At 42.0% G+C, this 53,870-nt stretch overlaps 1 long non-coding RNA gene across 2 annotated transcripts; it reads left to right on the top strand.

Moving 5' to 3' along the window:
* The first annotated feature begins 2,102 nt into the window (after positions 1-2,102).
* Positions 2,103-8,542, top strand: LOC120232596. Of its 2 annotated transcripts, none has more exons than XR_005528602.1 (5): positions 2,103-2,212; positions 2,970-3,204; positions 3,524-3,693; positions 7,299-7,390; positions 7,564-8,542. It is a non-coding gene; the product is annotated as an uncharacterized LOC120232596 (long non-coding RNA). The 2 variants fall into 2 exon arrangements; XR_005528601.1 differs by lacking the exon at positions 2,103-2,212 and adding an exon at positions 2,562-2,631.
* Positions 8,543-53,870: the final 45,328 nt, after the last annotated feature.

Below are 53,870 nucleotides of genomic sequence, written 5' to 3'. Positions count from 1 at the left end.
CCTCCTTACTGTGTTCCAGGAAGAATCAGTCGCAATAAGAATGCGGCCTCTGGCCACTGGATTCAGCCATTTGATTTAACCCATTACTGAGCAGGGTTAAATCACACTTTTAACTTTACCAACCTTTTGGAGTCTGTGAAAGCAAAAGTCAAAAGGCAAGCATTGGCATAACCAATTGTATGAATTAGAAGGAATCTGAAGAAGAGGAACCAAACATGATAAAAAGAGGATTGAAAGCATTGGTTTAAAAAAATTGAGGAAACAAATTATGTTTTGCTTCGCTCTGTAAATAACAAGTCTTTCAATGATGGTCTGTGAAGGTGTAAGAATCAAAAAGCATCTTCAGTGTTCTGTCTTCACCAGAAACATAGGAGGACTTTTCTAGAGATGGTTAGGATGGAATTACTGGGGGAAAAATCCTCATCAGGCCTTAATTTACTTATTCATTGCCAGGCAGGGTGTTAACCATGGGAGATATAAAATGAACATGGCATGGCCCTGGCCCTCAAAGCTTACACTTCAGTTCAGGGAGATACATCAACTGTAAGCTTTAGTGTGAAGGGCACCATGAAATAAACATTAAAAGGATATAGTGGGTGGACAAAAGGCGCAGTGATCTACGCTGCCATTCTAATAAATACAATTCATAACTATTCTGTAAGGTTATTCAGGGAGATGACCAAATCTCCCAGGGAAGAGTGAAGTGGAATCTGAATTAACACATGTAGTTGAGTCAAAACACAAGAAAGGGGGTTTTGAAGAAGCAATCAGTTCACACCAGTCCCAAGAAAGCAATGATCTGGTAAGTGTTCTCCATCTTTAATTTCCAGGATATCAATTCTACAGAGCAGAGTGGCTACCAGACGTCACTAAGCACCTCCCCCCACTCCGTGCCCATCCCCCACCTTCCATCTCCACCCCTCTAACTGAGCTATCAGGTGAGCAAGGCTCAGTCTGAGCTCCGCCCTACTTAATTGTGTGACCTGGCACAACTTGCATCACTGCTCGGGGCCTTGTTTCTGCGCCTGTGAGGCAAGGAACTCTAGTAGATTCTAAAGTCCATTTCTGCACTGAATTGTGAAATTGAGACGAGAAACCAGAAAGGAAACTCAAGAGAAACAAAAGTGAAAGTGCCTAAAGGAAATACAGTAGTAAACAAAAAAAAATTATATCTCACTGACAAATGTGGCAGAGTTCCCAAATACTTTGTTTTTTCCAGCAACCGTGAACACGAGACTTGGGAGAGAATGACATGTCTATCACGCCCTCCAAATGTGAATACGATCAGTGTTAACACGAATCCACCTTGCTGCACGCAACTGTCTTCTTAAACAATGCTCCCTGGCCCTGAAAAAACACTTACTAAAAATTTCTTAGAAATTAAATCAAGCCATGACGAATGATCCGTCCCCACATAGACACCACTCCCCCCTCCCTCAAGGAACACCACGCAAGGGTGTGTCCGGCTTTGGGGAGAGAAAAGGGGGTAGAGAAAGGAAAGGATTCCAAGCAATACTAGATTCTGCCTGGCGTTGCCACGCGGTTGTCATAAACAACAGCATCGAGACAAACAGTCTTAAAACTCAAGAAATCCAATAGCCTTTAAACTTTATTAATTCCTCCGTTTATGCTGAGACTTCTCCGAACGTAACCCAGAACCATACACCCGCCTCGGAGCGAGGGCGCGAGCTCCGGGGTGGAAGAGCAAGTGGAGGCGGCCAGAAGGGACCAAGCTGACAGCTTCGCCGAGCGTTTGCAGCGATTGTGGGACCACGACGCGCGACGCCACAGTTAGAGGGTGCGACCTGGACCCACGGGGTCACTGGGCTCCCTAGATGGGAGGATGCTCCCTGTCCAGTGTGGTAGCCTCCTTTCTTGGAGCAGACGAGGGAAGGGTGCGCGCCTGCGCGCGTACACACACACGTACACACACACACACACACATCCTTCCCCTGGAGTTGTGTCTCGTCTCCCTTTTGTTTTTCTCCCTTCCCGGTCATGAGACCCGGAAGTTTTTTTTTTTTTTTTTTAAACCTGTCTCTCTCCCTTTTCCAAACCCTCCCCCCCAATCTATCACATGGCTGAGATAGAATAAAAACAGAAAAATGGCGACGGTCACGTTGTGGCGAGCCTTGCTGCGTCATTAGATAATCCTCATGCAAATAGCGGGAAGAACAAAGGAAGGGGGGGCCCAGGACCCCCGGGGGCGCAGGTGGGCGTGGGGGGTGGCGGGCCGGGCGCGGGGTCGGCCGGGCGCGCGCGGGACCGGGCGCCGGCGGGCAGCGAGCCGCCGCGCGGGGCTTCGTGCCGCCGAGTGTCTGCGTCCGGGTGCGCGCCGGTGCGCCGCGGTGAAGCGCCGGCCGCTGCGCTTCTGGCGCGGGGTGGCGGCGCGCCGGAGCCAGCCGGGGACGCGGGAAGCAGCGGGGGCGACGAGAGCCGTTCCGGCGAAGCTGGCCGCGGCGCGCGCGCACACGCACACGCAGCCGCGGGGCTCGGCCGACTCGGCGCCCGCGCGGGGGGCGGGCCGAGGGCGGGCCGGGTGGCGGCGGGGGCCGAGGGCGCGCCGCTGCCCGGCGCTGGGCGCCTGCCGTCAGCCGCCTCCCCGGACCGCAAGCAGTTCGCCGCCGCGGGGTAGGCAGCGGGCGCTGGGGCGGTGGCACGCGGGGCGGGCCTGGGCTCCGCACTCCCTCCCGGACTTGCAGCGTGTGTTGCCGGGCTGGGTTTGTTGTTGTTGAGGCGTGTGTGTTTTTCCTGCGGGGTTTGGGGCGGGCGGCCTCGCCCCTGGGCATTTCCGCGGTGGTTCTCCGGCCCTCCCTCGGGTGCCTGGAGCGGCGCGGCTTGGGTGAGGGCGCGGGTGGCCCCCAACGCCCCGCTTTAGCCCCTCGGAGGGGAGCGGCGCGGAGGGGCGGGGCGGGGTGCGTGTGTAAATGTTGCGCACTCGCTTTTCCCCCACCCCCGCCTTCTTCCAGGGTGCTGGCGTGGGTTCCTCGCCGTCCGGCGGCGACTGTAAATAGAGCCTGGATGTTGTTTACATGAAGGATCCGGCGGGAGGAGTCTGCGAGGAGGAGGCGGAGGAGGAGGGAGGGAGGAGAGAGGAAGAACGGAGTCCCCGCGGCGGTGGCGGTCCGGGGTGAGGGGGAGCCCCGCGCGGCGTCCAGGGACCGGGCGCTGGTATACCACGAGGCCGGGACGCTGGACCCTAGGGTAGGAGGGAGAATGGGCGCGGGTCGGGGAGGGGGATGTCTGTCAGTGTGGCATTTTTAGCTTGCAACCTGCCACGCAGATTCTCCCGGGCTGGAGGGGAGGGGGTGTGCGGGGAGGGCGACGAAGCCTCGATTTCTCGGTACGTTCTTTCTCCCATCTTCAGCCTTTTCCCGCCTCACTCCGGGTTCACCTGTTTATTTCCATCAGCTAGAGCGTGCAGTTTTTTAAGTAGGCATGGAGGCTGTTTCTTTTATTAGAAACGTTATTGGGGAGGGGGGTGCGTTGTTGTAATTTCTGCCGGTCCTGTTCGGTTTTCAAGAAGGGGGAAGGGACTTGGCGGAGATCGCCTGCTCCTGGCCGCAGCTGAACCCACGGCTTCTCCCTGCCTTCCCGGGCCAAGGAATCCTTCCCCTCACTCAGCTACCCGTATGCCAGCTGCCACCTTTTTGGAGAAGGACCACACCTGTGCTAACTCGCTTTGGAGGAGAGGTGAGCTGAAAAACCCAAGAATCGCCTGTTCCCGAGTTCTTAGCTAATCTCCTATCCCGGAATTGACCAGAAAGTGCTTCTTTCACCTGCTGATTGCACTGGGCACATCCATCTCCCTACCCAGGCAAGTTGTGGTTTACAGATGTGTTGAGATTTCTCTTTCCTCTGGACCTGCACCCCACCAACCAAGTGCTGGGTTTAGATTGAGAGAGATGACCTCCTTCGGTTGGTGCTGTTATTTGTTCCCACCAGGTAGCCTAACGGAATTGTCTGCCCTCCCCCCACAGCCCCTTTTCTTCTGTCCCAAAGAGCTTAGCCCAGAATCTGGCCTAAAGCAGCCTGTGTCTGGCTCCCTTTCCTTGGGCCCCACCCTGGCCCCTCTTGGTTCTTCAGAGCCAAACACGCCTCCCAAGCAGAAGACACACCCAGCCCCAAATCCAGCCATTCCAAAAGGGAGGAGAGAACAGTGGCAGAGAAGGGACCCAAGGGTCTCCTTTCAGTCCCGAATATCCCCACCAGCATTTTCCTCTCCAGTCCTCCTAGGTTTATAATCCCTTGGTTCTTTTTCCCAGCTGTCCCTCCTACCCTTTCTGCCTGCAGTCCTGTGGTAGGTACTTGGGAAGGTAGGGATGAAGAGGGGAGGTGGTCACGCCTATTCCCTAGAGTGAGGCACTTTCCTTCTCCTCAGTCTTCATTTTTGAGTAAAACACTTAAATATCTTTGCTCGCCTATTTGAATTCGTTTTCTTGCTGGCTAAATAATAACTGGTACTCACAAGAAAGGGAAAGGAAAGAGATGAAAAATGAAAGCCCCCCCCCCCCCCCCCCGCGCCGGGTTCTGTCATATGAGCAGCCCCAGCCAGAGCTGCTGAAGACCCCTCTGGAAAAGTCAACAGTTTCTCTTTCATGACATCACCACCTAAGCTCTTCCAACTTTAGCTTCAGAACAGGAAGAAGGCTCAAAATAGAACTATCTTAGGAATCCAGCTCCTTTAGAAGATCAACTTTTAAATCAGCTGCAGGAGGAACACTGAACTTTGACACAGGGAGGGAAACCTGTAGTGTTTGTAGTTGGTTCCTTTGGGGAAGAGTGGAGGGGATGCTTCCCATGCATGTTTAAAAAAAAAAAAAAAGCTTTTCTCAAGATAACTTGGATACCTAGACCAATGAACGATTAATAGGCTGGTTCGAGATTCATTTATTGAATAATTCATATGTTTTGGTATGTCAACAATAACAAGTACTTTTAAGAATGAATTAAAGTGGGGCTCCTGGAGTGTGCTCTAAAAGTCTGTTAAGATAGATCAAGGAGGTTGTGGAGGGAGGCTAGGAGGGAGCACTTGAGGAAGATGAAGCGCGTGCAGTGACTGCTGCTGAGAGGCTCATCGTAATGACTAACTTTTGTGGGGTGACTAACATCCTGGACAAAGAAGTAACGGGTGTCAGGAGTTTCCACCTTTACCTTGGAACTGAACGGCATTTCTCTGAATGTCAGTGTCTCCGTTCTTTTCCTGGATTGGGATGTACCTTTCTCTTTAAGCGAAAAGCATTGTTCAGTCTCTGGGAAGGGCTACTTGAGAAGTGATCATCACTGAAGTATTGACAATTTAAGGATGAGTATTGGGGCAGAGAATACTTGGCATTAATTTGAACATCTGGAGGGTGTCATAGAAGGACTTGCTAGTTGGAGAGGTAACATCTAATCTGGTTCATGTTTAGAGGAATCCGGGTGACAGACAGGGTTGTCTGTAACTGCGTTAACATAGTAGCCATCAGTTTCGTATCCCTGTCCAGCACCTGCAATCTGGCTGTGATAATAAACTGAATTTTAAATTCTGGTAAATTCTTAAAACTGGGACTTGATTCAGTTACTGGAAAACTTTAATATGTTTGGAAACAACTTGCACATATGCATCAGCTTTTTAAACTGTGAAACATGAAATCTAAATATAGATGAAGTATTTCTGATGAAAATTTAGTGTTTGAATTGAGATGTGATGTAAATATAAATTACACTCGCATTTTCAAAGATTTAGTACAAAGAAAGTAAAATAGTTCATGAATAATTTTTATGTTGATGGCATGTTCAAGTGATACTATTTTGGATATATTGAACTAAATGAAATACATTATTAAAATTAACTTAACCTATTTAACTTTTTTTAATATGGCTACTAAAATATTTAAAAATACATATATGGATTGCTTTTTACTTCTCCTGGACAGTACTGGCTTATAACATCGCTCTTTTTGGTCCATGGATTAATTTCAGAAGAGGTGATTACATGAAATCTCTACTTTCCCTTGCTCTTTTCCATGTAGAAATTTTGGGGACCCCAATAGTCAATTATTTTAGTGCATAAGACCTAATAGTGAATGCTTTGCAGATTTCTATGTGGGAGGCATGCCCTACTCAGGAAGGTCAATACAAGTGTGCAGGGGACCAGAAATGCTAGTAGGAGTGTCATGGTGAAATTTAGATGCCCACACATAAGGCTGTAGGTGCTCTTTTAAAAGATTCCTGGGCATACCAAACTCTATCAGAGAACAGTAAAGGACACCATAACAATTGTGACACCTGGTGGCATTTTAGTGATATCGCTCATGTTTGTTTCCTTTTACTCCTTCATTTACTTTCTCTCCTCCACCCCCCCATCCTGGCTCCACTGGTGGTAATTGGGCCCACAAGGCTGCTGATCCCTTGCTTCCGAAAAAAGTATGATGATGACCTAGATGGAGATAGTGCTGTTTTTGGTGGCTGGTTTTGTCTAATGAGGTACACTAATGGCCCTGGAAGGAACTTAGGAGCCATTTTAATAACAATCCCCTCCTCTTACAGATGACAGAAAGTTATGTACCTTGCTTAAGATCATACAGACAAAAGCTGGAATTAAACATACACTTAGGTTGATTATCTATTTACAGAATCCTTAGGGAATGACGAGGTTCATCAGTTAATCAAATACCTGTTGAGCGTGCACTTTGTGGAAAGGACTGTGATTAGTGTCTTGAAGTGACATGAAGAAAGCAGTCTCTGACCTTAGGGACAATACTTCTGATCGGAAGAAATAATTAGAAGCCATGCCAAATTAAATTACAGTACAGGCATGCCTCGTTTTATGGTGCTTCACAGATACTGTGGTTTTTACACATTGAAGGTTTGCGGCAGTCTTGTGTCAGGCAAGTCCATTGGCACCATTTTCCCAACAGCATTTGCTTACTGTGTGTCTCTGTCACATTTTGGTAATTCTCATAATTTTTCATTACACCTGTGACAGTGATCCATGAATATGACTTGCTAAAAGCTCAGATGATAATCATTTTTTGGCAAAATACTTTTTCGTTAAAGTACGTACATTGTTTCTTGAGACAAGATGCCGTCATACATTTAATAGGCTACCATGTAGCATAAACATAACCTTTCTATGCATTGGGAAACCAGAAAAATTATTTTGACCCCTTTTGTTGGGATGGTTTAGAGCAGTGGTCTAGAACTGGACCTGTCATCCCTCCAAGGTATGCCTGTATGAGAAAGTGTTTACTATTAAAAATGAGTGCAGTACTGCTGTGGCTTATGTTACAGGTAGAAATGTGTTTATTTTACAGATGCAGGACTGAAAGCTCTGAGGATGGTGGACCCTGCAGAAAAGAGGAGTTTAATTGTGTTTCTGGAATGCTGCAGGGTTCTAGAACTCGAGGTCAGTGAAAGTTTTTGGTTTTGCCCCTTTTAGCTGGTCCTTAAGGGAATTTCAGAATCTAAGGGCCAGCATTTTATGTGGCAGCACTGTAATGGGGAAGTCATAGATTAATTAGAGACAGGGTATTTAGAGATGGTTAGCTTATTAAGGTAGATCATTTTGACTTTAAAAAGGTTTAATACAGAAGTGAAATCAGAATAAAACTGACTTGTGAGCGGACTCTAAAATCTAAACTCTGTGGAAAAAATGGAATCGAGAACAAAATCAGAAAGCAAAAGAACTGTGGCATAGACAGTTGGACTAAAAGTGTGTATGGTGAGTGTGTTAAGAGGAAAAGGTTAGTGATACAATTTATGGGTTAATCCACTTATTTGTAAGTTTTTAGTCTCCTGTAACCTTTTTGGACTAAAATTCCCATTAGCATTAGTAAGAAAGCATGTCCTTTCTTTCTTTCTTTCTCTACATCATTGTGTACATACTTTATTTGATAGGTCTTTTCCTTGAGATGGATCTGTTAGGGTCGTGTAGTAGGAGATGACGTAGAGGTCGGTGCTGAAAGTGGGTAAAACCTGACACTCCCTTTATAATTCCTCCCAATTAATGCTTCTCTGTGACAATCAGGGTAGACGTTGCACAGGGCAGTGGTCCTTGGCTTCTCCTTGCCTTTTTAGCCAGTTTCTTTCTCCTTAAAAAAGGTACCTGTAATCCCCTCACTCCAGGTCTCCTAATAATCTCTAAAACAAGTTAGTTTTTAAAAACCGTTGCTATAGCAAAGCTTTGCAGCAATATGCATGTATACGTTCATGTACTTCTAACAAAGTAGTAATTGACATTTGAGCATTTTTTGTTGACAGTACATTTTTATAACCTTACAGTTTGGTCAGATATGCACATTTTATAATACTCAGTTGGATTTCTGTTTTCAAGTTGGAAAACAATCACACTTCAGTAAAAGACTGATGGATTTAATTAAATGATCTTATTTAAACTATTGTGTTTTAAAAGTGTTTTTTAAATACATTGTATTGCCTGCAGCTTATTTTATGGTGCTTCCATTTACTTACTCAGGTATTTGAAAGTTCAAAATCATCATTTTTGGGGGTGCCTGGGTGCTTAGTTGGTTAAGCGTCCAACTTCGGCTCAGGTCATGATCTCATGGTTCATGGGTTTGAGCCCCACATCGGGCTCTGTGATGACGGCTCGGAGCTTGGAGCCTGTTTTGGATTCTGTGTCTCCCTCTCTCTCTGACCCTTCCCTGCTCATGTGCGTGCTCTCTTTCTCTCTCTCTCAGAAAAAAGAAACCTTAAAAAATTTCAAAATCATCATTTTTGGTCTATAGATAAGAGGGATGTGACATGTTCTTTGTGCATTTGCACGCCACAATATTTATTTTCTTTTTAAAATTTTTTAAGTTTATTTATTTTGAGAGAGAGAGAGCATGAGTGGAGTAGGGGTAGGGGCAGCGAGAGAGAGGATGGAGAGAATCCCAAGCACGCTCTGCACTGCCAGCTGCAGAGCCCTGTGCAGGGCTTGAACTCTCACATGACCTGAGCTGTAACCAAGAGTCAGACGCATAACTGACCAAGTCACCCAGGCGCCCCTGTACTCTGCAAGATTTAAAAGCAAATTCTTTGGTATACCCATTTGCCATAAGTACTTGATTTACTGGTAATATTAATGTATGTGTTATGAAGAAATTGATTTTAAAGTTCTATGACAAACATTTTTATCATAGAACTTTAAAATCAATTTGATCTCTGTAGGAAGCATTTTACATCACTATTTTGTTTCTTCTTTTACTTTGTGGTATACTTTGATATGTAGCATAAGTACCTGCAGTCACTTGTTTTAATATTAAAACAGTTTCATTTTTATAAGAAAACTCTTGAGAAAGATATGTTTCAGATTTGATTTTTTAAAAATGGACATTTATAAAGAATAATTTCCAAGAAGAAAGAAGATCTTTTTGCATTTCTTAAGTTTATTTATCAGTATTTATAAAATACAATAACCCATATTTTTCTTCCTTGAAACTGCTTTTTTTTTAAATTACTCTGTAATTCTGTTAATGTATGTATTCACAGTATAATGTCAATTTGCTTTTTATCCCTTGGTCTGCGAGGTGTTGTATTTTCTTTTTTTCATCCCAGTTTAGACAGAATAAAATGAAGTGAGAGAAAAATAAGGAAATATCTTTTATTTAATGTACCAGAAATGTTTAGTTGTGTGGGTTTTGGTCATGGCTAAATAAAGTGAATTTTAGCTTTGTAGTACAGCATGAACTAAGTTCATCTTGGTATACTTCACATTTAGATGTTTAGTTACATTAATACTGAGCGTAGAACAGTCTAATCACTACTAAGTTTATCAAGGCCAGTTATTTGTTTTCATACTGATCTGCCTTTCAGTGTCTCACAGTAAGTATTCGTCCTTTCTGAACTGACAGAACTTGTCCAGGAAATGTTAGGTGGTAATCTTTCTATCCTCTTTGACAGTTCAGCTATCTAAAATTTTATTCTCAAGTAATCATAATATCTTTGTGCATGTAACAGATGTTTATAATTTGGGTGAAAATGTGCGGCTATTTCCAAGAACGTAAGGTTATGAGATCCAGCCGTTTTTTGTGTGTTTTTTTTTAAGCTTCGTTGCCCTCTCGTGTTTCAACTCTGTATTACATCAATTGGCTAAAACCTAGGCATTATGACCTCCTTAAGTTTTAGGTATTTTTGTACTTTAGAGAATGTTGTTTTAATTTGTGTGAAGGTGGATTATTTCGTTGGATGTTACTTTTCTGAAGATAAGGTCAGTTTCATAGGGCATAGATTGTACTGTACTCCCATTTTCTGCTTCTCATCTAAAGAATTGACTCATCATCTATCTGTCTTATTTGAAGTATAGTGCTAATATCTAATTTGCATATAATGAATCATTGAAACTGAAAAAATGCCTAATTGAAAACATAATTATTTTTCAAATATCTGTCGAGTTCCACTCATATTGAAATAACTTGAGATCTTATGACTGACATGGAAAAAAACCAAGTGAATCATGGTTTTAATAAGTTAATAATCGAAAGCCTGAATTCCAATTTCAGAATCTTTTTATACTTTTTATTAAAAATAAGAATCATCCTTGAAATGACTTCAGGGTATGTCTCAAAGGTACAGATAATTTCAAAGAAAGTGATCTGTGTATGTTGATTTTTTTTTTTTTAATGCATTCCAGAGGTTTGTCAATGACTTGCACTGCCATAACTGTAGAATTGATACTAACTGTAGTGGAAAACACCCTGCAGGTGTGCTAAGTACATAATTGTCATCAGTGTCATCAATTTGAGTACATTCTTAGAACTCAGAGTAAGAATAATCAAAGTCATATTTTTTTCTTTTTTCCTAATGTGCAATTCTCCTTAAAGCATAAAATCCCCATTAGTTTCTGCTTCATTACCTGAGATACTGAGAAAATTAAAAATCTGAATCCAAAATTAAGTGTTTTCAGAAATCCCTTTGTGTAAATTGTGTATCAGGTTGATGAGTTGAATGGTCAGGTTGTAGTAGAGGGGAAAAAAAACCCTGGTCTTGATCATCGGACATGGATTGGAGCCCAGGTTTACCATAACTTAGGGCATGATCTCAGGGAAATCACCTAAGTTCTCAGGTTTTTATTTTTTATCTGTAAAATGGGCTAATGATATCTAATCTATTTTTAAAATCTTTTTGTGATAATGAGTAATTCATGGATAGCCCCCCCATATGAGTTCTTGTGAAAACCAAATGAGAAGCACATAGGAAATTACTTAACGTAATGCACGTGAGAAGTATCCTCGCTGTGTTTGTGAGCACTTTGAGGATAAGGAGCATTTGCTGAACATCTAGAAGAGATCTTGGAACAGAGTAGTTCCTTATTAAGTTTTTTTTCTTTTTTTTAATGTTGTTTATTTTTGAGAGAGAGAGACAGCGTGAGCAGGGGAGGGTCAGAGAGAGAGGGAGACACAGAATCCGAAGCAGGCTCCAGGCTCTGAGCGAGCTGTCAGCACAGAGCCCGATTCGGGGCTCGAACCCACGAACCGTGAGATCGTGACCTGAGCCAAAGTCGTATGCTCAACCGACTGAGCCACCCAGGCGCCCCACTAAGTTTTTATTACATAGATGATTGAGGTCAGGGAGACAGAGTTGGTGAATCCATGCATGGAAGAGATAACACTGAAATAGCTGGGAAGCTTACTGCATGTTTGATGTATTGTCAGAGTTGAAAGCTTAATCATATGGTTGCTCATCATTAATATGCATTCATCTTGTGTTCATCTTTCATTCTAATATGATTCAACTGGGCCTTTTACTATTTCAGTCTCACCACTTGCTGGGCCATGACCCTACTTTTTCTTTTGCTTCTTCACATCTCAAACCGGAAGGGGATCTTTATTTCTTCACTTCATGGGAACCTTCGGAGGAAGTCATGTAGCCACCCAGAAAGGATGGTGCTGGCCGACACCGTGACTGACAGGCTGCCCTGGCTCAGTTATCACAGTGCTGATGCTGTCCATTCTAAAGGTACAGTACTGTGATAACTGAAGGATGGCAGCCATCTTGCCTTCCATCAAAGGAGTCCCATCGTGCCCAGGAAGGAAGACAGAAGATGAATCAGGCACATAAAGCAGTGGTGGGAGATGTGGAAACCCACTTACCCTGTTCCTGTATTATATCTCTCCCGGAAAATAGGGTATGTTACTCCCTCTGTCTTTGCCTTGTTTTGTAATATCGTGGGGAGAAGGAGGAGTTGGATAGTTGCTTGCATGGCGGGATGAAGACTGTTGCACTGAATGGACATGTATTAAGATCTTTGGAACTTTTTAAGATGCTGATACTAGATGAGTGCTTAATGTGAATTAGTATTTCTGAAGCAGTATTCAGAGACATTTTGCCTTTTTTTTTTTTTTTTTTTGGATTTTATTTTTAAGTAATCTCTATACCCAGCATCGGCCTTGATGTCACAACCCTGAGATCAAGTCACATGCTCCACCCACTGAGCCAGCTAGGTACTCCCCCACCCCACCTTCCCCCCCACTCCACTGGAAAAAGGAATTTTTATTAACATACAAAGACCAGACCAGGAGGCAGGGAGAGCTGCACTGGGATTGTGAGGAGCAATTGATTTGTTATTTTTATAAACATAAGAGGTAATCTAATTGGAATAGCTAGATACTTGTCATTATTGGATGTTCATAATGAAATTCAACTTAAACAGGGAGAGGAAAGCCTTACATGTTGAACAGCATTGATATATATTTAGGTTTATTTATTTATTTTGAGAGCACAAGTAGGGGAGGAGGAGAGAGAGTCCCCAGCAGGCACCATGCTGTCAGTGCAGAGCCCGATGCAGGGCTTGATCCACAAATCCTGAGGTTGTAATCAAGAAGTCCTATGCTTAACTTGGTTGCCCCTGAACAACATTGATATTTTTGCATGAATAAAATTATATCTTTGTGCTTGAGGAATGGGTAGGGACATATCCTGTTTCTTCAGGAATAATTTAGAATCTAGTCTAATTCAAAAACTGTTTGCTAAATCTCTATGTTACTGTCACATTTCATGAAAACAAAATGTAAGTAATTTTATTTCTGTCAAGAATTGAGGACCACTCTGCAGTGACCTCTAAAACAAATTGATTTCAAGGATATAAGGCTATGAATACCAGCCCAGCATCAGGATTGCATAAAACGCTAGGATGTTTAACAGAGCATGTGTCTTTAGCCTGCATCCTACACTGAAGAATGCTGTTTGGGGTGGGGATCTTAAAGAATCCAGGGTTTCCCACATCCTTCAAGACCCCTTCAGAAGCTGTACACATGGATCAGCAGCAGACAAGAGTCAGAGTGCCTGACCTTCTTATGTGTTAGATCACAGTCTACTGCAAGGTCCAGTAATTTCATACAGCTTAGGCTCAGTCCATTAAACAGAGACCTCTTACCTCTTTCAAGGTTCATGTCTGTACCTTGGATTCTGACACTCCCCCCACCCCCCTGTGGACAGCTGACTGGTGGAGGAACCCAAAGCATTGACACACTCATATGCTGGGGCAAAGAGATGACCGAGCCTGCTGAGGTCAGGGTGTGTCTACCACAGGGCGAGAGGAGCAGGGAAGGAAGAACTGTATGTGTGACCTTTTAGTATTCAGAGACCTTACCTGCTGATCAGCACAGCCCAGTTAATCTCTTGGGCCAAGTGTATTATCAAGTCCTTCATTGAGACAGAATGAGGAAAAAGGGGAACCAGAGTGTGAGCAGAGAGGCAAAGCCTTGCCTCCCCATGCAGAGAGGTTCAGTTTCACCCTTCATTGCATGGCCCTCAGATGTTCCTGGTCATTGCATTCCTTTGGTGATTCACACAATTCTCTTTAACCTCTCTTCCCTCCCAAAAACGGTCTGACCATTCCTAGGGTAACTCCTTGAACTGTACCTGCTTGGCCCTGAATTATCATCTACACAGCATTGACCACATTATGACCCAGCACCTCCACATGTCCTCACACATTCAGAATTTCTCTATAAACTGTGGGTTAGACTATGTTTTTCATGAATTACAGGGAGGAATGGCTCTGCCCAATTGTGTATTATGCTATCAGTCCTAAAATTCCTTGGAGTTTTCTGCTTCCTTAAACAGAAAGGGAATTTCTGACACAAACCCTGGAAGAACTTCTAAGAAAGGAAAGCCCTGGGTTTGGTGAATTCTCAAATAACTTGAAACATTCCTAATTTTTAGTGTTATAGCAGGTGGAAAAAAGCGACTCAGGGAGCAATGTGTTGTGCAATCATTGGCCTCGGTGAGGATTTCACCACCTTCTTTATCTTCCTGTTTTCCCGTTACTAGTTTTATAAAAATTCAGGTTTTATACTTACCGGACTCTGATGCCAGGATCCACACCCATGCCTCTGGGATGCTGCAGAACTGAGTTTGGGGTGTAGTTTGGAATCACCTCGGCACTTCTACAGACGGAGTTATACTGGGTCCTGTTTCCTGTCAACAGGAGAGCCTCAGGCTTGGTCTGTGGCAGGAGCTCTGGAAGGCTTGCCTTGGCCTGGAGGCTGTTGGCATCTTCATGTCTGTTCATAGATGTAAGGTGTTGCAACAGGTTAAGTGATGCAAGGAAATCTGATGGGGTTTTTCCACTGCCTTGATTAAAATCCACACAGTGTGTTTGGTTGGTGTATTCATTGCATTCCTCATTTAGGTATGTAAGAATGGAATTAAACATAGAAATACTCTATGATCCAGCAATTTCAATCCAATTCTGGTTATATACCCAAATGAAGGGATTCAAACAGCTGTTTATACACCTGCGTTCACAGCAGCATTATTCACAACAGTCCGAAGTTAGAGCCGGATGGGTGAACAGATAAACAGAAAGTGTATATGCTCAATGGAATATTACTCAGACTTAAGAAAGGTGAAAATTCAGACACATGCTACAAAATGGATGGAGCCTGATGATAGCTAAGTGAAATGAGCTAGACACAAAGGATAGCTCTTGTATGATTCCTCTGGTATGAGTCTCCTACAGTAGTCAAATTCACAATGCCAGAAAGTGGAAAGTTGTTGCCTATGGCTGGTGGGGGCCAGGAATTCATGTTTAATGGGTACAGGGTTATTGGGAAAGATGAAAAAATGGTGGGGATGGATATGGTGGTGGTTGTACAACAATGCGAATATACTTCATGCCACAGACCTGTACACTTAAAGATGGTTAAAATGGTACATTTTATGTCTGTTTTACCACCAAAAAGGGGTGGGGGGCGCATTTCAGGGTAAAAGCACTGTTGCAGGGGCGCCTGGGTGGCTTAGTCGGTTAAGCGTCCGACTTTCGCTTAGGTCATGATCTCGCTGTTCTTGGGTTCGAGCCCCGCGTCGGGCTCTGTGCTGACTGCCAGCTCAGAGCCTGGAGCCTGTTTCAGAGTCTGTGACTCCCTCTCTCTCTGACCCTCCCCTGCTCACGCTGTCTCTCTCTCTCTCTCTCTCTCTCTCCCCTAGAAATAAAAAAAAAAAAAAGCACTGTTGCAGCCAACAACAAGAGTGAGTTGATTGCTCTCTTCCTTAGTCTTCAGTGTGAAGATAACAGTTTCAAAAAAGCAGCTAAAATGTAATTTTCATGTCTTTTGCATTTAAACTTCTCTCAACTGTAGATTGTTAGACCTATTTCCAGGGTTTCTGACATAACTTAGCATAGTTTTAAAATTTTGTAAAATGTTAAGGAAATGAAGCATAACGATAAGTACTAAAATCAAAATGGGAAAGGGGCCTCCACAGGCAGTGAGGTGATGGGGCATCTCTTGCCGGCTTTCCTGGTGAAATCAGGGTGGCTCACCAGATCTTTCCATGCTGCGGTTACCTCATTTGCCCACCTCCTTGTCACTGTGGTAAGATGAAATCATACATACTTTGTATATACATATACTTTATATGTATATATATTTTATATGTATATATGTCTCGTGTATTACATATATGTAGTGTGTATATGTAATCTATTACATGGTATGTATCATGAATTATACACACATACACATAGCTATGTATTAATATGTGACCACTTTGATGACTAAAGGAACACTCAAGTGTGGAATATTCTCAGAATTTAGAAATACAAGGTCTGAGAAGAATCGCTCTAGTATTTCTAAATAATCAATGTTTTAAGATTACTAATTGGACTTGTAACTCAAATATTACTGGTAGTCCCATTAAGAGGAGTGTTCTGTAGCTTGCTATAGATCATGAAAGAGTTCTGTTTGTGATCACTTGTCTAAATTTGAAAATACGTAAAAGCATAGAGACTAGAAATAGGCAGCAACAATCTTCCCTTAGGGATCTTGCTTTATTAGCCATGAGTAAAAACATTTGTGAACCGTATCTGCTTCATCACAAAGCTCTTTGTTGGGGTTATGCTTTGGACATCAGATTGTAGTTGAGGAACTGCCGTGAGCTACATGGAACAGCATATCCCATGTGTTACTCTGCAGTCATCATACCAAACAAAGTTAGAGCAGGGAGTGAGCTCTTGACCCTGCCACACCGATTTCAAGTATTTTCCTATGCCTAGTACACTGTTAGCTTCTCTGAATGACCAGCCAGTTATGAGTGTGACAGGAGTTTGACTGTGTCATCATTAAACATTTATTATTTCCAGATCAATTGCTTTTCGAGATAGCATGCTTCTCGTGTCTTTTTGCTTCTTGTAGAGAATTGCTTCCTTAAAACTCTGCATTCTGGGGCGCCTGGGTGGCTCAGTCAGATAAGCGTCCAACTTCAGCTCAGGAATGATCTCATTGTTCGTAAGTTTGAGCCCCGTGTCAGGCTCTGTGCTGACAGCTCTGAGCCTGGAGCCTGCTTCAGATTCTGTGTCTCCCTCTCTCTGCCCCTCCCCAGCTCGCTCTCTCTCTCAAAGATAAACATTAAAAAAAAACACACACACAACAACTCTGAATTCAGGGGTGTGTGGGTTGCTCAGTCGATTAAGCATCTGACTCTTGATCTCTGCTCAGGTCTATCTCATGGATTCGTAAGTTCAAGCCCCACATTGGGCTCTGTTGGGATTCTGTCTCTCTTTCTGACCCTCCCACGCACATGTTCTCTCAAAATTAATAAAACTTTTTAAAAACATGCTTTCATATTTACATAGTAAATCCTTGTCATATAGTTCATTCTCACCATTGCCTGTTCAGTTAATCTTTTACCACACAAAGTTGCATTAAGCATGAACAAGAGTAAGGAAGACACCAAAAGAAGAAAAACAAATTCTTTCTTTCTTCCATATCCAAAACATGATGATTGTGAAGATTCCCATTGGCAGAGAATGCCAACTCTGAGAATATGCCCAGAACGTTCTCAGCTGGAGTTCTTTAAATTGTTTGAAAGGGTTGTAATACATGCCACTGATGTAATCTATGTTAAAACAACTCACATTATAGAAATGGAGTAAAGCGGATTATATCTTTATGTGTTTGGACTATTACTGTACTTTATTTTCCATGAGCTTATGAGGAGATGGATAGTGATGTAAAAAAAATGTGAAAGATGTAGAGAATGGTTCAATTTAGTGGGGAATTTATTTTTCTGCTTTTTGTAAATGAAATATTACTTAGGCTCCCATTGCTTGGTCCCTCCGCCCTCCCCCTCCCCCAGTGTGAAAATGAATGCTTTCAGACCAGGAGTATCTTTGGGTCAGTGGGGGTAGCTGCCTAGGGCACTTTGCGGAGACTTTTGAAGCTGTTTATGGGCTTCACAGAAAAGAGCGCCGTACCCGCCTATCCACATCTTCCAATGTCTGCTGTGGGCCTCAGACTGCAGAGTGGTGGCACATTTGTTACTCTTTTGTAGATAACACAGTTTTTACTGTAGAGGTTTAGATACTCTGGGAAGGTACAAATTCTCAAAGTTATAATGATAAAGACTAGATTTTTGGGAAGCTGTGTCATTGGGAATATAGATGGCCTTTCTTTTATGGAGAGGGTATCAGGGAGTTTTAATTAAAATGTCTGCCAGTCTAGACATAAATCTTCGCAATTTAAGTATCACTGCTATCTGTAAAAAAAAAAAAAATCCTGACTTAACTATGGGGTTACCATATCACTATTCTAATACCATAAAATATGCCATTACTTAGTAAATGCATTTTGAATAGTCGTTTGTGTAATCTATATATGTAGAATTTTATTTAATTAGATCCACTAGAAGAGGCTTTCCTTTTTTCCTTTTTTTAATTGACAGGATTATTTGCTTGAGATGAGTCTGTGTTTGTGGAGTCCCCACGTACCCAGGCTCTTCATTTCACCCTCATGCAAATCCTCAGAGTAGAAGAGTGCTCCTTACTTCGTAATTGAGGAACCTGAGGAGGCCCAGAGGGGTTCCTAAACCACACAGCTAGCAAGTAGTAAGAGGAAGGGTATGAGCCCAGAACAGGAAAAGTGTAGGAAATTAAGTCCATGTAAGTTAATACAAACTTGCTCTTGAATGTTAATGAAGTGAAGCTTTGTAAAGGGGTTAGGCCAAGCATACATAGAAATGCTCTAAAACTTGCATACAACCGTACCTGCTCCCTTCCCTTCTGCCTTCTGATGCCCTCTCAAGCTGTGCAGCTTTGATTACCTTTTTAAAATGAAAATTTGATCATGGGAGCAAAACAAGCCCTTTGATGGCTTTCTTTTCTCTTGGGACCAAGACTGCTGTCTTGAACATACCTGGAGGTCCTGGGCAGTCTGGCCCTCACCTACCTCTCCGGTTTCATCTTTTGCACCCAGTTGACTGGTCCGTCCTTTGGGGAATGAAGTCTTTCTGCTTCAGAAGCATTTTCTGCCTGGGCTACCCTTTTCATGCCACCTGGTTCCTCAGAGACCTCTCCTGACACCCCAACTAAGTCCAGTCTCCCGGCACTCTGTTTTCCTCCAGAGCACTTGTCACAGTTCCATGCACGTGTGTCGGGGGTGTGCGTTTAACGTCTCCTTAGATTGTGAGGTCCTTGAGGGCAAGGACCATGTCCCTGCCCGTTGCTGTTTACACAGTGCCTGGCACAGGTCCTGCTGTGTGGCTTGCAGTAGGAGCCTAAGGTAGTGTGAGGTGCTGAGCAGAGGCTTTCCGGTTTTCTAATAGGTGAGAAGAGCTCACAACTAAAAACAAGGTGTTTAAAATCCCCACTTTTGACATTTAGGTCTTTAATCCGTTTTGATTTTGTGTGTGTGTATGGTGTTCGAAAGTGGTCCGGTTTTATTATTGTACTTGTAGCTGTCCAGTTTTCCAACTAATATAACATTGTATAATTACAGTAAAATATAAAAAATAAATCTAGGCTTACAAAAAAAAAAAATCCCCACTTCTGTAATGTCAGAACTGCAGCTCTGTGGCCAGCATTTTCCTGCAGGGCATTTTCAAAAAGTGTCCTTTCAGCAGAACCAATTCTTGAATGGCCTTTAGCACTCACACCATGTAAAGGGGGCTGGAGGAGGGAGAGATGTCAATTTTGGGGGTAACCTTTCCAAAGATCATCTTTTGTGTGAAAATTGGTGAACAGTTCTCCCAGAAAGAGCTTCTCAAGCTGAGACTCTGCGAAGCTAAGAGAAGAAAGAGGACAAATTTGTTAGGATGCGGATGTGAGGTTTCTTGGACACCATGGTCTCAAGTGAATCCACAGAAAATGGCTTGGGACTTCAGCCTCCTGGTTGTACCCAACAGGAGAGCACTTCCCACAACTCCCGAGTGGAGCCCTGGCAGTGCCTCTCAGCAGAGTCAACAGATGTGACCCCCAGGAGCGAGCCAGCACATGGATAGTATCCCAAAGTGCTGGCCTCTGACCAGTCAAAAAAACTTACCCCTGCCACGCTCGGGGTTCACCTGGGGATCCCTTTTTGAAATTCATGAAGAGGCAAACCAGCATTCACGTGGAGCTTTTTTTGGAGAGATGTCATTTCTGCAGAACTAGCTCTCAAATTTGCTGTGGATAGTCATGAAAAGAACCAACCAAAAGAATAAGCTCAGGGAGAAGGTGAGGGGTGCAGGTGAGAGAGAGCCACTTCACTCCACCAGCACCCCAGTCCCCGAGAGCTGCAAGACTTGCCTCAGCTAGAGAGAGGTACAGAGCCTTATATTGACTATGACTTTAAAGTTACCAAATGAAACACTTAGCAACTCAGATTGGGAGGTCACTTTGAGGTATTCTTACTACTCAAGAGGAAAGGGGAGGTTCTACAGAGCATAAAAGTAGAAGTTACTAGGAATAACTTCATGTTTTATTCAACAGTTGAAACTCACAAGTTGAAATTATTCATTAAAACAATAAAAGGACTATAAAATATCCTTCCACATAGAAAGCTGCATGTCAGTATTCTTTTCCTACTAAGTTCCTCACCTGCTCCTTCTAACATGTGAAGGAATGGAAATACCTGTTCAGTCCTAACACTTCAAGCAGCCTGTTAACTCCCACTGCTCTCCCTTCTCCCTTCTCCAGAAAGGTGGCAGTTTAGCCAGACTGCAAAATCCAATAAGGAGATTTACCCATAATTGTCTCCTGGTACATTTACCTGAAGGAAACTTGTATGGGGGCAGGTAGGAGTTATCCAGTGATGCCTGTAGGTTGTCATCCAGGGGTGTGAGCCAAAGACTCCCACATCTTTAACCGGTCTTCTTTATGACCAATGGATTCACTTAATGTCCCAGTGTAGGTAGGTGGGGCTTGGGTGAAATAGATAAAGGGGATTAAGAGTACATATATCTTGATGAACACTAAGGAATGTATGGAATTGTTGAATCGTTACGTTGTACACCTGCAACTACTCTAACACTGTGTTCATTACACTTGAATAAAAAAATTTTTTAAGACTATCCTAATGTAGAATCAGTTGGCTTAAACAAACTTTTAGATAATGTCAGTCTTATCTGGAAATCAAGTTATAAATGACTGGGAGGAACCTATTTACTCATTAGCCCCATCATCAAAGATACAAACCCCAGAGGTCATTTGCTGTAGCATTTTTCAAGCAGTAGGTTTCAAATCAACTATGTCTTGACCAGAATTTTTTTTAATTTTTAATTTTTATTTTTTATTATTATTTTTTAAATGTTTTATTTATTTCTAGGAGAGAGAGAGAGAGAGAGAGAGAGACAGCGTGAGCAGGAGAGGGTCAGAGAGAGAGGGAGTCACAGACTGAAACAGGCTCCAGGCTCTGAGCTGGCAGCCAGCACAGAGCCTGACGCGGGGCCGAACCCACGAACCGCGAGATCATGACTAAGCGAAAGTCGGACGCTTAACCAACTAAGCCACCCAGGCGCTCCTTTTTTAATTTTTAAAGATATTTTTTAAAGAAATCTCTACACTCAACATGGGGCTTGAACTTAACCCTGAAATCAGGAGTCACATGCTCTACCAAGTGAGTCAGCTATGTGCCCCTTGATCAGCATTAAAAAAAAAAAAAGAATCAGAATGCATAGCATGTAATAAGGATAATATTACTTCATGAAACTTTGTAGTTGCCTGCTTGAAAGTGTTGGTAGGTTTGTGTACTGGGGCATAATGTGTTTTTTTTTTTTCTTTCCCCACTCTCAGTTTCAGTTAAATTCATAAGTCACTGATTTAGATGCTCGATTCTGGATCATCTCATGTATTTTAAATTTTGGAACTAACACTCAAAACAGTGAAGACACTTGTCCAAGGTTGTAGCAACAGAGTAGGAATTCAGACGTCCATGTTGGTCTCCCGGATAATGATTCCCCACTTCTCACCAACTGGGGGAGGACAGCAATAGGTAATATTTAGTGAGTGATTACTATGTGCCAACCACAGCGCTTAAATATATCATAGGGAAAGGGAGAGTGTTCGCTTTGTGTTCCATTTGACACCAGTGTTCATGGCTCACCAGTGACAGAACAGTTGCTGCAATCTACAGCTAGATAAAATACAACTCTCAAATTTGCTGTGAATAAATATTTAAGATTTTTGCAGTTTGACAGTAATTTTACGACTGTTGAATCTGGTAATAAAACATTGGCTTGCATTTTAGGTCTTTAAATTTTTCCCTAGCAATTAGTTTTTATTATGTTTTATAAAAGTATCAGTCCATGATGGACTGGAAATAAGAACAAGCTGGTCCTTCACCACAGATGGTGTGAGAAGCACTGATTCAGACCCACCAAAGCCCACACCTGTGTCCCTCTTTATTCTTTGTGAAGTGCCACATGGTCACAGCTACCCCTGGAAGGGCAGAACATATTGCTGGATGCAAATATCCCAGCGGCAGGGAAGGGGTTACTGTGCTGTCTAGGAATGAAGGGAGGACTTCCAGTTCTAGAAATAGCTCTCTTGTGTTGGGGGCAGCTAGTGGAAAAGGCACTAACACCAATAAACACTTCAAAGCTTTCATTTACTTCAGAACTTGCTGAAAGTGGGGCTGAGCGGGAAAAGCAGAAAGCACTCCTTCCTTGTAAAGCAGTCCCCATGAGAAAAAGTTCAGCGTGGAACAAATTAAATTCTCATTTTCCAAGACTCTCAATCAGAGTGCTAAGAAGCAGAGGGACGATGCTACAGAGGTCTCTATGAAAACAGGGCTGATTAAAGGGAGCCTGTGTATCTCCTTGACTTGCAGGCCCTGTGGAGGCACACTTCATAAATCCTTTTGGACTGCTTTTTGGCTAAATCCTCAGATTTGTATGAAGAACTGTTTTGAGTGAATCAGTGTGTCTTTTGTTTGCATCTAATGGAATTCTGAAGACTGCAGCCAAGGCGTTAGCAAGGCTGAGAACTGGACTGAGCATTCAATCACTTGAACGCTTCCTTATGCTTTCCTGGTTTGTTCTCATAACAAGTGACCTTAGGCCAACTCCTAGTAATGTGATTGCGGAATGTTCCCTCCTGAGGAATACAACTTTGTTTTTTCAGTCTGTACACAGAGAAAATACAAAAATTCAAATGAGTTTGGACAATGATGATAAAATGTAAGCTCACTGTATCTGCTGTGTGCCCAGCATTTTACATATGTGATTACTAAATGTTACAATAGCCCTGGTCACATTTCAGGGAAAAACTAAAGTTTAGAAACACTAGATCACTTATCTGATGTAATTGCGTTCAGGCTAGAATTCCTGCATATCTATATTTCCTACAGGAAAGGTTCTTATCAACAACCTTGGGTAAATGAGGTAATGCCAGAACCCCAAACTCAAGACATTTTCATTGATCCTTCCTCTTGAAAACAGTGTCAAGATCCACTTCCTTTTGGTTTTGATTTTGAACACATATCACCTATTCAATAAATTCAGGAGTGGATGATGCACTTAACCGTAGGCCATGCAGGTTCAGAAGTCTCCATGGTAATCATAGCTAACAGTGGTTGAAGACTTTCTCACTGAACCTGCCTGTGCAATAATTTTTACTATATTAGCTTACATAATTATTTCACAGAAACTGCCTCTTCTTCCCTGTCCCTATTACTGCTTTTTTTTCTAATGGTACTTTTATATAGTATGTTCACACTAACATACTCCAAAACTTTTTTACTGTGTTTATTACCATGCCCCCACTCCCCCCAACTAAAATATAAGCTCTATGAGTGTGTACATCTTTTTAGCCCAATGATGTAAGTCCACAGCAAGTCGAACCAGGCCTGGTCCATAATAGGTGTTCAGGTATTTGTTGAATGAATGAATGAACAGTCCTCAGAAGTAAGTATCATTCCTATTTTACATGTAAGGAAACTGAAGGTCATGATATTAAATAATACGCGCAAATACAAAACTTTATTTTGTTTTTACTTCAAAGTCCACTTTTAAACGTTGGCAATAATCGCTTCCTTTCTCCACTATATTGTTGGAATGGAAAATTCAACATGAGAAAGAGGGTTTGACACTTCAGATACTCTCCGTAGGTAGATAAGAACATGTATTTGTTAAATACATAATCTGAACCTTTCCTGTATAGTGGGAACTATAGCTAGTATTAAGGTAAATAAGAAGTCTTTCTTCTCCATCCTGTTGTGGTGCCCCCAAGATTTACAACACAGTGAAGGAACTGGTGTATATATGTGACCTGCAAGCGTAAGACTGCTTCTGTTGGAGCTGTCCTGGGCCTCTCCAGAGCTGGGAAGGACCTGAGGGGTGTCCGTGGCAGCCGACCCACCTCTGTCCCCAAGTGCCAGGCTCTGGGACTCAGGTTCTTCACTGGACAGCCTGTTCCACTGGTAGACGGCTGCATTGTCAGAATTCTTTGAATTGTATCCTCAAGTAACTTCTCCCCATTGGTCTGAGTTCTCTCCAGGGAATGACAGTATCAATGAAATCATCCTTTCACATATCAGCCCTTCAAATGTAGGTTTATGTGTACTCATTCTTCAGTTTTTCTGGTCCCTGTCCCTCAAGCATTTCTCACGTGATGTCTTTCCAACCACTTTCCCACCCGATGTGCTCTCCATCTCATTAACGTCCAGTGTAAATGTGTCATTCAGTATTCCAGGTGTGGTATTAGGATTACATCCATTGTTTTTTGACAATTACACTACCCTGTTGGCTCATCACACTCCTGAAGTCCTTTAGTGTGAACTGTGGAACCAAGGATTAGTGATGATTATGAAAAACAATAGTGATGTCTGTGGACACTCTGCCCATTTATCCATGCACTCCTTCTGCCACACCCCAGACACTTATGGTGAGAACAGACATTTATTGCATTCAAAGTATGTGTAGGACAATGTCTTAGTTTACATTAACTACCTATTTGACTTTCTAGACAACCATATGCATAGATATTATTAAACTCTGTTTCCCTGAGGAGACAGAAATTGGGAGAAATTAGCTAGCTTGCTTAAGATCACATAGCTTGTAATTGGTGGAGCATGAATACGAATCTGTGTTTGCCTCCAAATCCCAGGCTTGCTAAGGTGCATTCCCAAGAGCTATAAAGAAGCTAAGCTTAACTATCCAAGGCGCCCGTTTTCATTATTTCTGAAAAACATGAAGAAGAAGATATTTTAAAGGAGTTCTGGTATCTTCTTCCTATCCTTCGAAGAAAGAAAGGATCTGAGTTACTGTGTTTCTGCTCTGTGCCAGCTGTACCATATGTGTTCATCTCATTTCGTCCTCAGGATAATTCTGTGAGGAGAGCACTGTTGTCATTGCCATTGACGGGGAGGTGAGGCAGCCATGGCTCAGAGAAGACAAAGCTAGCTTATTTACACAGCTACTTGCATTTAGAACCCATGTGCTTTTTGTCACACTGTGTTCAGAGAAGTTTTTCAGCTCAACCCTAAGTGCTCCCTCCCAGAGAGTCTCTGGCTAGACCATCACCTACCATAATGTCCCCTTTCCTGTGCAGCATTTCCAAAAGTAGTGATTTCCGAAATTACTTAAATGGAAAACAAAAGAACCCTCAGCAAATTAGATGAGCATTCATTATTAAAGACTTTTTTTTTTAATTTTTTTTTTTTATTTATTTCTAGGAGAGAGAGAGAGACAGCGTGAGCAGGGGAGGGTGAGAGAGAGAGGGAGTCACAGACTGAAACAGGCTCCAGGCTCTGAGCTGGCAGTCAGCACAGAGCCCCACGCGTGTGCTCGAACCCACAAACCGCGAGATCATGACCTAAGCAAAAGTCGGACGCTCAACCGACTAAGCCATCCAGGCACCCCTTAAAGACTCTTTATGCATAGCTTTGGGCCAAGGGCCAGTCAGGGAAGCATGGTAAGAAACCGGCTGAAGTTACTAGAGCTCAGCTGAGATGGGGCACATCATGCTCCATTCCGTTCCCATTGTATAACCCCATTCACGAACTCACAGTAAGTGCAGTGGCTGCTGTAAAGACCTGATCATTTAGTGATGCTCACTTGAGGGTCATGGACCCACTAGCCTTCAGGTGGGATCAATCCACTTGCCAAATTATAGCTATAGAAATTTAGAGACCACTATTAGGAATCCTGCCAAATCACATTACTAATCTTTGCATTTGCAAAGAATGTAAGTGTTCACAGAATCTGTGTTCCTAACATTCCATTTGTTTCTCCCAGCCAACTGGTAATGTAGGCCAGCAAGGGTTCTTTGCTTTGTTTTGCAGATGAGGAACCAGTAGCTCAAAGGACTAAGATACTTGCTCAGAGCCTAACAGTTTCTAAGGGGCAGAGCCTAAACAGTCTGTTCAAGCTGTGTGTCCTCTACTGTCTCTTTTCCCTTCACTCCTCTCTTGCACTATTTGCCAACCTTCTTGTACATCTTTACCCTTGCCATTGGCCTGTTGGCTGTGAGCAGTTAACAGCTTACAAAGAACTGAGATGCACCATGCTGGAATTGCTCATTTCTCGGGCTTCAGCTCCCAAGCCATCTGATCACTCTGTCTTTTCACAAAACAGATGGTTGTCCTTGATCTTCACTGTTAACTGCAAGTCTGATTGACCCTACAGCACTAAGCTGCTGTAAACATTCTTTTTCCCCAGGCAAGTACCTGTGTATCAATCTTAATGTCACACTAACCATTTGAAAAACTTACAACTTGACTTAATTTCTCTAGGGTGGATGGTAAGTTGAAAAATTGCCCTGGAAGCCAAGCCTTTCCTGTGGGTTGGCTCATCGAAGAACACTTGACCTAAAACTTGCTCTTTCCTTGGCCAGTGTGCAGAAGGAACAATGTCCCTGCCATCCAGCACAGAGTCAAAGCCTGCTGACCTCTGCCTCCACCTCTTTCCCCATCTCCCCCTGGCACGCTAATCTAGCCTCCCAGTCTAAAATGTTGTTTCAAAAATTGTATATGAATGGAATCATGCAGCATGTAGCATTTAGAATTGGCTTTTTTCTACTCCAAAGATTCAGCCAAGTTGTGCTATAGATTTTTTTTTTGTTTATTATCATACATTAAGACCATATGTTAAAATTTTGTATTTAGTTTTAATTCTTTACAACATTCAGTTAGGTATTTTGTTTTTGGTTTGTTTTTTAATTAAAGTCTGTAGCCAGGGTAACAGAGGCTAGCTATGCCACTTCCTAGCCAAGAGCCTTGTGGAATGCTTAATATTCCTGAGACTCCAGGTCCTCACCTTCAGAATGACCATAATAGTTAGACTTTTATATTTGACTTTTTAAAAAAAATTTTTATGGGGGCGCCTGGGTGGCTTAGTCGGTTAAGCGTCCGACTTTCGCTTAGGTCATGATCTCGCGGTTCGTGGGTTCGAGCCCCGCGTCGGGCTCTGTGCTGACTGCCAGCCCAGAGCATGGAGCCTGTTTCAGAGTCTGTGACTCCCTCTCTCTCTGACCCTCCCCTGCTCACGCTGTCTCTCTCTCTCTCCTAGAAATAAATAAAAAATATTAAAAAAAAAAAAGAAACACTTATTTTAAGGAGGGTGAGGGAGGACCNATTTCAGAGTCTGTGTCTCCCTCTCTCTCTGACCCTCCCCTGCTCACGCTGTCTCTCTCTCTCTCCTAGAAATAAATAAAAAATATTAAAAAAAAATTTTTATGTGTTTTATTTATTTCTGAGAGAGAGAGAGAGAGAGACAGCGTGAATAGGGGAGGGTCAGAGAGAGAGAGAGACACGGAATCTGAAGCAGGCTCCAGGCTCTGAGTTAGCTGTCAGCACAGAGCCTGATGCGGGGTCAAACCCACAAACCATGAGATCATGACCTGAGCCAAAGTCAGATGCTTAACCAATTGAGCCATCCAGGTACCCCTATATTTACTTTTTAAAGTTTCAAGGAGGGGAAGCATCCAAATTCTCTTCATTAATGGAGCTATGTTATAATGATGTAAGGCAATGTCGTCTTTGGCCATAGTACCTCCAAGTCCCAGTACTGCAAAGATAGGGATAAACAGCCAACCTTGTGCATTATTTGGAAAGGAAAGACATTAATGATTCAGTGACCTGCCTTTTCTGTGACTCCCTGTCCAAGAGAGTCCTCTTGTCCAAGAGAAAGGATATGATTGGGTTGGTTGGTCATTTCCAATATAGAGAAACTGTAATGAGTCCACACCAAACCCCATGAAGGTGGTGTCCACTCTTGTGACCCTCTAATAGATGCACTAGGAGAATCTGTAAACTTCTCTGTCTGGCCATCTTTGTCTGCCAGTTGGTCAGAAACAGCCAAAGATGGAGATTGCCTTAGGAGACAATGACCATGTCACTAGAGGTATTCAGGCTGAGGCTGATGGCCATATAGCAGATAGGGACTTGAAGCAGAAAATCAACTGATTTCTGGTTTAGTCATGAATAGAGGAAAGGCAGAATTTATTCAACATAGTTAAAAAAGGAAAACCCCATTCAGTCAGTGTTCTGAGAGGGGACTCTGGGTTTGAAAGATTCTTAGGGCTTAAAGGATCCCCGTCAAGGACATTGTTTCACAAGGTGGTTACGAGGAACAAAATTCAATGGCCAAGAACAATTATAAAGCCCAATACAAACAGTAGGGATTTCACAAAGTCACTTGATTAACATGAATTCAGTCTCATCAAAGTAGCTTTTTGGTTGTACAGCTGGAAAGGAAGTGTGTGTGTGTGTGTGTGTGTGTGTGTGTGTGTGTGTGTGTTAAATAAGAGGGCCTAGTTTGTCACTGTTAGGAAGGTTAAATAGGAAAATGGAAAAAAATATACATATGTATGCACTTGTGTTTCTGAAAGGAGACAGTAGAGTTCAGTGCTGAGCTGGAAATAAGGCTTTCAGTTCCTGTGAAATGTCTGTGGGCAGGAACCACAGATGAGGATGATAGCTTATGAGTTTCTTATGATAAAAGTAGAAGCAAAGGTCAGTCACGCAAGGCACATGCAAGACACTGAGCTATGATAGTCAAAAACAAATTCATTGAAAGCTTACAAGTTCTAGCTCCTTCCTCCAGCTCCAAGAGGAACTAAACCGCATCTTTGTGTGTTTAACAGTTTCTTCCCTTTTCAGCCGTCAAAATGAGGCCTTATTTTAGGTCAGGTTCAGACTAGGGAAGTGGGAGAATCCGCTGCCTGGGATGAGCCCATCCTTGAGAACGCTGTAAGCTTGTTTCACTCAGTAGTGGTCTTCCTCATTTTGGTAATGAGCAACTCTTGGCTGCCACCGACCCGTGCTGAAGTAAGGCCTTCAGGAGGACAGAAGGAGACTGCTGTGTGCCTTGGCCTCTTAGTCTATGAGCAGCCCAGACCTGCCTGGCATCACTGGACACTGATAACTTTAGAGACGCCAGACACCAGATCCCAGATCCTTATCTTCCATGGTGAATTCTACTGGCGTGATCTTGTGTATCTATGACAGAAATAGGTGCTGTGAGATCTATCTTTGTATATCTCCAAACCCCAAGTCCTGAGGGCCTCTTCCCCACCTGTGTTCCTATATATAGATAGATAGTTAGATCTATCTATATATATAGATTTATATATATATATATTTTTTCCTGCCTTTCCATGATTTTTCTGTCAGCTTCACTAAAATGTGAGCTCCTTCAGGACAGGGGCTTTGTCTTTTTTCTTGGTATCCCCTGCATCTAGCAGATTGCCTAGCACCTAATAATTGGTTCATAAATGCTTATAGACAATACGGTAGAACCAGAATGCATCCATAGGAAGGTGAGCAGAGTCTGTAGGAAGGGAAAGCCTTGGACTCCAGATCCCTTGAGGAGCTAGGTGTGTGTGTGTGCATGTATGTGAGTGTGTATAGTGTGTAGACGTGGACAAAAATCTCCATGTCTTAATTCCTGGAGCCTGTGGATATGTTATGTGCCAAGGCAAAATTATAGTTACAGATGGGATTAGAGTTTCTAACCTGCTGACCTTAAAATGGGCAGACTGCTGTGGATTATCCAGGTGGTCAGTGCCATCCCAGAGTTCTTATAAGAGGAAGGCAGAAGAGCCAGAGCCAGAGAAAGACATGAAGATGGAAGCAGAGCTTGGAGTGTCATGGCCACAAGCTAAAGGATGCAGGTAGCCTCCAGGAGTTGGAAAAAGCAAAAAGCGGACTCTTCCCCCAGAGCCTCCAGAAGGAGCATGTCTCTGTGGATACTTTCATTTGAGCTCTATGAGGCCCACTTTACACTTCTGATCTCCAAAACAGTAAGATAGTAAATTTTTTTAAAACCCAAAACCACTAAATCTGTGGTAATTTGTTACAGCAGCAATTAGAAACCAATATAGGGGCTAAATGTGGAAGGGCACCTAAGAAAAGAACCTCACAGAGAGCAGGAACCTGGGGTAGGAAATGGCCACGTGGGAGTAGCTCAGTTAGCACCCAAAGGGACCTTCCCGGTGGAATCGTCCTACATGAAAATTATTTGACGATAAGACCAGAAATGGTAACTGCTCAATACATGCTGAATCTAGCCTTCCATATAGTCAGCGCCTCTAATAACTTGGGAGAAACCATAGCAGAACATAGTGTGGAAGAGTCAGCCAGACCTGGATTAGAGTTCTCTGCCACCTATGACTGTACAAGCTTAAGCAAGTTATGTAACCTCTCTAAGCCACAGTTTTCTTTTTTCTCTTTTTAATTTTTAAATGTCTTTAAATTTATTTTTGAGAGCGAGCGAGTGAGAGAGTGAGCATGAGTGAGGGAAGGGCAGAGAAAGAGGGAGACACAGAATCCGGAGCAGGTTCCAGGCTCCAAGTTGTCAGCACAGAGCTGACATGGGGCTCAAATCTATTGACCGCTATATCATGACCTGAGCCAAACCTGAATGCTTAACCAACTGAGCCACCCAGGTGCACCTATTTTTTTTTTAGCTTAAAAAAATTTGGGGGCCGCCTGGGTGGCTCAGTTGGTTTAAAGCATCTAACTTTGGCTTAGGTCATGATCTCACAGTCTGTGAGTTTGAGCCCCACTTCAAGCTCTCTGCTGACAGCTAAAGAGGCTGAAGCCTGCTTTGGATTCTGTGTCTTTCTCTATCTCTTGCCCCTCCCCTGCTTATGCTCTGTCTCTCTCTTTCTCAAACAATAAACATAAAAAAAACTTAAAACATTTTTTAATGTTTATTTGAGAGCAAGAGAGCGAGCGTGCACATGCATGGGGGGAGGGCCAGAGAGAGAGAGAGAATCCTAAGCAGACTATGCACCGTCAGCACATAGCCCAATATAGGGCTCGAGCTCAGGAACTGTGAGATCATGACCTTGAGCCGAAACCAAGAGTCAGATGCTTAACCAGCTGAGCCATCTAGGCACCCTGCCACAGTTTAAACAATAATCACTTTGTATTACTGAAAATATACATATAATGTTAGGAGCCTGTGCGACAGCAGTGTCTGATGTTATACAGGATCCTAACTCCATACTCACTAGATCATATGTAGAGCCTGTGGTTAGTTCTGAGAACTAAAGCCAGAGAATGGTTTAAAAGACCCCAGATGGTTAAAAGACCTCAAATCAGGGCATATAAAAAGAATATCCAAATGAATGGAGAGGTTTGATATGAAGCTATTCGAAATGTCCTCGGGAGGGGCTACATAATTGGTGGGGTCTGATGCACAATGAAAGAATGGACCCCCTGGTTCCAAAAATGATTAAGAATTTCAAGTTGATGACAGCAGAGCATTAATTTATGCCTGGGGACATTCTGAGCACAGGGCCCATTTCATAATGCACACACCCACCAAGCTGGCCCTGAATATGATCACATAAGAAGTGATGGGCTCACTTCCGGAAACAGTGGTGACAGTGGCAGCACGGAAGCCCCAGGCCTTGCAAGACAATGATGGCAGGACTGTGAACAAAGGACAAAGAGAGAGATGTTACCAAGGAGGAATGGAATGAGACAGGAGCCAGAGCAGCAGCAAGAGAAAGGCTGTTGTCCTTGGACCAGCAGAGCACCGGGAGAACTGCCACCATCCCGCCAGCACACAGAACAGAAAACAGAGTATCAAACAGATGAGCACTTTGACTCTGTGGAGCAATCCTGGGGGTTTTACACCCACCACGTGCTACCTCCCTGGAACCTGACAGGACACAGTGGCTTCCCTCTCTTCAAAGAAGGAATTAAACCCATGTAGGAAGATGATGCAAACAAAAATGGTGGCAAGTCCTGTTGCTGGGAGAATCCCACCCTGGCCATGTAGACGTAATACATAATGATTGGGGAGGAAATCTGGGGGCCTGTGGTCTATGTGGTTTCAGAAGGATATTATTTCTTTTTTTTTTTTTTTTTAAATATTTATTTATTTTGAGAGAGAGAGGGAGGGGCAGAGAGACAGGGAGACAGAGAATCCCAGGCAGGCTCCACACTGTGCAGAGTGCAACACCGGGCTTGATCTCACCTGAGCAGAAATCAAGAAGCATCTTGACTGAGCCACCCAGGTGCCCCAGGAGCATATTATTTCAATATTGAATAATCCTGGCAGTGACCTAACAACCACAGCCAAAATATGGACGTGGGTTTATGTGAAATGGATGGGAAGTCTCCAGCCAGTCCTTCCATCTGCTCACTGAAGAGACCTCCCTGTGCCGCATGATCCTTCTTTGTACTCATTCCTAGGGGCTGATCCACCCTCCAGAGTCTCTGACTTCATAAAACAGAAAAATGGAAAATGTGACTTAGTAATAGACAAACTTTGTGTTTTAATAGAGTTCTATGGTGGGGAGTTCAGCTTTTCTTTTTGCTGCGTACTGTCCAGATGCCTCTTGAGCATTGTTATGCTCTCCTCATGCTGTGAAAAAGGCATCATGACCATGTGTACAAGCCAGAGCTGTTGGCCTGAGAGTTATGTCAGCATTGTGAACATCTGTGCATTCAGGAAAAGCATTTTGTTGGACAGTCCTGGAATAGCTGTAAATTTTGTCTTCCAGCCATGCCATTAAATTATTGGGACATTTTATTTATTTCTCTTCCCTCTTCCCCCAAACCCTCCACTTTCTGGAAATGTGTTACTGATTTTGTATAGTTTCCTGCCTTGTGCCCTCCGCTTCAGTCCTATGCCAATTGTTGCTTTTTAGGCTCTGCTGCCCATAGAATTTTAATCAGTGGGTCACATGGGTTTCACTGGTATGGCTTCGAAGGTATGCCTGATAAATTACGCTGAAGTGGAACCCAGTCTGATTAAGAGCTGGATTACAATACATGTTTCAAGTGCAGGATGTGGAGCTGAGGGCAACGACTGTAATGATTTTCCCTGATGAGTAGTTGTCAAACCTCTTTTGGGGGGTTCTTGCATGCCTTTCACTGAGGAAGGAAAGCGGAAAGCTGGATGTTGTCAGGCACTGAAATTGGCAAATTCTATGATCCTGAAACTGGAACGTATGAAGAAAAAGTGATCTTGATGAATATCTTCATCTGCATGACTGTGCTGGTCTGCAGTGAATGGAAGAACCTGCTTTCAGTCCACATCGCTTGCTGTGTTTGTTAGTACGTGTGAGCTGATTTCGGGTACCCAAACAGGAACCTCTTGAAGGTTGATGCTTTCAAATGCTTTAAAAATGACCAGTTATTGGAGCGTCTGGGTGGCTCAGTCAGTTAAGTGTCTGACTGTGGATTTCAGCTCAGGTCATGATCTCACGGTTCGTGGGGTTGAGCCCTGTATTGGGCTCTGTGCTGATTGCGTGGAGCCTGCTTGGGTCTCTCCCCCCCCCCCCGCCTGGCCCCTCCCTGCTCATGCACACACACACTCTCAAGATAAATAAATAAAATCTTTAAAAAAATTTTAAATGGCTAGTTACCTACCTATCAGGGTATCTAGGATTTCAATAAATAATGATTAAGAGTCCTGAAGCCATCCCCAAGTAGCACTGTCTTTTTTCACTCTTGTGAACAAGATTAAATTACAGTCTTTCTTTAATACATATCCTTGTGGCTCCTGGGTTGCTCAGTCAGTTAAGCATCTGACTTTGGCTCAGGTCATGATCTCATAGCTGGTGATCTGAGCCCCACATAGGGCCCTGTGCTGACAGCACACTTTGGATCCTCTGTCTCCCTCTCTGTCTGCCTCCCACCCCCACTAATTCTCCTTCTCCCCCTCTCTCTCAAGATAAATAAAGTAAAAAAAAATCCTTGAAAGCTAAATGGATCCTTAGCCACTTGGTCTAAATCATTTGAGAAATCATATGAGAGCAGAAAGGCATTTCCTTATTGTGTTTATTATTACTTTCTTCCTACTTTCCAACTTCTGAACATCTTTACCTGTTTGAGGATGCTTTATTCCTAAAAGAACAGGAGCCCAGAAGAGGTACTTACATTGCAGGTAAAGTTAGATCAGATAAGAAGATCTGGCAGTGATTTAGAAATGTGAAATTCTGGTGCCCAATTATGAAGGGCTCAGACATACAGGAGCAACGTCGGCTAAAATGGGGAACAGTGGCAGCCTCTTAAGATTTGTTCAGATCCAGGGAGATCTTCACTTTTGCCTAAACTCAGATTTGCTCTGAAAATTCTAAAGAGAGCAAACATTTGGGTTTCTCCTCTTATTGTGTATATGGAGATGGGTGCATATAGGTGTATTGTGCTCATGAGCGAGGAGCTCCTCAGGCTGGGTGGTTAGGTATATTGTCCATCATAGTTTTGCTTTTTTGTTTTTTGTCTCATTTGTTCAAGATTTTTGAATCTCTTATGTTTCCTAGAAATTCCCCTTCCTCTTTGTCATTGAAATATTTCATAGTTACCTTTTCCCATCAAAAATATGCTGATGATGCTGGTTAGAACAAGGGGCAATTCCTGTTGGACAGCATCTTACTCCAGTGTTCTCCTAGATATCCTGGTAACAGCTTTACACGGGAGGTGGAATAGTCATTTTACTCAAACCACTTATTTTTTTCCAAGCCAGCTTGAGAGGTCTTTTCATTTATTTTGATTCCATGGGTCCTCTGATATGCTAAAACATAATACAGCTTTGGTTAGGGTATCACTTTTTCTAGAGACAAAGGGAAAAAAGATCTGCTGGGGATGGGGAGTCAGCTTCTACTTCACACAGTTGGGGCTGTTTTCCCCATAACCCCTTTGCTGGGCTTTTCATTTGCAATTGGCCCCTGCTCTCTTCCAGTGCTCTTCTCTTTCTGTTCTTCTGTTCATGTGCGTTTGTGCGTGCGTGTCTTTTCCCTGTGACGCTGGTAATAATTTTCTGCCCACAGAGAAGCTTGTGGTCCAAGACGCTCCAAGAATGAATTTTCAAGTATTTTTCCAGTGGGGAGAGAGCTGTGATGAGTGATTGCCTTTTCAGAGCAATTGTCTATTGCAGTGATAAATGGAAATATCAGGGGGGACAAAAGGGATAGGCCTAGACTGAAAGGGAAGAAACTACAGACAAAATATGAGGGAACAAACTGGTGGTTGCCAGAGGGGAGGGGGTGTGGAGGGATGGGGAAAATGGATGAAGGGAGAAGGAGATGCAGGCTTCCAATGGAATGAATGAGTCATGGGAATAAAAGACACAGCATAAAAAATATAGTCAGTGATGATATTATATGGTGACAGGAGGTAGCTACAGTTGTGAACATAGCATAATGTGTAAACATGTCAAATCACTATGTTGGACATCTGAAAATACTATAAAATTGTGTCTCAACTAAAACAAACCAACCTGAGGGAGAACTCTGTAAAATAAGTCAACCCAAGACACTTTGGCACTTCTGTCCCCAGAGGTGTTTGAGCAAAACGGGAGCAGTCACTTCGTAGTTACTTTATACTGGAGGGCAGAGGGCTCCTCATGATTAAAAGTGTTTAGAAGGTAAGAAATGAAAAATTATAATAAATGGCTTCTAAAATTATTTCCAGTTCTGAGACTTGATTATTCTATCAAATATTTTGAGAGAGGGGATTTTTAAGAGTCCTCCAACTTTTCTCAGTGATTTAATGTGATTTTTGTGTCTAGTGCTTCAGGGAGTGGGGGAGCTGGAGGAAAATGCAGAATGACTGATAGTGGGTAGGGGATTTCTTTGGGGGATGAGAAAAAGGTTCTAAATTGACCATAGTGACGGCTGAACAACTCTGTGTATATATTGAAAACCACTGAATTACATGCTTTAAGTGGGTGAGTAGTATGGTATGTGAATCATAGCCATAAAGTTCTCATTTTTTTATTTAAGAACATTTTTTAATGTTTATTTTTGAGAGAGAGAGCAGAGGAAGGGCAGAGAGAGATGGAGACACAGAATCTGAAGCAGGCTCCAGGCTCCAAGCTGTCAGCACAGAGCCCGACTCAGGGCTTGAACTCATGAACCGCCAGATCATGACCTGAGCCAAAGTTAGACACTCAACCAGCTGAGCCATCCATATGCCCTAAAAGTACTTATTTTTTTAAATATAAAAAAAAAAACAAGATAATGGAAAGCAAAGTCTTAGGACAGTCAACAAAAAGAACCAGAAAAGAATGGGAAAGAGTGCAGGCATGAGGCAAGGAAGCTGCGCATTATGGGTTGTGGCTTGGTGTGCACAGGGCAGTGTCTGGGACTGGTGGATTGAATGGCTGAGGGGTTCATCCTGAGGTCTACCCAGAGCTGAATGCTTGGTGGATACTGGAAGATCATACTCGATAATACCGTTAGGGAACAGAAAGAACAGTGTCAACACTGGCGACCACTGTGACTACCTAGCACTGCCCCTGGCTTTCTGAATGCTTTATCACACAGAGAGCGAGGAAACCTCAATGATCATGAAAATTAAATGTCCCATCATTTACAGGAGTGAGATCTCAGTGTAGATTAAATTTGATTTAAAGTAATACTGCAATAAAGCTGGCTGAAGAGGATGAAAAAAATGTAATACAATTTTTGAACAACATAGAACACACACATACACACACACACTTAGATCAACATACACAAAACACACTTCTTTCCTACCATCATGGTTTCCAATATGTCTTCCCTATTGTAATTATTCCACTTATATACAGTTTTCTGTTGGTGTATTTTCTTTTTTTTTTTTTAATTTTTTTTTTTTTATTTATTTCTAGGAGAGAGAGAGATAGACAGCGTGAACAGGGGTGGGTCAGAGAGAGAGAGGGAGACACAGACTCTGAAACAGGCTCCAGGCTCTGAGCTGGCAGTCAGCACAGAGCCCGATGCGGGGCTCTAACCCACGAACCGCGAGATCATGACCTAAGTGAAAGTCGGACACTTAACCGACTAAGCCACCCAGGCGCCCCTCTGTTGGTGTATTTTCATGATTATATAATATTCCATGGAACTGACATTGTATAATTTATTATTTCTTAGCTGTTGGGTGACTCAGTTCTTCCCAACATTTAATTACTATAAAAGCAGTGCCCTAGATTTTTTTTTGCATACACAGCTTCTCTTCACTCTTGAAATACTATATTTAGAATAATTAGAACTCATTTGGTTGCATATTATATAGCTCATTGGAGCAGCCTGAGTAAAAGAGGTTTTGTTGGTAAGCATATAGATACAAAATGCAAGGCACACATAGGAATTGGGAAGTTATCCAGAACTTCTCATCTTCCTTCTCTGGTCTGTTGTTTTCTTTAGACTGCCTTTTTCTGCCTATGCTTGGCTTCCTTAGAATGTTGACTCACACAGGGCTTTAACTTGCCTTGGAGCTGAGATGCTAGGTCTATATCAAAGGAGTCCAGAGCCAACCACCATCTGATCAAAATTTTTGTATCTCTTATATCAAATTCCTGGGCAAGAATCTGATTCTCCCCTGACTTTGACTTGTGCTTTCCTCTGATTGGTGGGGAGGGTGAGGAAAAGGCTCTGAAGTCTGCCTAGGTTCAAATGAAACTCTACTACTTCCTAGCCATGTAGCCTTGGGTCAGTTCCCTGTGTATCTGTTTGCCCATCTGTAAAATGAGTATAGCAGTGATACCTACAGCATGAGGTTTTTGGGAAGATGAAATAAAATATTCCTTGTCAAGGAATATGAGAAGAGGATATAAGAAGTCCTCAATATGTGTTGGCTTTTAGGTTTTTTATTATGGAAAAATATGCAGAAAATAAAATTTACCATTTTAACCATTTTTCAGAGTACAGGTCAGTGCCATTCTGTATATTCACACTGTTGTGCAACTATCAGCACTCTCCATCCTTAGAGCTTTCTCATCATCCCAACTGTAGCTCTTGTTTTTAAATTATCATCATGGTTATTTCAGATATGGCTCCCTAGGTCCACCCTTTGGAAGGGTGTGATGGTGACTCTTCCCAAAGAAAGGACCATGGTGGATAGGCACTCTAAGCTCCTACTGGAAATGTCACACATTTACAATTCTTTAAGACTTCGGAGCATTTTTACACATTATTTTATGTAGTTCTTCTAAGGAAGGACTTCTTGAAGTAGGAAAGGGGTATAACCTTGTTGTATAGGAGAAGACACTGAGGGTCAAAAAATCTGACTTGCCCAAGATCTCCCACCTTGCTCAAAGTCAAGTCTAATCACTCCCAAGTTGCTGCTGTTTGCCTGACAGCCCAGAGATGAAATTACTCAGCCAAGCTTTATACCCATTTGTTTACAGTTCTTGTTACATACTATGGTTTAGATGACGAGAAGGAAGAGGAGGCTCCTCAAATTGGAATTCGTGGGTAGGCTCTCTCTGGGAGGTACAGGCAGTTTACCAGCTTGTATCCTTAACATATAGGAAAAGCAAGACTCATTAACTTTATTGTACAATGCGGTGATTCTGTGAAAACTAAAGTGTGGAGGGATTGGTTAATGGGCCTCTTAACTTTTACCTTGAGAAAGTTCTGAAGTGTTTGCCAGAAACAAATGGCATTACTAAGCAGATTTTTCAAATAGGATAGAGAAAAAGATACCATTAGGATCAAATGGGCAACCTTCTGCTGGTGTTTTATTATTTGTACAAAGAAGCATATTTTGTATGATTGGCCTGATTAGCTTTTTAAAAAAATTTTAGTGGAAAATACCTTTGTCAAATGGCAGAAGTTCATTTTATATAAAAACGACGGGAAGAAAGCTGTGTGGACTCAAGCTACCCCATAGCACCTTTCTAACAACCAGATTAATGTTTGCTATTAGGCCATCTTTCCATTAAATTAATGGCTACTTTTTGGAGTTGACATTTGCCTTCCATTTGGCATACTCTGACTCATTTCCTTGTCACTTGTTCTAAAAGAAAATCACTTAGGATAACTGAACACCTTAGTGCAGTGAGCTTTTATGTCTGTTCTGATCATTCCTTTTGTATAAAATTTATGGATTCTCCCGTGTTCTTTCACGTCAACTCACATATCTTCTCTTCGGCTTTCAACCTGATCCCAGCCCCTTTCTGTCACACTGATTTCCCCCCATTGATGCTGCTCTGTTTTCCTCAACTCCACAGTATTCATTATACTGATCTTGTAACTTTCAAATATGTTCTATTCATCCAATCCCCGATTCGTTACCTATGCTGTACTTGTCTTTCCCTATACCCGTGTGGTACACCCTTCCCTTTGATCCACCTTGAACATTTCCATCCTTCACTGCCGGTAAAACTCCACTTATTCTCTAAGGCTTTCCTGACAATTTTAATGCATATAGATTGCATCTTTCTGTGTGTTTGTCTACCTTATAAATTATGACCATCATTTATTGCACCTATTAAGTGCCAGGCCCATTTACTCTACTCATTACAACTACATAAGGTAATTATTGTCATCCTCATTTTATGAAAGGAAACCAAGGGTCAGAAAGGTTAGATAATTTGCCCCAGGTCACACACCCTAAATTGCTAAGCTGAGGACTGAACTACAGGGTTAACCGATTCTAAAGCTCTTCCTCTTTCCACCTCTGCTGGCTCTTAACTGTATACTACCTAGAGGTGTTCTCTAAGTGCTCTGGGTACACTGGTCTTCTCTCCTCATTTCGTTCTTGAAATCAGGAATTCTGTCATGTAAGAATTGTATTCAGCTGCTAGTTACAGAGATCCAGAGTGATGATGGATCACTGTCCATAGGACAGATCCTATCAATAGGATAGAAGGTGATTTTCTTCTCACCTAAAAGAAAAGGAGTCCAGATAAAGCAGGCCAGGCGGTAATGTGGCACCCTAAGAGAGTATCATGGTTCTTGGTTCTTTTAGCTCTTTGCTTCCCTTTGCCACCCCCACAGCATAGGCCTTCCTGTTGTATTTATGAAATGATCTCTGGAAGTCCAGTCATCATATTTGTGTTCCAGGCACAATGGAGAAAAGGATGGAGGGGAGAGCACTGGCCTCCCGGTCAAAATTTTTAAAGCTTTTCCAGAAGCCTCACCTTGCAACTTCCATTTATATCTCATTGGCCACCATGTCTGCCAGGATGGCTGGGAAATATTTTATAGCTGAGTATATTGATTCACCTAACAGTAAAGGTAATCTGTTTCTGAGAAAGAAATAGATGTTGAGGGGCACCTGGGTGGCTCAGTCGGTTAAACATCCCATCTCAGCTCAGGTCATGATCTCACAGGCTCTGTCGGGCTCTGTGCTGCCAGCTCAGAGCCTGGGGCCTGCTTCAGATTCTGTGTCTCCCTCCCTCTCTGCCCCTCCCCCACTTGTACTTGTCTCTCTCTCTCTGTCTCAAAAATAAAGAAACATTGAAAAAAAAAAGAAAAAGAAATAGATGTTGAGCAGGCAGCTAGCAATCTCTGCTACAGAGACCATGTCCCAGTCTTCCTTTATAGTTTCACAGCACCTTGAAGGTGTCCAATTAACACTGGTGGACAGTCTAATGTAGAGAAATAGTGGAAAAGGTAATTTGGAAGACTGATAAATGAAAAAAAGAGTAGCCCCACACGGTGGTGGCTCAGTCAGTTAAGCGTCTGACTCTTGATTTCAGCTCAGGTCATGATCTTGCGGTTTGTGGGATTAAGCCCTGCATTGGGCTCTGTGCTGGTAGCGCAGAGCCTGCTTAAGATTCTTTTCCCACTCTTTCTGTCCCTTTCCCACCCATGCTCATGCTCTCTCTCTCTCTCTAAGTAAATAAACATTTTTTAAAAGAAAATAAATACCCACTTTCTTCTTCCTAAACAATTCTATCACTCAGCTTCCTGTACAGAATGCTTATAAAATTAACATCAAGATTAAGAAAATGAGGCCAAGTCTTTTGAAATTATTTTGAGTAGATTCATTGTTTCTTTCAGCCTTTATTCTTTGCATACATTTTATTTCCATTTACGAAATTGGAGTCATAAAGTGTTCTGTTTTGCAAGAGGACTCATTGCAAGCAACCACTTCTGACAAAATGACCAGTACTCAGGCAATGTTTGATGAGCACTTAGAGAAAAAGAGAAGATTACATTTCCAATAGAAATTAGTGTTATGCATTTTTGGAACTCTCCTGAGTTTCTTATTTTGATTTGCAAAATAATTCAAATACTTGAAAGAAAAATCTATGGTAATTACCCAAAGTGTTTCCCCAGCCACCCCATTAACCTTGAGAGAGGGTCTTTGTTTGAGATCAAAAGCACATTTTTGTAACTTTTAATTATGCAACAATTTCATATTTAGAACAAATTTCTAAAAATAATATAAGGAACTCCTGTACGCCCTTTACACAGCATCACCACCTGTTTACAGTATGACCCATTTACTTTATCGTTGTCTTTTTTCTCCAGTATGTGTGTATGATTTTTTTTCTGACTCTTTTGAGAGTAATTTGGAGATGTCACATGCTAGGAGATACCTAAACACTTCAGAATGTTGGCTGAGAAAAGGGTATTCTTTTCTGTTGCGTGTTATCACAGCAACGTGATTAAAAGAAATTTGATATTTCAAATTACCCAGTACATTATCTATTACCCAATACATGTCTCATGCGCAAATTCCATTCATTGGCCCAACGATGTCCTTTACAGATATTTTATTTTCCCAAGCTAGAATCCGATTTCAGATTGTGCACTCCATATAGTTGTCACGTCTTTTTCATCTGGAACAATTTCTCAGCTTTCTCTGATTGTCTCTATTTTGACATTAAAAAAAAAAAATAAGACAGTTATTTGGTAGAATGTCCTTTACCTTGGGTTTGTCTGACTTCCCTCATGATTCCATGCTGGCTATACACTTTTTGGCCAGAATTCCACAGAAGTAGTATTGTGTTCTTTCTGTGCATCATATGAGGAGGCACATGATATCAGTTTGTCTTAATACTGGTGATGTTGGTGTTGTCCACTGGTTGAGGTGGCATCTTGCCCAATTTCTCCATTGTCAAAACTATTTTCTTTATAATTAGTAAGTGATTTGTAGGAAGGGTTTTTTTTTTTGAACTGTGTAAATATTATCTTTCTCATCCAACATTAATCTACTAGGTTTAGCATCTACTGAAGATCTTCAAATTTCCTCATTCTGTTTTTACTAATTAGCATTCTCCCGTAAGAACAGCTTTTTCTTCAAAGAGAGAGTTTCTGATGCTGTGTAGGTCCATTTTTCTGAGACTTTATCTTATTCTGTTAGGGCTGCTATAACATACCATGGACTGGGTGGCTTCCACAACAGAAATTTCTCTCTTACAGTTCTGGAGACTAAAAATCCAAGATCAAATAGTCAGTTCAGTCCTTGGTGAAAGGTCTCCTTCTGGTTTACAGATGGCCACCTCCCTGTGTCCTCACATGGCTGAGAGAGCTGGTGCACTGATAATTCTTTCTCTTTTTGTAAGAGTATTAATCTCATCATGGGGCTCTACCTTCACTATCACTTCTTAAGTAATTGCCTCCCAAAGGGTCTACTTCCTAATACTATCACATTAGAGGTTGACCTTAAACATACAATTTTTGGGGGGGACACAAACATTCAGTCTTATAACAGCCTTCATAAAGGAAAAACAAACCCTTTGTAAGAAGATAGTATCTCCCTTGGACTGAGTAATTGTGATAATGAGCATTGAAGCCCATGCATAGCAAAAGTAATTCCTTACTCCGTCCTCTTTAATACCACCCTTTAATTTTATTCTTATTTTACTATCAACTATGAGGGAATTTAGCCACATTCCCCTCATTTAGCATTAAAAATATGTGTTTTCTTTATTGCTATTAGACAAATCTGTATTTAAATTCCACACTTCCAGTTGTGTCTGTGATGTTGAGCGCCTTCTTTGGACTTTAATCTCCTTGTTGCTAAAATAGAGATGCTAACCCCTATTTCAAAAATAGTGTTGGGAGAAATAAATTAGATAATGTATATCAAAGGATGTAACATGGTATCCATTGCAAGAAAGCAGTTAATATGTTTTCATTTATAATTCCAACTTTTAATTATACACTTTTGTATGTTTCTTGACTTGCAAGAATTTAGATACTTGACCTTCATCAAAATGTTAAATGGTCTTGGGGTGCCTAGTTGGCTCAGTCAGTTGGGCATCTGACTTCAGCTCAGGTCATGATCTCACTGCTTATGAGTTTGCACCCCACATTAGGCTCTGTGCTGACAGATCAGAACCTGGAGCCTGCTTCCAATTCTGTGTCTCCCTGTCTCTCTGCCCCTTTCCCACTCACACTCTGTCTCTTTGTCTCAAAAATAAAATGTTAAAAAAATTTTTTTAAATGTTAAATGGTCTTCTTAGATATGAAGTCTACATCACAAAGAGAAAGATTTGGTGGTATCCACCAATTTTTAGATGATGTATGTGGTTATATGAATTTTATTCCTTCCTTCTTTCCTTCCTTCTCTCTTTATTTTCATTTGACATATATTTAATGGCCTTTGCTATGTGTCAGTCATGATTGTAGGCACTAGGGATAGAGCAGCAAACAAAATTTCCTGACCTGACATCAATTATATTCTAATTAAAGAAGACAAATGATACAGAAACAAACTTTTTAAATCATATGGGATAAGTGCTGTGAAAAAAAATAAAGCCAGGAGGGGGAGTAAGGATTGCAAGGGGATTGCTATATTAATTAGTTAGAGAAAAACTAAGGTGTCATTAAGGTGACATGTGAGCAGAGACCTGAAGGAGATAGGGGAGCAAGTATTAGAATGTCTGAAGAAAAGCTTTCTAGGCAGAGGAAAGATTTTAAATAAAAGACATCTAAAGTATAGAATGACTAAGAGTTCACCCAAGGGAGTCATCAAGAAAGCCAAGGCAGTTCTGTGGATCACAGCAGCACTGTCCCTCCCTTCTGTGAGTATGAGTCTAGGCATGAGTAGAATGGCCAACTGGATGGCAGGGTCTGTGGCACTGTAGCGTGTGACACTCAGACCTCTTTTCAAGAAGGAACCTGCTTCAAGGAGTGCGGGGAGCTGAGAGTTTCCAGCTATGGCACCTTCTGTCTTGGCTATTGTGAGTAACGTTGCTATAAATATAGGGATGCATGTATTCCTTTGAATTAATGTTTCTGTATTCTTTGGGTAAATACCCAATGGTACAATTGCTGTATCATAGGGTAGTTCTATTTTTAACTTTTTGAGAAAACTCCATACTATTTTCCACAATGGCTGCACCAGTTTGTATTCCTACCAACAGTCCAAGAGGGTTACCCTTTCTCCACATCCTCTCCAGCATTTGTTGTTTCTTGTGTTTTTGATTTTAGCCATTCAGACAGGTGTGAGGTGATACCTCATTGTAGTTCCGATTTGCATTTTCCTGATGATAGGTGATGATGAACATCTTTTCATGTGTCTGTTGGCTGTGTGCATGTCTTCTTTGGGGAAATGTCTGTTTATGTCTTCAGCCAATTTTTAAATTGGATTATTTGGTTTTTGGGGTGTTGAGTTTAAGAAGTTGGTTTTTTTTAAGTTTATTTATTTAGAGTCAAAGAGCGGGGGAACGGCAGAGACAGGGGGAGGGAGAGGATCCTGAGCAGGCTCCATACTGTTAGCACAGATCCCTACGTGGGGGTAGATCTTACGAATCTACCATGACCGTTGACCATGACCATGAGATCATCACCTGGACTGAAATCAAGTCAGATGCTTAACCAACTGAGCCACCCAGGCAGCCATGTTAAGTTCTTTATATATTTTAGATACTAACTCTTTATCGAAAGTGTCATTTGCAAATATCTTCTCCCATTCCATAGGTTGTCTTTCAGTTTTGTTGATTGTTTCCTTTGCTGTGTGGAAGCTTTTTACTTTGATATAGTCCCAATAGTTTATTTTTGCTTTTGTTTCCCTTGCCTCAGGGGGTTATCTAGAAAAATTTGCTGTGGCTGATGTCAGAGAAATTACTGCCTGTTCTCTTTTCTAAGATTTTTATAGTTTCAGGTCTCATATTTAGGTCTTTAGTCCATTTTGAGTTTATTTTTTGAATGGTGTAAGAAAGTGGTCCAGTTTCATTCTTTTGCAGGTTGCTGTCCAGTTTTCCCAACACCATTTGTTTAAGAGACTGCCTTTTATCCACTTCTTTCTTGCTTTGTCAAAGATTAATTGACCATATAATTGTGGATTTATTTCTGGATTTTCTATTCTGTTCCATTGATCTAAATGTCTATTTGTGTGCCAGTACCATAATATTTTGATCACTACAGCTTTGTAATATAACTTGAAGTCCAGAATTGTGATGCCTCCAGCTTTGCTTTTCTTTTTCAAATTGCTCCAGCTGTTTGGGGGTCTTGTGTGGTTCCATACAAATTTTAGGAATTTTTTTTAATGTTTAGCTTTGAGAGAGAGAGAGAGAGAGACAGAAACAGAGTACAAGCAGGGGAGGCGCAGAGAGAAAGAGAGACACAGAATCTGAAGCAGGCTCCAGGCTCTGAGTTGTCAGTCCAGAGCCTGACACAGGACTTGAACCCACAAACTATGAGATCATGACCTGAGCCAAAGTTGGACATTTAACAGACTGAGCCACCCAGGTGCCCCTAGGAATGTTTCTTCCAGTCTGTGAAAAATGCTGTTGGTATTTTGATAGGGATTGCATTAAATGTGTAGGTTGCTTTGGGTAGTATAGATATCTGAATAAGATTTATTCTTCCAGTCCAACAACATGGGACTCCTTTAAGGGTAATCTTTGTGCCAGAGCTTCCTGCCAGGCTGCCTATGACATTTTCAGAGCTCAACATAGACTGAGGCTTTACACACCTAATCATCCTTCCTTTCCCTTCTCCCTTTCACAGGTACCAGACCTGCATCATGGGTTAAAGGCTTTCCCTGCTCACTCCTACACCCTATTCCTGAATTTTCCATGAGTGTTAACCCCCAATAAGTTGTTTGCACTTCTAGCCTCATTTTGGTATCTATCTGCTTCCTTGAGAACCCAGACTGACATGGGGCAGAGCAAAGATGCCTATGAGGAAATTTTGTTCTGCTTCTTCTACATTTATTAGTTAGGTACAGAGTCATGGAGATGGAAAGAGGGTAGTCCACAATTGTGTCAAGGGATAATCAAAGTTTCCAGATAATCACTATCAGTCCTATCCCAAGCCAATTCAAACAGTATACAATCTGACTGAAACCTCTACTTATTAAAAATGAGAACCATTTAGAAAACATTCCTCTATATACTCAATTAAGCCAGACTCCTGCGTCTGAACATGTCTTATATAGAAATTCTGGGGCTACCCAGGTAGCAGCTCCAAACTCTTAACCAAGTTCTGAGTAATAATGGGCCCACTGTTGAGTTAGCAAACTAGAACCCAAAGGGGCAGCATGCATGAGAGAGTAGAAAGGTGAGGAGATGGTACCTACTTCCATTCCTGAAAGTTAAACCATGGGAATCTGAGTTCTCTGGCGACATTTTCTAGGCCTCCCTGACAGATCTTTTCTGTTTTCTCCCCCAGGCTCTGTTTAAAGGCACTGCCTGTGTCTGGCTCACAAAGAAATTCTAACTAGAAACCATTTTTAGAGTTGAGAGAAGCACGTTCTAATCATGTAGCTGAGGGTACATTCTGGGGCTCAATAAGGCAATGGATCCAAAGATTTTCTGGAGAAATCTCTCACATCCCATCAGGAAAGCAAACACTGGCTTGGAAGGAAGTTGCTCTGGGGTGGAGACACATGGAAGATGAAAGGTTATGACCCAGGATTTCAGAGTAAGTACTTTTAAGTGCCAGGTACTTTCATATGTTTATATTTCTAGAGCCGCCCTATGATCCCAGAATTATACTCTAAGGCAATCAATTTTATTTTCAGGTAATCCCTTTATTTTTTTTTAATTAAAAATTTTTTTTTACTTTTTTTTATTTTAGAGAGATACCACGAGTTAGGGAGAAGGGCAGAGGAAGGGAGAGAGAGGGAGAGGGAGAGAGAGCGAGAGAGAGAGGGAGAGAGAGAGAGAGAGAGAGAGAGAGGGAGAATGAGTCTTAAGCAGGATCATGCTAATGTGGGGCTTGATCCCACAACCCTGGAATCAAGACCTGAGCTGAAATCAAGAATCAAATGTCTGACTGACTGAGCCACCCAGGTGCCCCTAAGGTAATCCCTTTTTAAGGCCTAGAAAAATGTGGTTTAGAAAGTTAAGTGATTTTTCCAAGGTCATAGTGTTAGCAAATAGCAAAGCTAGGAAACTCAGATGAGTTTTGGAGGTCTTCTAACTCCAAATGTAGTAATTTTTTTTTCATGATTTCACTCCAGCTAATTTTATCAATATGCCTGTACAATAATAATAAGACTTTACCCAGTGGCTATACCTGGCTTTGTTGCTTAGGTAAAATCATGTCAACTTTTAGTCAGACCATGGTTGTGAAGCACTGTATTGGACGTTCACTAGTTTATGACACCTCAACATCTATTTTCCCCTTCTTTTAGTAAACATATTCTAATTTCCCTCTGGAGAACTCTCTCTTCCACTTGCAGTCCAGAGTTTTGGTTGGGCTCTAACCCTGGCTTCAGGAAGGGGGCCTGTGGCCCCTCCTGAATTGATCAATGGATGTATTTCCCTGGCCACTGCAATTTGGAATGGTCTATAATCAGTCAGGACCAATTAGCTTTTGGCTAAAGCTGCTGTGAGAAAAGCAGTGCTCTTCCAGGTTCCCCTGAACCTGGGAAAATGTAGGCTGGCACTGCCAGAGCTGTCTTGCGGCTTTGATTGGAGAGTCCGTCCAAGAATTGTGCTTACACAGCAGAAACAGAGCCAGGAGATGAATAGGGAGAAACCAGGTCCTGTTGTCTTTTTTTTTTTTTTTTTTGCTTTGGATTAGGCCACTTTTGAGGCCAGAACTATCCCCCAAAACTTCAGTTCTGTAATATAACAAATTCCATTTATGCTTAAGCTAGTATGGGTTGTATTTTCTGTTACCTTCAACTGAAAAAGGTTTACCTGATCCAATAGATTTCCTCACTTCAATCCAACCAGTGTTAAAAATTAAGACTTAACAACAAAAAGACAAATAACCTAAATAAAAACAAGCCTGGGATCCTAATGGATGCTGTAGGTTGAATATTTGTGTTCCCCTAAAATTCATATATGGAAACCTATCCCCCAAATGTGATGGTATTAGGAGTGGGGCCTTTGAGAGGTGATTGGATCATGAGACCAGAGCCTTCATGAATGGGATTAGGGTCTACAAAGAGACTGTAGAGAGCTCCCTTGTCCTTTCTGTCATGTGAGGACACAGTGAAAAGGCTGCCATCTAAGAACCAGGAAGCATGTTCTCAACAGACACTACATCTGCCAATGCCTTGATCATGAACTTTCCAATTTCCAGGACTATGAGAAGTACATTTCTGTTGTTTATAAACCATCCAGTCTATCATGTTCTGTTTTAGTATCCCAAATAGGCTAAGACAATAGACAGTTCTCCAAAGTAGATAGGAAATGGCCAATAAGCTCTTGAAAAGACGCTCAACATCATTAGTCATTAGGGAAATGCAAACCAAAACCACAGTGAGATACAATTTCACACCCCTAAAATGGCTTTAATAAAAAATATGAGCAGTAACTAGTATTGACAAGGATATGGAAAAATTGGAACCTGTACACATGGCTAGTGTGAATGTAAAATGATGCAGCTGCTTTGGAAGACAGTCTGGCAGTTTCTCAGATGACTGAACATAGAGATGCCATGTGACCATTAGTTCTGTTCCTAAGTATATACCCATGAGAAAAAAAAAAGATATGTTCCCCAAGGGCACCTGGGTGGCTCAGTCGGTTAAGTGTCTGCCTTTGGCTCAGGTCATGATCTTGTAGTTTGTGGATTTGAGCCCTGCATCAGGCTCTGTGCCGACAGTTCAGAGCCTGGAGCCTACTTTGGATTCTGTCTCTCTCTCTCTCTGCCCCTTCCTTGCTCACACTCTGTCTCTCTCAAAAATAAATATAAAAAATATAAAAAAAGAAAAGATATATCCCCCCAAAAGCTTGAATAAGCATGTTCCTAGTTGCTGTATTCATAATACAACAAAAACAAAACAAATGTCCATCCACAAGAAATGGATAAACAAATTGTGATATGTTCATACAAAAAATACTATTCAGTAATAAAAGGAATGAGCTACTGATACATGCAAAATCATGAATGAAATTAGACACACGATGGTATTTAATTATAAAGGGACAAGAGAGTGAACTTTTTGGAACTTTAGGTGCTAGTTACATGGGTGTGTACAGCTGTCAAAACTTACTAAATTGAACTGTAAGATTAGTGCACTTCACATTAAAAACGATGAATACTATTTTTTCAGTGTTGACTGCTTTTTCACCTCTGATGAGGAACAAAGGCATCCACTGAACTTATGTGATCTGAAATGTGTGGAAAATTATCCTATCCAAAAACAATCTTTCCCTACCAACTTAGGAATGGACTTCATTCCTCTCCACCAATTACTTTCTCCTTTAATACAGAGCATTGCAAGTCCTAAATAACATGCTGTATTACATATTCCTGATGACTATTTTATTTTATTTTAATTTTTTAAATGTTTTATTTATTTCTTTTTTAAAAATATTTTATTAATTTTTGAGAGAGAGAGAGACAACGTGAGGAGTGGAGGGTCAGAGAGAGAGGGAGACACAGAATCTGAAACAGGTCCAGGCTTTGAGCTGTCAGCACAGTTGAGCTGTCAGCACAGAGCCCAATGTGGGGCTCAAACCCATGAACCATGAGACCATGACCTGAGCTGAAGTCGGATGCTTAACCTACTGAGCTACCCAGGCACCCCATGTTTTATTTATTTCTGAGAGAGAGACAGCATGAGCAGGGGAGGGTCAGAGTGACAGGGAGACACAGAATCTGAAACAGGCTGCAGGCTCTGAGCTAGCTGTCAGCACAGAGCCCTACCTGGGGCTCCAACCCACGAACCGTGAGATCATGACCTGAGCTGAAGTCATACGCTTAACTGACTGAGCCACCCAGGCGCCCCTCCTGATGACTATTTTAGCACTGCAGTAATTCACAAGATTGATCGATCGATTGATTGATTAAGAAGCTAAGGTTTCATACCAATGCATTTCAACCCACTATTGACAAAGGTGAGCAAATTATTTAAACCCCTATTGCTCATCTTATGTTGGAGTATGTTTATAAACCATTAATTTCCAACCCCCTTTTTTTTAAAAAAACAAAGTTTGGTAACACGATTCTTCATTCCATTTAACTTAGCTCAAGAGATCAGGTTAATTCTATCTTAAAAATCCAGAAATTCAAAAGAATGAAAGCAATAAAACAGTGATTGCCGTTTTCAAGTTACTGAGTTTGAAGAGACACCAACTCTTATAAAGTATGTTTCCACTCTGGATAATGTGTTCTCATTTCTTCAGTTCTTTATCTCATTGCATCTCCTAGACTTAAGGTCTCATCACTTACCACTTACTGACCAGCTTAATTAGTCCCAGAAAGGCTATGGAAATCCTAAAATGCAGAATCACTTACAAACTTCCCTAGCATGATTCATGAAGTCCCTATAGGTTCACTGGAATATCCATTTTGATGGTGTTTTATAGATTAGAAAGAGCCTTATTGCTTCACTAGATAGATTTCTCTGTGGCTAAAAACCAAAACAACAAAAACAAACAAGCAAACAAAAACCTATGTGAACTCCTACTCTGCGGGAATGGAGAGGAGATATGACAAAAGAGAAATGGTATTATTTTCCAATACCAAGGAAATTTATTAGCAAACACATTAAAATGCACTTGAGTAGTCATCAGACTGAATTGTTTTGGAAAAGGCCCTACTTTGGAAAAACACAGGGCAAAACATCTTTCAGTCCTGTAGCTTGGCACAGTGAGACAGCAGGATGACAAATGTCTTATTCCCCATAGTGCCTTAATGCTTAGAGGACATCTGTTACTCTGTGTTTCTCCCTCCCCCATGTCACCTTTATCAGAGTCTAACATTATGTTACTGCTACGCTCCATGTCCACCTGGTACAGTGATAAGACACAGATGTAGTCCTCTGGTGTGGCAGACAAATTGGCCTTAAAGTCAGGAGGCTGAGCTTTTCTTCTCTGTTCCTGTACTAACTATGCAGTCTTAGGCAAATGTCACAAATTCCTTGGCTTCACTGTTCTCATATGAAAAATAAGAAGCATTCCAATGAAATGTAAGCTGACTTCCTCCTGTTCCTCAGGGGTTCCTCAGGCCACAGAACCAATATACAGGGAAGGGGTGATGACGTATCCTTCATAGCAGTGATTGCCTTGCTGCTACACGGTAGGGTTGCGGTAGGGAGGGCTGTGCTCAAAACTCAGGGGGTCAGTGCACAACCTCTTAGCGCTCCTTGGCTCAGTGGCCAAGTCCACTCACTGGAAAATGTTTGCCTCATATAGACAGGACTGTCAATGCCTCCTATTCCACATGTGTGGAGTTTAGCTCTATCCAAACCTACCTTAGAAAAGCATGCAAAGGGGCGCCTGGGTGGCTTAGTCGGTTAAGCTCCGACTTTCGCTTAGGTCATGATCTCGCGGTTCGTGGGTTCGAGCCCCGTGTCGGGCTCTGTGCTGACTGCCAGCTCAGAGCCTGGAGCCTGTTTCAGTCTGTGACTCCCTCTCTCTCTGACCCTCCCCTGTTCACGCTGTCTCTCTCTCTCTCTCTCCTAGAAATAAATAAAATATTAAAAAAAAAAAAAAAAGAAAAGCATGCAAAGCCATCTTTATCCCCACAGCCTGGCGCAAGGAGAGAGGTCCACAACAAAAACAAAACATTCAACCAGTGTGCTGGTGGAAGATGACAAGAACAGAAAGAGCAGAGAGAAGTTAGCCCTGAGTACTTGCTTAAACCTCGTGGCCTGCTGCAGAAGCAGGCGTTGTGCCAGCTGCGTGTCATGTACTTAGGTCGTTTTTCAGTCCCCCGTACCCGCTACTGTAAAAGGAAAACAATGGAGGTGGCTGACATTTTAGGTTCAGGTGGACCTGTGACCAACTTCTCACGCCTCCAGATCTACTGTCTGCCCTTCCTTCTGCTGTGTTCCCCGGAAGGTTGACGTAAGTGCACGGCATCAATAGATTCTCTTGTCCTCTGGTGTCTGGATGGGTTCAACAACAGGGAGCAAAGTCAGAGGAAAGAAAGGAGAAGAATAAGGTCAGAGATATATGTATGCCCATGTATGCAGTCACTGCACTGTGAGCTGGCGGCGTCCTTCCGCTAGAGGGCGGGGCTCCCGTTAGGCAGCTGTTTTCATGAAGCCTTCTCTCCTGGTTTTGATAAGTGGCTTGCTTTCCTCACTCCCAAGCCCATGAGTGGTAATGGTGCACCCAGGTTACTAATTCTTGGGTATTTTATTATCGCTTTCGGGTTCCTTACACCCTGCCCACACTTTTGTAAATAGTCCCTTTATTAAATTCTCCTCAGATTACCAAATTTGCATGAATGATTTTTTTTCTGGGTGGGAGGTCTGACTAACATAGACAGGTTTTTCATAGCAACCACAGGGGTGATCATAAGCTGAAATGACTTTTAAAATGTGTGTGAAATTTCTTTGGAGAATGTAATCATTTGTAGAGTTCAAATGAAGCATGTGCAATGCGTATAGAAAAAATGTATGAAACATATATGTAGAGTTTAAAGAAATACTGTAAAATGAACACCTAAATGACCAGTACTATGATCCAGATAAAAACATTGCTGGCTTCTCAGAGGCACAACCTCCCAACCTGCCCTACCCTGCCAACTAAAGACATTCTCATTCTGACTTTTATGGCAATCGTGCATTGCTTTTCTGCATTTTACGAATGAATGTGTATTTTATCAGCTATGTAAGCATCCCTTAAACCTAAAGTTTTATTTCGTCTGTTATAGAACTTCTACAAATGGGGTCATACTATAGACATTTTTTGATCTTGCTGCTTTTGCTCAATATTGTTAGATTGATTTATGTTGTGTATAAGGATCCATGTTTTGTAGGACACTTTTTTTAAAAATTTTTAAATGTTTTTATTTATTTCTAGGAGAGAGAGAGAGAGACAGCATGAGCAGGGGAGGGTCAGAGAGAGAGGGAATCACAGACTCTGAAACAGGCGCCAGGCTCTGAGCTGGCAGTCCGCACAGAGCCCGACGCGGGGCTTGAACCCACGAACCGCGAGATCATGACCCAAGCGAAAGTCGGACGCTTAACCGACTAAGCCACCCAGGTGCCCCTTTTTTTTAATGTTTTTATTTATTTCAGAGAGAGAGAGAGAGAGTGTGTGAGCAGGGGAGGGTCAGAAAGAGAGGGAGACACAGAGTCCAAAACAGGCTCCAGAGCCCGACGCAGGGCTCAAACCCACGAACCATGAGATCATGACCTAAGCTGAAGTCAGACGCTTAACCGACTGAGCCACCCAGGCTCCCCGTAGGGCACCTTCTTTACTTTCACTGCTGTGTACTGTGTATACTGTTCCACTGTAACAATATTCAGCCCTTAATTTATGTATTATAGTGTCAATGACTATTTGAATTGTTTCTAGTCCCAGGCTATTTAAAACAATGCTACTAAAAATTTTTTGTGCTTACCTCTAGTGCACAATCCAAGAGTTTCTCTAGGACAGTGGTTCTTGAATGTTTTGGTCTCAAAATCCCTTTACATTCTTAAAACTTTGAGGACTCCACAGAGCTTTTGTATGTATGGGTGATATTTATCAATAATTACTACATTAGAAATTAAAACAGAAAAATTTAAAATATCTATTAACTTATGTTTAAAAATAATAAGCCCATTACATATTAAGATAAATAATGTGTTTTTAATTTAAAAACTTTAAGGTTTAAGAAGAATTTATGCCTTTGGGATAGATAAAGAATTCTTAAATAATACAAAAAGCAAAACCATAAAAAATTGATAAATTAGACTACATTAAAGAACTTCTATTCATGAAAT

Source organism: Hyaena hyaena, unplaced genomic scaffold (assembly GCF_003009895.1).
Source record: "Hyaena hyaena isolate Hyena2069 unplaced genomic scaffold, ASM300989v1 scaffold_75, whole genome shotgun sequence".
Classification (NCBI taxonomy): Eukaryota; Metazoa; Chordata; class Mammalia; order Carnivora; family Hyaenidae; genus Hyaena; species Hyaena hyaena.
Note: the sequence above shows the minus strand (reverse complement) of the source record. Positions and strands in the feature narration are given on the sequence as shown.